Source organism: Python bivittatus, unplaced genomic scaffold (genome assembly GCF_059951505.1).
Source record: "Python bivittatus isolate LINGU-HERP-01145 unplaced genomic scaffold, Pbiv_v1 ctg000570_np1212, whole genome shotgun sequence".
Taxonomy (NCBI): domain Eukaryota; kingdom Metazoa; phylum Chordata; class Lepidosauria; order Squamata; family Pythonidae; genus Python; species Python bivittatus.
Window position 1 is genome coordinate 20,910,199 of NW_028277097.1, and position 72,089 is coordinate 20,982,287.

The 72,089-nt window shown below is 40.5% G+C and overlaps 1 long non-coding RNA gene across 1 annotated transcript; it reads left to right on the top strand.

Annotated features, from left to right (window-relative positions):
* Nucleotides 1-30,869: 30,869 nt before the first annotated feature.
* Nucleotides 30,870-37,870, top strand: LOC148214338 (uncharacterized). Its single transcript, XR_015798256.1, has 4 exons — nt 30,870-31,013; nt 32,152-32,392; nt 33,573-33,724; nt 35,812-37,870. It is a non-coding gene; the product is annotated as an uncharacterized LOC148214338 (long non-coding RNA).
* The last annotated feature ends 34,219 nt before the right edge of the window (nt 37,871-72,089 follow it).

Below are 72,089 nucleotides of genomic sequence, written 5' to 3' on the forward strand. Positions count from 1 at the left end.
TTAAAGTAGTATTTATTAAATTATTTTCATATCATAAATATTTGCGGGTCGACGAACAACCTGAAACTTCATGAAGGGGTCAATGAGCTGAAGAATCTGGGCACCTCTGGCATGGACACGTCTCAGGCAAATAGGAGTCTAGCCTTTGCTAGTTCAGTTGTTCAAAATTAGTGGTTTGTCCACTTCTGGGTCAAGGCCCAATTCTTCATCCTTGCTTGCAAAATCCTCTATGGTTTTGTTGTCTTGATTCTCTCCCTTTGGAGAAGGGCTAGAATCTAAAAAGGAGAATGAAAGTGTGGTGATATACCCAGGCTTGGCATCCCAGAGTAATCCTTGGCATCTTCACTTTTAAAGAAGTGTTGGCAACACATTCCTCTTTATTTCAAGATTCTTTTTCAGAAAGGGGAAAGGGTGGAGGGGTGAGATAACGAAACCCAACTGCCCATTTTGGCAGAAGCACCACAGGAGGAAGATCATAGTGGAGAAATCGAACTTCCTGAGCACTATGGGCAAAAGGGGTCTTGGTGTGTGTGGAAACCATATGCATAATTTAAATAATTTAATAAATAAGAACAAAGACAATCTCTCAGTTTCAGTTTTCTGCAAATCAGGGGAGTGCTGAAAATAATTTTCATTGGAAACCTGAGCCATGATAAACCCATAGGGAGTTAAAAGTTTCCATGATATGCCTTAGTGACAGGGTTAACACATCGTGCTATGACTTGTCTTGTAAAGCAGTGATTAATGGAACTAGACCCAATGAGTTGGACTCTGCCAATGTGGGAAGCCATAAAACCTGGTTTCCAAGCCACAATGCCAAGGTTTCTGTCAGGCCCAGCCCAAAAACAAAAGGGAAACAGTCCAACAAAGTCCAGTTCTTTTATTGCTTACACCATATAGACCAAATCTTGCTAGACTAAATTTGTACTATGCTAAACTAATAGATATATCCTGTGAGATTCTAGGGAGTGGCTATCTTATGTTTCTTCTTCCTATCCTCCTGCTCTGGACTGTGTTGTCTCTTGATTGACCCTCCTTCCTGGGAACCTAGAGGTCTACTGCATTCCATCACACTACTTCCCCCTTCATAGATACATTCCATCACAGTTTTGGAAACCAACCTAAATGCTCTGGGTTACTCCAATCAGTGAACCAACCCAGCCCATATCAAGTAGTTTTAAAATAGTTTAAATATTTTTTTAAAAAAAGTTCCATCCTTTTTAAAAATCTTTATCCTGATATTTATTTATTTATTTAATTGATTTATATCGCTGCCCATTTCGCAAAATGCTACGCGAGGTATGTCTTTTACAAGTTTTATTTCTTTGATTATTAGATGTAACTATTAGCAAACTGTTTCTCAGATTTAACTGTCATTTCCATCTGAATGAGGCCAAGCAGTATGTAATTACAGCAACAGTGCACTGTGTCTCAGTGCAAACTATTAATAAAAACAACACATTCAATGTAGCAAGTTTTTCATAGAAAGCAGTATCGATATCAATAAATTTTCCAAGGCTTTCCAAAGCAGTAAGTGCTTCGTAAGCCTTTGGAAGGCCATAAGACTGCAGGAGGCCTGTCAGCCTTGTGAGGTAGTCCAGACAAGAAGAACAACCAGAAGCATTAGCTCTATTTTATTGTAAGGTTACATCAACAGAATTTTGCAAGTCTGAAAGTACATTCCTCCCCTGCCACTTTTACAGTCCGAGAAACGGTCCTTCTGAGATGTTTGCCATACCCCCATTTCCTGCTGTGGGCTCAGCTGCCACTTATCTGACCATTGCTCTGGCTGTGCATCTTTGCCCTGTCTCCCAGGGTCATCCCCATAGACCAGTGTTGTCCAAACTTGGCCAAACCATGCTGGCTGGGGAATTCTGGGAGTTGAAGTCCACTCATCTTAAAGTGGCCAAGTTTGGACAACACTGCCATAGACCATTCTAAGGCCCTTGCTTCACGGAGAATGTTCAATGGTGTCCAATGGAGGGAGGGGTCAAAAAAGGCAAGATGGCAGTGTGATCCAAGTCCCGTCCCTTTCTATATACATTAATGTTGCACACATTACAAAGGGGTAGGGTTTGGATTACACTGCCATGACCACCATCTTGCCTGCTTTGACACACCCAACCTCTGTAGGTGTCACTGACCAGGCTGCTCCAAAGGAGGGGGGTCTCCCGAAGAGAATGTGGCTCTTCGGGAGCCTACACTGCCACTCTCCTTGCAATATAAAAACATAAAATTGCAGCAGGACTGCACCAAATGATCGTCCTGAACACAACAGAGCGGAAAGGAATCACCCAGCTCTGACTGGAAGACTTCCTTGTTTTATCTGATGCGGTGCCATTCAGAGGAGAGAAAGGCTTCCTGCTAAACATGGTGGCTCTTCCATTTTCTTCTGCTCTTAATCTGATCATTGATTAAAGCTCTTCATCGCCATCTGCCAACATGCCATGTCTTTTCCTTTTGTGTTCCGGGGAAAAGACAGAAAATAAAACAGCAAGGAGAGAGCTAGAATTATCTCATTTAAGAGAGCAGACGCATTTAGAATATGGCTTACAGTTGGGGTAACTTCCTACCTACCCCATCCAAAAAGAATCGCACGGAATCGGAAACGAAGTTCTGAAATTAGTAAGCCGCGCAGAAGTATGTGCCATTTTGGAGAAGTATGGAATGATGATTACGTTGTGTTACCTAAAATGCAGTCATTCAAGTGAAGTTGATTTGGCTGTAATATTGGGACAAACAAAAATAAATGTCTTTCTTCTTGTTTGATTTCTTTAGAAAACAAATGCATAATTAGCATTGAAAGAGTTGGTGGAGTTTTGATTCCCCCCCCCCATGAAAAATGTCTCCATTTCAAACTCTTTTTTTTTTTTTTTTCCCTGATGACAAGCCAGATCAGGTGGCTTGGCAAGTGATTGAAAAGAGCTTTCTCTGAAAGCTGTGACCTATCAGACATCATAATGCCAGCTAAATTGGCTTACTGATCTAAACAGAGGCATCCCCAGGATCTGATAGTTTTGTCAAAATATTGCATCGTTGCATTCCAAGTTCTACCCTTTTCGTCCATGCAACATCGCAAGGCGTGTACAAAAGAGGTATAGCTTCTGTCATGATGGTGGATTTCATTATTACTCTGTTCCTTGATGTCATCACTAGCTAGAGCATGAATTCCCAATATGGTTTTGCAAGCTTCAAAAGAGGACTTGGTTATGATCGTGCTCATCAGAGTGAAACTTCCCTTCCAAATTGCTTTGGGAAGTACCTTCTCCTCCCTCCTAAAAAAATGGTGGCACTGAACCTGCTGGGGAAGGGGGAATGCATAACATTTTAATGGGGCAAATCAGGTCATGGGTGTACCTCAATGAGAGTTGTGTTATATCAAAGAGGTCTTGAAGTGAGATCTAGGACTTCACATGAATCTAGCTCCAAGCTTTGGACCAGTGAGCATATCTGGAACTTTGTGAACAGGTTATGGATTTTGGACACTCACAGGAGGGCTGCCCTGTTGAATAAAACTAGTCCCAGAGTAGCCACTTCATTGAAGGTACGCTGCTAAGGTTCTTCTCCACCACTTCAGTGACCTTCTGTCTCTTTCCTGAGCAGGTAGGCACATTTTCAGACAAAGCACAGACACATTCAACTGTTTCTGTTCCTGAAGAATGTCTTCAGGGATATGGGTGGAGCCCAGAAGCATTCTTGGAAATCAGATACATCAATTAAAATGTACTTAAAAAAAAAAAAACTCAGCTGGTGTATAAAATCTGGGATACACTGAATGAGGTGGCATCTTGGATGGCCAGTTTGGAAGCCAGTTTTGCTTGCTGCAAAACCCAGGATTTGCAGCTCCAGTGCTTTTGAAGGATAATAGACTTAGGGTAGGCTGGGCTAAAGTAGCATGATCCAAGGATATTTTATCAAGCCAGCTAGAGATAAGAAATATATCAAGGCTGTGACTCCTTATCAAGGTGCTTATCAAGAAAGCATATTGCACCTTTCCTCTTTCTTTTTTTTGTAAGCAGTATGCAACCTGTGGTTCCAGTCCAAACCTGTGACATAACATGTCTACCTTCTCCCAAGATTCCAGTTAAATAAAAAATAATAATAAAAAAATAAAATAAAACCAAAACCAAAACCAAAACCAAAAATCAAACTTTGCTTGGGTGACTGGTAGATCCCACATTGATATACTAGGATGGACAGGTGGGTTGGCATGCTGGATGCAACATGAAGGAGAAGTGAGTGTCAGAACCATTGTCTCCTATTTTGAAGTGTCAGCAATGTTCTCTTAATGTCTACTTTCCAATGAACGTTGGGGTAAAACCATTCCTGCAAAAAGCTAGAGGAACATTGAACATTGATAATGAAATGATGATAGTGATGATGATGATGATGATGCAATCAGTTACTCAGTATTTGCTATGGAGGTGTTTCAGTGATTGTCCCTTAATCTTGGAATGTTGTTGGGTTGCAGAGGCCTTAACCAGTTTTCGTGTCCTTCAGATGTGGAGAAAGGAGTCTCTATGATCGTGTACACCCAGTCTAGAAATTATTCCTCCAGTGCCTTTAAAAGACAAAAGATAGTTATGACATTCTGTAAAGCACTGTACAACATCACTATGCTCTCTCTCTCTCTGCTATTCGGGGGGGGGGGGGGGGGAAGACAGCCTCAGAGCTACACAGCAGATGCCTCCATATTCTTCTTCAATGCCCACTTTCATAAGCTTTCAGAGAATCAAAGAACTGGAAATAGCCACTGAGGTAATCAAATCCACCCCTCCCATTAATTTCTTCTTCTTTTGACATTTTTATTATTTTTCTAGTAAAGTCTTCTCAATATTTTAAAGTCAGCTAAGGATAAGACCAAAGTAAAGTCTCTTTCAAGACAAGCTTGACTCCATACCTCCTTTATGGACATATCATGGAGTTTTCATGGCAGCAATATGAAAATGGCTTGCCATTTCCTTCTTCTAGAACATGTGTGTGTGTGTGTTGACTTCCCAATCTAGCCTACAGTTCTGGTATTATTCCCTAGTGGTCTCTCATTCTAGTGCTAACTAGGACCAGCTCTGTTTAGCCTCTGAGACTAGAAAAAGTCATCCAGGTGGTGCCACCTGCCTTCACCTCTCTTCTCTGGGGACGAACTACTTAGTGCACGAAACCAGTTAAACACTGACGTTGCAGCTCCAATCCCATGTAAATCTAAATCTTTTCCTGCTAAATGAGCAACCCTTTGAAGTTCAGCTAGCCAGCCAGCAAAAATGAGAGTGAGAAAGTGATTATAATGCATGTGTGCATTTAAATTATACAAGAGAAATATACCAAGGGGAGGGTGTAAATGAGGAAGCTGTCCAGAGAGACTAGAGAATTGATTACATGCCTAACAAGTGGAATATTTATAGGGCATTATTCATAGTAATAACCTCACTTTCCATTGTGGACCTTCCATGGGGGAAGGCAGAAGGAATCTATTTATTGCCAACCACTTACCTTTGTAGGAAAAGGACAGGAAGACATTCAACATTTCTAAAGGAATGTCCTATTCATCCATGATTCCCTGCTTATGAAAGATAGTGACTACCCTGCAAATGTAAACTAGAGATGGAGAAATCTCACTGTTAGTTTTTTTTCAGGGTGTTCTGTTGGAGATTAGGAGAACGCATGTGTCTGTTATAGGTAGGCAGGTGACATACACATATTTCATTTAATTCCTTAATTTGACCACTCAAGATGGTGAACAGTAAATAAAATATGCAGATGAAGTAGCCTGATCCTACCAGCAGTTGGCAACCATCAATGCTATTTGTTGTATTGATACAAAACAATGTTGTATTTTTGCCAAAACCTTGTGCATAGATTTTTCAGCCAAGCCCTAGGTTATCAACCAGCACTCCTGGACTCTCTTGGAGACTTGCAGAGTTGTTACAGGAAAGCCCTCTGAAATAGTTAGGCCCTCTGCCATTTAGGGTTTTAAAGATTAATATTAGCATTTTCAGTTATCCCTGATGAATAGTTGGCAACCAAAATAAATTTTTCAGTGCAGACATGATATCACCCCTCTCCTACATACTGTTGGCATCACTTACAGGTGTAAGGTGGTTCCATGTGGAATACATTGTAAAAGACAAAACTGGTTCTAAGATACAAATAATATTTGCCAAATCTGATGAGCTCTTTGGTCCATCAACCAAAATTCTGGAAATGTGTTCCTCACCACCCCTGTCATCCATGAATCCAATGACAGCTGAGGACTGAAGAGCATGGCTATATTGTAGACTTGCTCTTTCAGGAAGAGGATAACCCCTTCCAAAACAAGTTGAACCTCAATACCAAATCCCTAATATCTTGCAGTGCTGTGCAGTGGTCTAAATGTTGAGGGGAATAGGTGATTTGGACCATGCAGAGGTGCTCACACAGCATCTGTATGCTGCACCTTTGTTTCCTTGGATTGCACACCTGCAGTGCGATCCCAGAAAAAGTGCCCTTGGGTTTAAGGAGATTGGCCACAGGTGTGTCATGTGTCCCTATGATGCCCCCCTTTGAGTACAGGTAGCAACACTGCCCTAATACTTTGAACTAAATGAGGATGCAAATGGCCTTTCAAAATTCTCTACCCAGTTGTGGGTAGAAAAGTGGGAGGACAATTCATCTGAATTTCTCCAGGTGACTGAGAAATTCTCTATCAAGGATAGGGTTCCCTCTTAATGGTGACAGTAACACCACCAGTGAAAAAGTTATCCTGAGATCTTTCTCAGGGATTTATGGAAGATCATTGAACAGAGGATTGCACAATCCAAGATAGGCCATTCACTGTCTTCTGGGACCTTATATTTAAATAAATATTTGTAACGGACAGATGGAACTACCTTGAGGGACAGGAGGAAGAGCCACAACCAAGACAATAGTCTGATAAAAGAAATCTGAGTCCGGAGTAGAAGGCTGAGAAAGCATGTCAGGCAAGACCCTCCCCAGTTCTCATGAAGGTAAAGGGAGGGAGAGGGGAAGTGCATTCAGATTTGCAGGATTCTCTTGTTTTATTAAAACATAATAAAAGCAGTATTAGCATGCATGACTTTGGTTCCCTAGTCTGGTCTACCTTGAAGGGCTGGCAACATTATGCTACAAAAGGAGACAAACCACATAGTTTAACACAACAACATGCCATTTGGGACCAGTTGAACACACTCCACAAAGCAGGCAGGAGTCAAGGCCTGAATAAAAATCCCACTTTAATTTATGATTTTCATTTACATTGAACTAAAATGGAATTTAATGAATGAAAAGCCATTAACTGAATTGCTCCACACAGATTTAGTTGCTCTTCCTTCCCAATTCCCCACATTAAAAAGTCAAAGGACAAAAGTCCTTTGGTTGGAATTTTTCAAAGCGTTGGGGGACAATCCCAAGAGCCTGCTTTAATGTGGGACATGAACCCATCCAGTAGAAGGCCTCTTGGTGTGAAGGCCACTCTGAACTGAGATGAATGAAAGTTGCCATTTAGGAACTACTAAGGGCACTGATTTGGAAAAAGAGTAGAACGTACCACCTTGCTAATTGAATCAGAATGTCTTCTAATCTCTGCTGGTCCTAATTTGATACGAAAGTTGCTAATACGATACGACTGCAACATTGTATTAGGGAACAATATGTCCTGATATGATATGAATGCTAATATAATAACAAAGGAATGGTGCTAATGTGTTAACAGAATAAGATATTGCTAATGAGATATGAAAGACTACACAGTGGGAAAATATATTAATATCTCTTCCCTGAACTTTCCCAGTGCAACATTAACCTCCCTCGCAAGAGACATTGCCATATGGCCTTTTGATCCCATTTTCACAGTTTAGGCTTTATTTATCTCTAGGTTCCACCAACACATAATATGCTCTGGGCAACAGAACATGTTGCCTAAGGAATGAAAGGGGCAAGTTAACAGGTTAAGGAAGATTGGGAATGGCTAAATGATGGGTTACGTGTAATTATGCATTAAGGGGTGATACAAGGTGAAATTTCGCAATCTGGTAGATTGTCCCAGATCTAGAGAAATGACATGCAGCAATGCATCAGTCCAAACAGGTTGGAAAGCTTCAACTTTGGGCAGATTGGGACCTTTAAAGCTCTACATGGCATGGGGCTAGACACCCTGTTGGCTTCTCCCTGTTCTACCAGATCTGGCTCCCCTTGTTTAAGCAGTATCAACTCTCTGCCATGGCGCTCCTGCTCTATGGAACAACCTCTCCCTAGAGATACAGATGGCCTTGACTCTGTTGGCCTTTAGGAATTCTGCAAAGACCTGGCTCTTCCCCCAGGCATTGGGGCCAGGGTGTTGGTTACTGGAGCTCTGGCATGGGTCTATGTGATAGGGGGAACTGAGATCTTCACAGAGGCCTCAGCTGTTGTCATTATTGTCATTTTTCTAATGAATTGGTTATGTTTTTATTTGTTTTTTCACAAGTTGATTGTTTTATTATAAAATGCAAATAATACATTATAGAATACAGATAACAGCTGAGTACGGTAGTATTAGAATAGAAACTAAACATGTTTTTATTTGTTCATCATCCAGTGTTTCACTGGATAAATGGGTGGCCGCATAAATTAGGGAGAGAGAGAGAGAGAGAGAGAGAGAGAGATTCAATAAGGGCACAGTAACAAGAACAGACTGACCATTGTTGAAACCTAGAAACTAGAAAGTCTCTTCTTATATTCTCCTGCTTTCCATACTACTCATTCTAGACTGAGTTCCTTGGTAGAGGACAAAGTGTTACTTGATTTGGTTCTGAATTTTGGAATCTCCCGTTCCCAGTATTATGTCAGAATGCTGAAGCAGCATCAAGGCAGTCAGGGCTGCTTCTTTTAGTGAAATGCTTGACTATATCCCTAACCTCATCTAAGTCAGCAATTTAATTTATAGATCCACTTTTGCCTCTTTGTATATGGAACAATACATCCTGAAGAAGAACACTTGACTATCATTCTCTAGCGTTTCAGGTAGCGTCTTTCCTAATCCTCTGGTGGAGATGGGCAGGATATAAATTTAATAAATAAACTATTTGGTATAGAAATAGTGACATCTAATTGGATAATTGCTCCTTCTCCTTCTCCTTCTCCTTCTCCTTCTCCTTCTCCTTCTCCTTCTCCTTCTCCTTCTCCTTCTCCTTCTCCTTCTCCTTCTCCTTCTCCTTCTCCTTCTCCTTCTCCTTCTCCTTCTCCTTCTCCTTTGTCTTCAAAGCAGAACAAATTGTAAGCCCACATATTCATTAGATGAAATACTCTTCTTCCTCCTCTATATAGAAGCCCTCAACAGATAACCACACCCAGTTGACCTTACCTGATCTCAGAAGCTATGGACAGTATGGTTAGTAATTACACAGAAGTCCACCTAGCACTTGGATTAATTAAAAAGTAATAGGGAAAAAAATCTGGAAGAAGACAATGAATAGCCACTTCCATAACTCTGCTAAGAAAATTTCCTGGATGCGGACATCCACACTTGGGTGCAATATACGAGAGAATATACTGTAGGTATAGGTAGAATGAGGTACCATTTCATTTGTACATATAGATGTCAGGAAAAGAACTAATTTCAAGCTGGGTTAGACAGAGAAATGCTCTTGCATTTTCTTTCAACTAGTCTTTATTCAATGTAATGGACAAGAATTGTCTTAACAAATTACTTCAGGAAAAGAGAATGTGGGTGAAATTCTCCTGGGTAGAGTGTGATGTTCTTGTCCTTGTTTAATTATGAGGTCTCAGAGTGATGGAGGTGAATGTGCTGTCTTTCATTATAAAGTCATTTCTCCAGAGATCCACAACTTTCTTCTAGTAAATCCCAAAAGAAGATATCAGGAAAGAACTGTTCTCACTGGGTTTTTAAAACTGTTTTTTTTTTAAAGCAATGCTATTGTCACTGCTAAGAAGGAATCCTATCAAACAGAAATTTCTCCTGTTCTTCTTCAAGCCCTCCAACCTGGAATCTCATATTTTGCAAGGATAATTCCTAATTTACCTGGAGGGACATTCAGGCAAGGTGACTTTAACTGCAGAGGTTAGTATTATGCAGGAGTGCATAACTTGGAACTCCAGGGCTGCATGTTCATTCAGGACACCTGAATTTTCCAAAAGTTCTCACCAAATGGTAACTTCTATTATTTGATTGCATTAACTACACTTAAGTCATTGCACTTTAATTTTCTTTAAGATAAAGCAAACTTAGAGTTGTACTGGATCCACTCCTTTGTCATGGCTTCGCCTACTTTTTGGAGTGTAGTGCTTAGCAAGCCAGTCAAATGCAAAGTGAAACCCTGAGGCCCCCTTCCCCAAAGTTTGCACCCCTGTTTTCTACCTCTATGAGCTAGAGCTAATTGAATTTTTCAGGGTCTTTTAATTCCCCAGAATGCATGGGTTAAGAAATTGCTGTAAATGGCCATGCAAATATGATAACAGTCTTAGGAAGTTTGCTGTAACTCCCTATTGTGTGTAAGAGCTAAAAGATGAACAGTAAATATGCAGTCTCGGTATGTGGAAGTTAAAACTCAGTGAGAGATAAAAATACATAAATATATGAACCTTCTGCTGTCATCATTTCTTTATATTTGCTAATTTAGAAGTGCTAACTAAAACCACAAGCTGAGGGGGAAAATGCTGAGAAGTCATGTTTTCTCTGAATCTGAAGAAAAGCTGCTAGAGATGGAAAGAAACTACTATATATTCCTTATTTTTCCAAACCAAAGGTAGGGGAAGAAAAAGTGTTTGTCTCTCCCACCCCCCATAATGCAGTTTTATTTGTTTGCTTGCTTGAGGCCTAAAATATGCATGACTTACCAAACTAAATGCCAGTCAATAGCTGCACACCATAGTCTAAGATAAATATTTCTTCTATCAAATCTTCCATTTTTATTATTATAAAATAATGCTATAAAAGAAAGGGGGGGGGGACTATGTCCTAGTTGGCATTCAGAGATCTGAAAGAACATAATATGTGCTGTTATGATATCATGGGAGTGCCTTACGGTGCTATTGCATCTTTAAATCCCCCATTCCATAGACCTAAAACCCCAAAGGAAAGGAAAGGAAAGGAAAGGAAAGGAAAGGAAAGGAAAGGAAAGGAAAGGAAAGGAAAGGAAAGGAAAGGAAAGGAAAGGAAAGGAAAGGAAAGGAAAGGAAAGGAAAGGAAAGGAAAGGAAAGGAAAGGAAAGGAAAGGAAAGGAAAGAGGGGTGGGGTGGGGTGGGGTGAAAATTTGGCCCATATCTTAAACAAAAACAGCCAGAACTTTTCATGGTCCAAGAATACTTAGCCACTGATCTTAAAGTTGTCATTGTTGAAAAAAGGGAATTAAAGGGGATTGTTGAATCTCAGTACATCTGTTTGTCAATCTGTTTATCTGCCTATCCATCATCCATCATCTCTCTCTCTCTCTCTCTGTGCATCTAATCTATCATCTGAAACCTGAGATCTGGAAAGGCCATAACTACAATATGACAACTGTTTTTAATTCTACTAGATCGTAGACAACACAGAGTTTTCACTGTTGCATCCAAAGAACTCCAACACTGTTTCCTTATCAGTCCAAGCCACACAAAATCACTCATTTTTCTTAGCCCAGCTGATGAATGCAAATCACCAAAAGTGTTTATGGCAATGGGAATGGTTTTCCTTTGGGAAAGAAAAACACCTCCTTTATTTTATCATTATCTTTCAAACTGCCTCCTTCTCTAGCTGTGAGGAACTTGCTTCAAAGCTGGTTGTTATTTGAAAACTGCTTGTCATATCAGAATTACTCAAGATAAAAGTACTGATGGTCTATAAATATGTATGGAAAGAGAGAAGCTGTTTGTTTGCACAATGGTGTGGTAATAAAACCGATCTGTAAGCTAGTTGCAGTAGTGATCTCTCATAACCACCTACTGTTTAGTCATTTTGTAATAATGTGATGGATGGAAACGTATCAGAGCTGAAATGCCAAATAGATCTGCTCAAATTACATCAGTTGGTAGCAAAATAAGACTGGGTGTACCTATAGAATGAAATAACCATGTTCACATTCCACCAACTGATGTCCTTGTTTTCATACACTGCACTGAACTCCAATTACCATTACAAGCAAAAAGTGTTAAGGAGAACAGATATAGTCCCTTCACCCCCAGATGACTGGTTCATGCAGAGTATGGCTACAATTCTGCATTGCGGGAGCTCAGATGGGAAAGCAGGAGATAAATGTTGTGGGAAACCTTGCCTCTGAAACTCTGTTTATCCTAATTTTGGAATAGTTTCCTCACAATTGGGTGGTTGTTTGCATGGGATTGAGACATTCAAATTCCATGGATGGCATTTTGGGGAAATGGTCCAACTTCTTCAAAAAGGGATCAGTAAAAAGGTTTGCTCACCTTGGTTCTCCAACTCTTTCTCCCTTAGAAATGGGAAAGGGAACTAATTTTTTTTTTTTTTAAACATGCATTTGGTTAAAATTCAGATATCAGCTAAACTGATATCTGAAAAGTGAGAATTGGAAGTCTTTTTGAAATGAGTGACTAATGTAACATTAGTCAATACACTGCTTTTTTGCTATTGAAGGAAAAAAAAAGTTTCAGATTAAGTTAAAAGCCCAAACTGTATTTTAGGCCTCCCTACAAGACTTTGCAGGAAGAAAGGGATTCTGAAATCACGTCCATATAAAAGTACTTTTATCAGGCACAGAAGTCTTTTTATACAGAAGAATCCCTCTCTTCCCCCTCTTCCAAGAATTAGTGGTACAAATACACATGGCCACCGTGCACTTCTTCACTGGAAGAATTTTGAATAATCTCTTTAGCCAAACAGACCCTCAAATAAATTTTCATACAATCAGGAAGAAGAAGAAGAAGAAGAAGAAGAAGAAGAAGAAGAAGAAGAAGAAGAAGAAGAAGAAGAAGAAGAAGAAGAAGAAGAAGAAGAAGAAGAAGAAGAAGAAGAAGAAGAAGAAGAAGAAGAAGAAGAAGAAGAAGAAGAAGAAGAGGGTTCTAAATGGCCCATTTGGATTTTGAGATGTCCAATTCAGTGATTCATACTGACTTTCCAATTTGATTTAGAAAGTCAATTTGACTCAGAGATTTGGTTCAGTTGCCTTTGAATCAAATTTATGGACCAGATATCCACAAAGCCTTAGATATTGCTCATGGGACAGACTCAGTCCAGGTAAGGAAATAAATGAATACATAAAGGCCAACTCCAATTTCATCAAAACATTTTTTGCAGTTGGTTCAGGGACCCGATTGCTCCAATGTGAAGTTTGTCATGGTGGGTCCATCTTTGGCAAGATTCCTGTGAATTTCTACAGGTTTTGAACGCATCTGGAAGTTTTTGTTTTTGTTTTCCTCCTTCTCTTTAGACCAGTATTTCTCAAACTTCGCAACCCTAAGATGTGTGGACTTCAACACCCAGAATTCCCCAGCCAGGATGTTATTGCTGTTAGCTCACACACAGCTCTTCACCACCACCAAAGCAAAACAGCAGGAGTAGTACTGAAGTGTATTGCCTAAAAACAACCCACCTGCAGTTATTCCAGTGGAAGTAAATAATTTTCACAGAGAACACCTATCTCCAAATAGGCTTTGTCAATATCTCAGCTCTTCTAGAGTGCCTCCTCCTTTGTTCCCTTTGAGAATTCCCAAAAGATGTTACTCAAAGTTAAACTCAATTCAGTTATGCTGATGGACAATAAATCCTGCAGGTGAGAATGGAAGATGCTCTTTCCCCAAATTCCTGTCGCAGGAACGCCAGAGAAATTTCGATGACTAGTGCTCCCCGCGAGAGTGACAAATTACTATTTGGAGTTCAAGGAATAAAAAACAAACTGAAGCACCATTTCTCTCTGGCACACAAGCAGAGCTAAAATGTAATTAGTGAATTCAAAAAAGTGAAGCAATACTCCGGCACCACCACAAGTATTCAATCAGAAAGTGCTGATGGAACATATATAAGCATCGTCAAAGCCTTTATTTAAATAGGGGTTACAGTCCTAATAAAACACAAAGGGAAAGGGGCAGAGGGCTCTGAGACAGGTAATGAAAGAAAAAATTAAACTCATCCAATTACATCTGGGGAAAAATCCATTACCTATAGCAGCGAAAGGATAGCCCCGGGAAAATTCAGATGCAAAGCTAATAATGAAGGCACAGTGTCCTTTCAACAGATTCTAAATGAGGTCTAATTTTCTTACATCCACCATTCCCAAACTATATAAATTTCAACTAAGCAGAAAAAAAGTGACATGCTAGCACAATTGTTATTCCAAACAGGCACGGCTGCTTGTTCACCTTAATTAGACCTAATCCCAAAACGAGGGCAGCCTTTCCTTCTTTCTTGCAATGAGATCACTGGATTTGCCTCAACTTTTCTTTTCTAATAGATTTCGCCCTAACCTTTTGGCTATTGTCATTTTTTTTTTCCTTTTTTGACATTCTAATGGAAATTGAAGAGCCAGAGTTCACCCAGCCCAACCGCTGGTCGAGTTTCCCTAAAATGTCAAAGAATTAACGGAAGGTGATGCAAGGAACGAAGTGGAACCAGCAACTTGCAGAGCGAAGGAAGTTGGCTGAAAAGGGAGAACTCAGCAGCTTAGGGTTCGTGAGTTGGCCAGCATGGCTGTTGCAGCTGAAATTACAAAAATCTAATTCATATATGTAACTATGCCTATCTGTTACCTGGTTACTCTGTCCTTGATGGCTATTGTATGATCTTGTCAGGTAAACAAGGATACCATCCTGGGCATGTCTGGTGGAGGCATCAAATATCACTTATGCCATGGCATCATCACACAAATAATATAAAAGATGTAAATTGCAATCAGTTATGAAATGGATGTCTTTAGTGAGATGACATCATGACATGTGTGATGTCATTGTGTCTTGTAATAGATGCCTACAGCACAGCGGAAAGCCATAGTCCAGATTATTTGGAGCAGGCATCAAACGTTAGGAAAAACAGCAATTATGTTTTCCTAATGAGGAAGGTGAGAGTGGTTTTAAGATTGGAAGAAGAAACATCAGTAACCTGGCTATGATGATAACCCTACTCTGATAAAAGAAAGCACAAAGGATCTATAAGCTCTAATAATAAAAGTCAATGGACACGGTGAAAAATGGGACTGAATTAAATATAAAAAATACCAAATCAATGAAAATAGGTACAACAACCAGCCTTAGAACTGACAGTGAAGATACTGAAGTGGTGGAGAGTTTCTGCTTTTTAGGATCAACCATCAACAGTAAAGAACAAGCAGTCAAGAAATATGCCACAGACTAACATTTGGTAAAGCAGCCATGAAGGCCTTGGAAAAGATATTCAGATGCTGTGGTGTGTCTTTACCTATAAAGATCAGAATCATGCGAGCCATGGTCTTCCCTGTGATGCTCTATGGAAGCAAAAGTTGGACTTGAAGAAGCTGGATAGAAAGAGTATTGACACTTGTGAACTTTGGTGATGGAGAAGGCTCCTGAGAAGGGGGGAAAAAAAAGGATCATTGAACAAATCAACCCACAGTTCTCACTCAAAGCACAAATGACCAGACTCAAATGATCATACTTCCTCAGTCCCACAAGATTACAATGTTTAATTAAGGAGACCTGGAGCACACCAACTCTGTGTAACATCCTGGGTGGTAAATAATGATTAAAGACAAGTGGTCCCGCAGATATGCAGACCCTATTTATGACCAGCACTGTGAATTGTACCTGGAAGCTAACTGGCAACGCAGCTTACATAACAATAATGATACATGGGCATAATGGGAAATGCTTGTAACTGGTTGCGCTGCAGCAGTTTGGACCAGCTGTAGTTTCCAGATGGTCTTCAAGTCAGTCCCATGTAGAGTTTCTTGCAATAGTCCAGTCATGAGGTGACCAGGATGTAACTGTCTGAAGGGCCTCCAGGTGGAGGAAACAGCATAACCTGTCCACAAGATGAACCCGTGCAAAAGCCCTCCTGGTCACAGCTGCCACCTGCTCATCAAACAGGCGGTATGAGTCCAGAAGAACCCACAGGTTGTACACTAGTCTTGAATGAGGAAGTGCAACCACACCCAAGATCAATGGTGAAAATATCCCTCACCTGGGGGCCCCAAACAATTCTTGACTTGTAATGGAAGGATGAGAAGATAGAAGGTGTAGCAATACTTCTTAGTGTATTAATATAAGGCTGGTAGAAACTACAGGTAGTCCTTGCTTAATGACCATTTGTTTAATGACTGTTTGAAGTTATGAAAAAAGAAGTTACTGAAAAAAGTGACTTGTGACCGGTCCTCACACTTATAACCATCGCAGCATCCCTGCAGTCCCATGATTGTGATTTGGGTGCTTGGCAACTGTCATGCATTTATGACCGCCACAGCATCCCGTGGTTGTGTGATTGCCATTTGCAACCTCCTAAACTGGCTTCTGACAAGCAAAGTCAATGGGGAAGCCAGCAGGAGGTTGCCAGTTGTGGTCACGTGATGTCTTGCTTAATGACTGCAACTGGGACTGCTGGAACTGCCATTGCTAAGTGGGGCAATCATGTGATGTTTCGTTTAATAACCACTTCAATTAGTGGTGAAGTTGCTGGTTCCAGTTAGGGTCGTTAAGCGAAGACTACCTATATACCAGAATTAGCTGAAAGGAGGGGCAGTTGCAGGGTACATGTACAAAATTGCAAGATGGTGTGTGTTGTATTGCAAGTGAAGCCCCACCCCTTTTGTTCTTGCATACAAAAGGGGTGTGGCTTAGATCAGAATGCTGTACATATCACCTTGCAAAGTTGATCATACCCCTCCCACCATGGACATTCCTGGCTGAGATCCAAACGAAGCAACAGAAATGTTGACGTTGAAAATTTCTTTTTCCTCTCTTAGTAAAATTTAACAAATGACCCTCCTATTCTCTACATTACTTTTGATCCCTGTAGCCTAGAACTGTCTACCTGACTGGGAGCCCTCCCTCCCCCAAAGTGTTTTTGGCAGACAGCTTCTCAAAGTGGCTGAGAATCTACTTATTTGACTTAAGATACTCAATATATCCTTCATAATTCTCCTTGTGTCCCATCTGTTTAACAGTGGCAGATTGCTTAATACCGATAAGATAGCTCACTGTTCTTTATAGCACAATAAGATACTTTCTTTCCATGGAAGAACTGGAATATTAAGACAATATAGATTGATAAATGGACAGATAGTTGAATAGGGAGATGAGCAGACAGATTAAAAATATACAGACTCTCCATTAATTATTAGAGATGCATCTGGAATGCAGATCATTTTGTAGCAATCCAATAGATTATTATCGTTATCATTTTTATTATTTAAGAGAATGATGATTCACCAGCGAAAACAACACAAGACTGCACAATGAATTCATTATAATATTGTGGTACTGTGCATTTCTCTTTGGGGCCTCTAAACTTCATGTGTTACCATTGCTAATAATTAACCTTGCTCAATAATTTACACTTTGAAGCATTAATGATGCAGATGCAAAGAAAGGGAGGAAAAGAAGAAACATATTGATGCAACTAATTAAATAAGAGTAAAATTGTATAAAGTTTCATTATAACTGTAATTGATTTGTCAATGGAGTAATATAGCAAGATGCATTACTATGTTGACAAATTAAGTTCAAATTATGTCAGCCCAGTTCCTATTTTTATAGCAGTTCCTTCCAGATAATTTCTCATTTTTTATATATAAAAAGTAGGGGGAAAAAAGATTAAACTTTTCTTCTTGATTTCTCATAAGTATACAGATGACAAATTAGTGTGTTACAGCCCTTCACTGCTTCTGTTTGAGTCTAATGTTTAATTGAAGGGGAATAATTTACAGTATTTAATTGGCTTTCACCAAAGTTAATTTGATACTGGAGATAAATGGAATTCCAAAGGAAATGTCTACCCATTGGTAGAGCTTTACTTAGATAAGCAGGTAATTAAACCTACCTTCAGCCCAGAACTTTAATATTTCACATATAGAAGGTAATTTTTTGCTGCAGGAAATGTTAGCCTACCGAGAATAGGGGTGCATGTATCTATTTATTGGAAAATGCTTTCCCCCTTTTTTTCCCTAATGTAATCATTATTTTTTCATCCCATCTCTACCAAGATCCTCAAGAGAACTTATGATGCAAGTTGCCAACAGTTATCCCTGCTTTGATGATCCTGTGATTAGATCACTGTGATGTGACCTACCCATGAAGAAGGACCCAAGGCTTCAGTTAGCACCAAATGAGGCAGCTAGGCTCATGATCATTTCAGACTGATTTTGAGAGATCTGTAGTGGTTTCCCATTGCTTTGCAGGATCAATGCATTGTAGTAGGAGAGGAGTACCATATTAGCCTATGGTAGCCAAAAATCAGAGGTCAGTAGGATCTTTTCAGACTAACCGATTGTATTAAAAGACATAAGCCTATATCTTTCAATAAATAAAATGTGTTAGTCTGAAAAGGTGCTAATAGTCTCCCTCTGATTTCAGGATCAGTTCAAGAGACTCATTTTAATCTCCTAAATCCTAAATGGATTAGTGGTTTTCAAAGGACCATCTGTCTTGTTTTAAATCTGCCCATGAGTTAAAATCTGCACAAGGGACTCTTTTGAGGAGAACTCCTACCTCTTTAGACCCAGGAAAACATTTCTTCTCTTCTCTTCTCTTCTCTTCTCTTCTCTTCTCTTCTCTTCTCTTCTCTTCTCTTCTCTTCTCTTCTCTTCTCTTCTCTTCTCTTCTCTTCTCTTCTCTTCTCCTTTGTTCCTATACTACTCTCAAACAGTAAAATTTATTCCATTGGGTGCTTGGTTTGGGTGACTTCCTACAATCATGAAGAGTGTTGGCCAAATAATTGGCAGCTATGAATATCTCTGTCCATGTTTATGTCTAGATCTCTGTCACTCTCTCTCTCTGTCTAGATATGGCCGTGTCTACTTAGTAGGTCTCTACCGATATTCCAGACTTTATTCAATGGCAATTTGATCAAATCTCCAAATCAAATTGGAAACTGGATTTGCTTACTTTTGTGCATGTGCAGAAATATTATTTCACTTGATTCAAAACACAGAACTGAATCCACCTGCAGTGATGACTTGGGTCAGTTGTTTTCAGTTGAAATGTCCTAACATTTCAGTTCAAAGCACTGCTTTAAATCATAATCATAGTCAGACTGGATCTGAACCAATTTGCACTATTCTTTTAGGGAGAGCGTGGGAGGGAGAAAGATTTATTTTCAAGGCAACACTGCTCGAATTTGATTTAAAGCTGGTTGCGCAAAATGAAGTTGTCTCTGTATACAGCTAGTGTCTAACACCTAAAGAAGGCTTGCACAGCTGTATTTGAGAATCCTTCATTATTTTATGGCTTCCAGTTACCTCCAGAAGGTGTTGCACTATTCACAAGCAACTCAATTACATTTGCCAGTTTCCTTCATATGGTATCCTGGCTCATTGTTACAATGATGAATGTAATATTATTATAGCTACAGTATGCTTGCCTCATAGTGCCAAAGAACTGGGAGAAAGATGCAACATATTCTACTGTTTTGGGAATATGATAACAGTCCTGAGAAAAACCAAGAAATGTGAAGAAGTGATCCACTGTGTGGCCTGATGTCCATCAACACATTCAATTCAAATTATGATGAGCGTTCAACTTATGTTAATATTTGCAAACACTCATCAAAGGCAAATATTCAAAGCCTTTGGTGACTAAAACTAACTTTTTGTTAACAAGCATATTGGCATTCTCCCAATTTGTTCATTCCCACCTACGTACCTACAGCTGTATTTGTGTCTTTAATTAAAATTATAAAGTGTACCTTCCACTTGCCAGATACCTGGGGCAATGCAAAATAAAAATATAATGAATATATGACTTAAATCCAAGAAGGCACAAGAAACATAGAAGCGAAAAATAGAAAGGGAAGGGAAGGGGAAGGGGAAGGGGAAGGGGAAGGGAAGGGAAGGGAAGGGAAGGGAAGGGAAGGGAAGGGAAGGGAAGGGAAGGGAAGGGAAGGGAAGGGAAGGGAAGGGAAAGACAGTAATATGTGTGAGAGACAATAGCCCTACAGCAACAGAACAAGAAAAAGTTATGGAACATTAAATATCTAATCAAACAGAAAGAAAGAACTAAACTCCCTTTCCTCAGAAAAGAGCTTACCTATCATAGAGCTGATACTGATACTGAAAACCTCTGACTCGGCTTACCAGTTGAGTTCTCTGCGAATTGTAAATGTTAACAAGGCCTCTGAGAGTTATGAACAGCATCAGCTGATCTTGACTTAAGTTGGAAGAAGGTACAGTAAATACTGGTCAGATCTTGCTGATGAGCCAAGAAAAGAGAAGACCCATTTTGGGAGAACCTAAAATTGTTCCCAAAAAATCTTCATTTGATGCTAGCTTGCTGATCAATCACCTGATTGCTTTTATTTTAGTGAATTAGTTTTAACTTTGTCATGTGAATTCTAGACTTTCACAGTGTTGTTATTCTGATCTTAAGGATGCAAACAAACCTAAACAGGGCAAAGAAGGGTAACAATGATCAGGGTACTAGAACTGAGGACTATGAAGAGTGCTGGAAGGAGCTGGAAATGATGACCCTTGAGAAAATTAAGGGTGATATAATTGTACTCTTCAAATGCCTGAAAAGCTGTCATTTTTAAGAAGGTCAAGACCTACAGTATTTTCATCCATCCCAGAATACAGGGTTTGGGACAATGGATTGAAACTGCAGGAAGGCCAATTAGTATTAAACGTTAGAAACAACTTCCCAATAGTAAGAGAGTTCAACAATGGAACCAATTACTCAGTGAGATGGAGGCTCCCCTTCCCTGGAGGTCTTCAAACAAAGATTGTCAGGAGTGCTTTAATCAGGATTAGGCTTCTCTGATCTCTATAATTTCATGATTTTGTCCAAACTAAGGGATACAACTGTGATGGAGGACTTGGATGAGGAGGTTCAAGGTCATGGGGAGAAGCCTCTTCTCAGCCCACAGCCTGAGCGTGTGAAAGCAAAGAGGATGAGACTGGCACCCCCTAAGGAATTCGTAGTGTTTAGTTGCAGACTTTGGGAGTTAGAGTTAGTCTGGCAAGATTCTGTCTAGCAGGTGTAAGCTAATAAAGGACAGAGCAATTCCAGAACTGTCTCGTGGAGTTTCTTGGGCTGAACCTGACAACGACACTGGCTATCAGGGCAAAGCTAAAATTGGTGGTTACATTTCTGATATGAAGATGTAAAGTCACAGACAAAGGAACAGCAAGACACTATGGCTCCATCTACCCATCCCTGGATTCCTTTATTAATCCAATATTCTTTGACTTCTCTCTGTGTTTTTGTAATTCTCTTATCTTTCATAAATGAACAGCACTCTTTTGGAGACTAAATCAGATACCATTTGGTTGGCAAAAGGCAGTGGCAGAACTGAAAGTAGAACTCTTTCTACTTGGATCTATAATTTGTTATCAGATTTGTAACAAACCTTCCAAATGTTCTCAGTATGACATCTGCTTGTAGGCATCCAAATACTGAATGATACTCTAGGATTGCATTTTTTTCCCTGCCAAGCAGGTTCCATTTGGAATCCAAACTGGGGAGGTGCAATGTATCTCAAGAAGGTTGCCATGGTGTTCTTGGGTTGAATAATATTTCACTCATGACAGTTCTGGATGTTCAGATACTTTTCGTTGCCACACGAAGCTGAGTCCACGTTTCTGCTGAAGCATCCGTTCACCCTGCATATGGCACCAAAAACATGGGTGACTTCCACCAAAACCAAGTGAATCAAGGCAAGAACTGCAAGGAAAAAACAAGAGAGAGGGATGGAAAATGAGAACTTGTTTATCAGATTGAGGATGAACCATCTGTTGTTGATGATTAGATCTTCAGCTTCCAATTTTCATTTGAACGTTATTGCTCTTTTCTAGCTGGGTGCTGAAACGTCATTTTCCATTGCACTTAAGAGCTTAAATTAATAAGAAAAAGATAGAGGGAAAGCATGGATGAGAACAACTTGAATTGCAAAATGGTTGAAAGGGAAAATTAGGTTCCCAACAAACCTAAAAACAAATACCTTTTTATACTCTGAGGACAACTACGATTGCGTCCCTGCAAAAACATTTGCTTGTGAGTTTGTTTGTTTGTTTGTTTATTTATTTATTTATTTATTTATTAAATTTGTCACCACCCATCTCGTGAAACGACTCTGGGTGGTTTACAGCAAGACAAAAATTCATTAAAATGCAACATAAAAACAGTCCGAAAAATAAATAGGTTCCAAGAAGATGGAGAGTTGGTGAGTAATTCCAGGGAGCATCATCAGGGGGCTAACCAGCCCCAGGGATGGGTACAGCCCATATCACCCCATGCACACTGTCAAAGCCAGGTCTTTAAACCTGCATGGCCTCATTCAATACAAGAGCAGCCTTACTTTCTATCTCTTTTTCTAAGTTTCAAGATCCCACATTTGAAAGTCAAGTGACTGCTGATTTATAGCCAGCTTGGGCTACACAGTATGGCTTTGCAAAGCTCTGAATGGGTACTTTGATTCAATGATACTTCCAGAAGCCTCCCTCCCCTTCAAAGCTGTTTCAGAAGGCATCATGACCCCATCACCTCTTATACATGGAATAGTCCCTGGTTGTTTATGGTAAATCTTTATACCATTTAAAAGATATAACCACAACTCAAGGAAGTCAAAAAGCCAACCTTCCCAATGACCAACACCCAGAGAAACAGGAAACAGGACCAGACAAACAATCAGGAAGAAACAATGCCCCAATCAAAGATCTATCAAGGAAGAAACCCAACCCAATCAAGGCTGGCAGGCCAGGCTTCTACATATAAAGTACCAGCAGACTTCACTCTTCCATGCACTGATGATACTACCTAGCTGGGGAATGACCTTTATTGGCATTTTGAGGAATTCATAAACATCTCTGGACATTGGTAGCAATGAAATTGAAGACAATTGTACTTAGTCCAGTTTATTGGTGACTATTAAAATGTTGGTAATTTCTTTCATCCATGTCTCTGGATCCTGGTATCTGGCAAAATGCTTTCGTGAGTTGCAGATTTCCATCTGCTTGATCAGTGTGGGGGAAAAAAAGTTAGACAATCATTGTTTGCTCTGATAAGACAGAGCAATTCTTATAATCTTACATGAGCAAAGTATCTCTAGGAATTTCAAGAGCAGGCACAAAAATAAATAAATAAATAAGTAAATAAATAAATAAGTAAATAAATAAATAACCAACCAACCAACCAACCAACCAACCAACCAACCAACCAACCATTCAATCAACCAACCAGTGGATTTTCTGCATCTCTGCATTATTGAGCAATGTTTAAAGAGGGCACTGTCAAGATCCTCTAAAGTCTGCATTTGTAAGAGAGAATCCCTGTTGGACATCAATGTTTACAAGGGCTAAAACTTTATCTCCCCTTCTCAGTGCATGAGACATACAGAGGTGGTCTGAATGTCAACTTGGGGGCATAGGATTTGCTGATAGAATAGGAACCAAGTTTGGAATCATTTAGTTATTCCAAGTTTATGCCACCATCTGTGTCCAAGACAACTTTAAAAAAAGGTGTACAACAGCATATGGAACCCAGTCAGAGAAACTTCAAACAGATGCATTTGCATAAGTAAGTTCGGCTAATATTGATCTTGCTTAGCGTACTGTGGTTAGAGTCCACCGTATTTGACAACTATTGTTCAATCCCATTCTTCCTTTTGGTGGGAAGGTTGCTGAAAGGATGTTGGGAGTTCAGCTAGAAAATGCCCTAGAGGACCCATTTCAGTCAGGATTTAGGCCTGAGATGGACACAGCTTTAGTTCTGCTGGTGGATGACCTCAACAGGCCAATGGATTCTTTCTGGTATTCTCTGGCCTCTCAGTGGCACTCCATATATTCTGTGAACTGCCAGATGGGTGCCCTTGGCTGTAAAGTTCAATTGCCCCTGCAGGTTTCCTTCAACTGCAGGCTCTGCATTATGAGATAGACTTGAAAGGATCAGTGAAACAAGGTGTTCTTTGATCGTAACGAAAAGGAGGGCAAATCAAAAATGCCTATTTCAGCTCACCTTCAGGTGCAATGCAATCCCAATAACACTATTTGGGAGGTTGCCGTAATCTGCCAGTAACAATCCTACACTGTGTATGACTGACTCAGTCTAGATTTCTAAATGAGAAACAGCGTTCTAGTAGAATTTCCCCAAATCTCCTGTACAAAAGAGTCTCAGAGACCCTCTGCATGCGGATGTGAGCTGTGTGTGTGTGGGGGGGTGTTCATCCTCAATTAAATTATCCCCCCCAACCCAATTGATCACCTGATTAATAAATTACCTGCTAAATAATGAACGGGAGTGTGGAGGAATACATGATGCCAGGAATAAAAGGAGCTTCAGTTCGTCCTCAAACACTCTGCCAATGAGACCTCATTGTGTTTTCTTTACAGGCTCATGGGAAAATGCCCTGGGAATGAATGAATAAATAAATAAATAAATAAATAAATAAATAAACAAACAAACAAACAAACAAACGGGAAAGCATGTTCCACCGATATTTTATCATTCCTAGAAGCTAGTGTGAAATGGTCATTATGCTGAAAAATGAATAAAACTCTTTTTTCTTCCAAATTAAATTTTAATGTTGCAGAACTTTACATGATCCTGAGAACATAAATAAATATGAGGCGACAACTAAATATTTTCCCCAGCTAATTATGCCATTAATACAGAACATGATATAAAGTGCATGAGAAATAATGTTGCTAAAGACTCAAATGAGGGAGGAATGGGTAGGGGGGTGGTGGGTTTTTTGGATTTTGTTGCCCCCTCACAATATTTTAAAACTCTGATGTTAGATTCAAGTTTTTCTTACTAAAATAGTGAAGTCCATGACCCACAGAAAGAGGATAGTAAACCTGTATATCTAAAGAAAGCAAATGCTTTACCTTTTCAGGCATAACAAAGAACCTGGAGATAAGGTTGGGACAGGGAATTAATTTTTCTTTTGATCAGAAATGGATCCAAATTGCTTTTTATTATTGGGGGGGGGCCTTGGGGGGGATTGCTATTCTGGTAGTCCTCACTTACCAATCACTTGTTCAGTGACTGTTCAGAGTTAAGATGGCACTTATGACCGGTCCTCGTAATTCCGGCCATTGCAGCGTCCCTGCAGTCACATGATTGCGATCTGGGCATTTGGTGACTGGCTCGCCATTATGACATTGCAGCATCCTGCAGTCACAGGATCGCCATTTGAGACCTTTATCACTGGCTTCTGACAAGCTAAGTCAATGGAGAAGCTGGCAGGAGGTCATAAATGGAGACCATGTGACGTCGCGCTTAACAATGTCACGGGATTTGCTTAATCATGGCAACTGGAAATGCTGTCGCTAAGCAGCATGGCCACATGACATTACATTTTGTGACCACATCACTTAGCGATGGAAAGTCCAGTACCAATTACTGTCATTAACCGAGGACTACCTGTAGCATTTTTCAAACACAATGCCTAAACATAGTGATAGGGGAAGCTTGCAACCAAGAAGCTATTTAAGTTCAAGACATGAAATTCTGCTTTGTCCCATCTCTCTTTCACCTTTGCTCCTTGGGTATGGTTTTCTCCAAATGATGTTCCTGCAAGGAGATTTGGATCAATAAAAGGAGGGACAGTTTTGTATAATGCACAGGTGGTAGAAGCTGCTACCATCATATATGGATATAGTTTTAAAAAGAGGCTTCAAAGCATGGTGTCATTTTAAAAATGTTGGACTAGGACTGGGGAGATGCAAATTCAAGTCCATCTTCCTCCACAGAAGCTCACTGGAGGTTAATGTCTTAGCTCCACTGTGAGGGAATGAAGCTCAGGTTGCTGTATGTCTTTGGGAAAAGCAGCTGCAGCCAGGCAGAAACGCTTCCCACCCCTCTTCCCCAAGGCTCAGCTCATGCTTTTTCTCAAAGGGCCATAAAAGTGTCCAGCCCCAGAAGAGGAGATGGGCCATTCGTTCATTCATTCATTCATTCATTCATTCATTCATTCATTCATTCATTCATTCATTCATTCATTCATTCTCCCACTCACTGTTTACTGACAAGCATCCAGGCCGGTGTTCCAGCTGTCTGTCTAATTGAGCCACAGCCTGGCATTTTCAGGAACACGCCAACATCCATAGGCAGCCTCACCCTACCCAGGCCCTTAGCCTACAAAAGTGTGGGTCTGTAGGAGAAAAGGAGGAGATGACAAGGAAGCAGGAAGCAACGTCTGGGAACGTGCAACTATTTCAGGCAGGCAAGAGGGCTATCAGTCAACTGCCAGGACCACAAGCTATGGCAAACAGCCCATTGGGGTGTGATTCCTGCCTTTCTTGCCTTGGGAGCTCAGCTGGAGGGCTCAAGAGCAACACACTTAAGAGCAGAGCTTGGAGCTTGACCTGGCGCTCGGCAGCAACCAGAAGAAGAGAAACCACACTGAGGCAGCCCTTCATCCCAACTAGTTCAAGAACTTATGGAGGGAGGCAAAGGTTTTATGCCACTTTACAAACTTTAAGACTTTATTTGTTATAAGAGCTAACCATCAAAGACTGATTTATGTTGCTACATCAACCTGCAAAGCCTAGGAGGGTGGAGTTAACCCAGGGCAGCAGGAAAGGTGTATGCTACAATAAAGTATTTTGTACAGTTATCTTCTATGCTGAGGTGTGTCCAATCCTTGGAAAACAAAGAATCCTCACACCCACCTCCCTCACCAATTACTGTGGTGGGAAAAATGGAGGAAGGAATTTTCCTGGAGCAAAGTTCAGATGTAAATTTAACAATTAAATGTAACAATTAAATAAAGGAAACTGGGCAGATCCATAGAGGATCAAGCCCTCAATTAACACTAGACCTGACAACTGTTTGACATTTCTGTAATGGTGAAGCTGGAGTGGATCCAAATGAGAGGTACCAAGTTCAGAAGAGATCCTGAAGGAATGTTTAAAGGAGCTGGACTTCTTTAACTTGCAAAGAGAACTCTTAGAAGAGATATGTAGCAGTCTACATATTTCTAAAAGGCCGTTACATGTAAGAGAGGGTGGACTGAAAATGAGAACAGAAATGAAAGCAAAGGTGTTTCAGGCTACATATTAGAAAGAGATAACACCCCTAGAATTGGGGTGGGAGACCCTCACACTGGGTTTGGATGGCCAACAACCAGTAGACACCTACATCAAACAAGAATTAGATGATCACTAAGCTGGATTTCAGTTCATACGTTCAAGGACCCTATGTTTCTATTATTAGCTGCTTTGTAGTGGCAGTGAGAGCCAGTTTGGTCTAGTGGTGAAGGCACCAGGCTAAAAAATGGGAGATGGTGAGTTCTAGTCCCACCTTAGCCTCAAAGCCAGCTGGGTGACCTTGGGCCAGTCCCTCTCTCTCATCCCTATGAACAAGGCATTGGCAAACCACTTCCAAAATCTTACCAAGAAAACTGCAGGGACTTGTCCAGGCAGTTGCCAGGAGTCAACACTGACTTAAAGGCACCCCCCCCCTCCCCCACCCAAAAAAAAGTAGTGGCAGTGGAAGAAGCATTTACCCTCCTGGGAATGCCACATGCTTTCTATGCCACATGCTTCTGGACTACATCTGTTAAGTCACCATGTGGCATAGAAAGCTTAACTAAAAGGACCTAGGGCCGGATCCAGACTCAGAACATATTGTTCTATTACAATGTGTTATGAGACAGAGAGACTAACTACCATCCAAGAACATGGCATTGTAGCCTGTGCAGTAAAATGCTCCTTGGAAGGCTAGCAAAGTTTGCCTCCAAACCTCATGCCCATCAGCTTCAAGAAAAGCAGTTAAGTTGTCAGTTCTCCAAATTACCATTTTGCATGTTCTTCTGTCTCCAAGACCCACTTTCCCCCAAACGCCTCCAGCTTGACTTTCGGTAAACATCGCAGAACAGATCTGGAGCTTTATTTTTTTCTTCCCAGCAGCCCTTCTTGCGGTTTGCTAGCAAACTGAAAGGGACCCCCTGCTAACCTGCTGACAGTGAGTGACTTGTCCAATATGCAAACATGTCCTTTGTTTTTATTGTTTGATGGTTCTTCCTGTCTGTCAATGACTCATCCCCTTAGCAGTGCATCTGCCTGGTGTTGTTTGAAAACCAGAGAGGTAGATCTAGGATTACAGAATATCAGCATACTTCAGGAAGGTGGGAGAAAAGATTTTTGTTATATCCGGGCCCGGGAGGAACAAAACAGAGCAAATAAAAACGAGATCCTTTCTGTAAATGTCAAGGTCTGAAATTCACCTGAAGACCAAAAGGAGAAGGTCAGAGGGAACAAAGGTGGAATGGATTGAGAAGCTGAAAGGTCCTCTGTTGATGGCTTCCCCACCAACAGATCTACACAACTGGCCTTCCAAATTGCACAAAATATGTTGATATCAGAAGCAGATAATCCCCATAGTAACTCCCAAGTGGCACAGAAGCCCGAACGACAGCCTCAGGCATCCTGAATCCCTTCAATGGTGCCACAAATGTGTTGTTTATGCCAGATTACTTCATTGTGCTAAAAATAAGGTGCCATGACAGCCAGCTACAGTAAGACTTGTCAGATTCTTGGCACAGGGCATCTTATTTTTTATGCCCAAACGGGCAATAAAAATGGGACTATCCCTCTCTGTTAAAGCTGCAACACAAATACCTTGCTAGTCTCCATTTCTCTCATGAAAGTGAAAAGAAAAAACAGTGTTTTTGATATGGAGATGGGAGAACCTAACAGCTTCTTCAGGAGCAGAAATAAGAAGAAATAAACCAGCTCTTAGTTATTCAATCAAATATTTTTCCCCTAAAAAAGGTATATATTTGCTTTGTAAAAAAAAAAAAAAAAAACCTAGATGAGAAAAAAAAATCAAAGAATCATGGAAATTCCATTTTTTGGGCATTGATTCCAACTCTCTACACTGTGCAGAAATCCAAATTATAGCATCCATGGAAGATGACAGTCCTGTCTCTGCTTCAGTAAAGGACAGCCTATCAGCTTCTAAGATACGATCAGGAAATTGTTTCCTAATGTGCAATCAGAATTTGCTTTCCTGTAACTTAGGTCTATTATTCTGTGACTTGTACTCTGGAATGATGGAGAACAGGTATTGACCTTCTCCTGCATGATACTCTTTCAGGTATTCAAAGAAGAATATTATATCACCTTTCAGTCTTAACATTCTTACTTCTTTCAGTCTCTCTCCATGGAAGTTAACTCCTGATCCTCCTAATGGCAATTCTCTGAACCCATGCCAGTTTCTCAGAATCCTTCTTGAAGTATATTGCACATCGCCCAGAGTCACTTGGTGTGAGATGGGCATCCATATAAATTTGATTGATTGATTGATTGATTGATTGATTGATTGATAAATAAATAAATAAATAAATAAATAAATAAATAAATAAATAAATTGATGATCAAGAGAAGAACTGGAACCTGAGGTGCAATCTACTGGATGCAGAAGAATGGAGCTATTCCATTCCATAATTGGGAAACTATGTTTCTATAGTTGCAGTCTAAAAGTCCAATCGCCTTTTCTGCAGCCATATCACCTTGCTGACTAATAGTTAGCTTTTTTATCAATTACACTTCCAAGAGCCTCTCCTGACATGCTATTGTCCAACAAATATCCCCCAAATTATACAACATTGAACTGTTGTAGCCTGCATGAAGAACTCTGAATGGAGCTCTATTGAAATACTTCCTGGTCATTTCTCTAACTTACAATTTTCTCCTTATAGTTCTTTTTGGTTCCCCAATTTCTCTCCCCACCCTGGATTGTGAAAACATATATCTCTAGGAAAGTAGAAAAGTAAAAATAAAGTTTCCTTAAAGTTGAATTTGAGCTCTGGTGGCTTCATGACATATCCTTATACTTCCCTTAGCAACAATATGGAGGTGGTCTAACATTATTTTCTGGGATGTTAGTGCAGCCGATAGTCCTGAGATTGGTTCTTGGCCTCCCTTCAAAGTATAAACCAGCCTCAATAAAAGGTCAGAAAGATTGCTGGAGATCTAAACCGGTGTTTCTCAACCTTGGCTGCTTTAAGATGTCTAGATTTCAACTCCCAGAAATCTGGGAATTGAAGTCCAGACATCTTAAAGCGGCCAAAGTTGAGAAACACTGCTCTAAGCAGATGAGATGTTGCACTTAACAATATCACCCACAAATCTCTTAATCCCACCCATCTTCAGATCTTCAAAATGTTCCTTTGTACCATGTGGATCCAGAAATGGGAGAATGCTGTGGCTAAAAATCCAGCCAGCCCTTCCCTTTGCCATGGGTCTCAGCAACTAATAAAACCAAGGTTTATCCTGGTTAATGATATTTTCATGAAAATATCCTTCTACTCCACTTCAGGTAGTTGCTTTTCCCTGGGAGTTGGTCCTGCAGAAACACCTACAAGTATCATTGAAGTTACTGGTGAACAAATCCTATAAGTACTATGTACCTCTCAATTCTGTTACAACTCTGGGACTGGTTCCATAGTTTTCATGACATTTCAAAGAAAACAGCAAGGAATGAGATAAGAGCCCGTTATTTCTCAGGGGGTTTCATAGCTCTCTGCCTAGAGATGGAATGCTGCACTCCTGGATGAATGTCTTTCTCTTATATTTATTGAAACATGATGAAAAGGGGAGGGGGGAGAGTGGTCTTGAGTTAACCTTGGTGCATATTTCTACCAGAGAGTGATAACTAGTGAGTTAAGTCCTTAAAATGTTAATTGTTGCACAAAAAGGTAGCGCTGTCTAAGTGAGTGACCGCTTAATGAATCACTCCCCCTCCCGAAAAGGTCAGCGAAGCACGTCCCGAGTGCGTCATGTTATTTCAAGTTCCCCAGCAAATGACCGCATTAATATTAACTGACAGATTGCAGACCTTTATGTTTATGTTGAGTGCATTTCCAGCAAGTGCACAATTGGGAAGTGTTAGGAAAAGTTTCTGCCAGCACATCAAGCCATGCCATTTGCAGGCCATTACGTGTCTGACATGTGAGTATCTAATAATAATGACTCTCATTTCTTTTCTCATGCTCTCTTCTTTTTCTTTGCTCCCCCTTCCTTCCTTCCTTCCTTCCTTCCTTCCTTCCTTCCTTCCTTCCTTCCTTCCTTCCTTCCTTCCTTCCCTTTTCCCCCTCACTTCCTCCCTCCCTCTCCCCTCTTCCTTCCTTCCTCCATCCCTCCCTCTCCTCCCTTCCTCCCTCCCTTCCTTACCTCCCACCCACCCATCCTCCCTCTCTCTCTCCCCCTCTCTGTAAAAGTGGCTGGCTAATGAATGAAGCAACTGTGATCTTTCCCCTTGGACATCCTTGGCGTGAAACCAGCTTGCAGTCTTGCCTCAGCTTCACTGAGCCAAGAGGAGCTTGGCAACTTTAGAACCTAAGTGGGTCTCTGCAAAGCCAGACGTCTTTCCAACCGAGAAAGGTCACCGCCGAGAGATGAAGCTGTTACTAATGGCAGCTTGCTGAAAATGAAATAGAAAGTAAATGAGGGGTTTAAAAGATCAAAAGGGGAGCAGGTGGGAATGAACTCCAAAGAAACCAAGAGGTAGGGACATACAGCACCCATGTGCTGGACCTATCATGGTTTTGGCAAGCAGAGCAGAATGAAAGAAGTCCCACCTCTGCTGCGTCCTAGCTAGTGACATCACATTAAGTCTCTTTGGTCATCTTCCTCATGTGCAAGCTTTAAATGTAGAAATGGAGACTGTGCTCACTCCAAACTCTTCCTCACTGTTTGCATAGCCCTCTACAGATTTAAGATGACTACCTGTCTGGTTTGGAGAATTAGCCCCTGTTTGATTTTGAAATCCCTCAAAGCCAGGTCCAGACACACATCTTTATTTATACTCCAATATCAAACCCAAGCACAAGTTAATAAAACATGATTAAGCTCTAGCAGGAACCTCTCCAATCCAAGGCATCATGGTTGAATAATCTGTTGTGTTTCCTCAGCAACTACACAGAAGTTGGCTAGCCCAAATATTATGTAATGTTTCTCATCCAGAAGGAGCAGAGTGGAAGACCCAGTCTCCCTGGGTATTCGAGTAGTACAGAGTTAATATGATTTGCATGCAAATCCTTACAAAGGAAGGATTCTAATATGTCATTTATTCTTTTAATTTCCACAGATTCACATGGGTTTTGGAATACATACCTCTTAGAAATGCATAACTGGCTCTGAAGACACTCTTCACAGCTTTTGAATGATATCACTTTCCATACATAAAGGAAACATATAATACCAAGACAGGGATTGGCTGATTTCTTAGTGGACAAAAATCACAGTACAAAATAACTTCAATAGGCTTCAACTCAGAGCCAAATCCAACAGAGTGATGTTTAACAGGGACAAGTATAAGGAAGGAAAAGGTAAAATACATAAAGGAAATCAGGCTTGGCCACAGTGCATGCTAGCAGGATCTAGGAGTGCTAATGGATCACCAGCAGAAGATCAGCAAGTGTGATGGGGCAGCTCTGTGATTTTGGGGTTCATGAACAGTATCACGGCACTCAGATCAAAGGAGATAATAGGTCTATTGTGGTCTGCACTGGTTGCAAGGCATTTGGAGTATTTTGTCCATTTCTGGAGACTGTCATGGAGAAGGTAGAACAGATTCAGAAGAAAACGACCAGTTAATAATGGGTCTGGAAATTAAGTATGTGGAACAGTTAAAGGAGTAGACCAGTTTGGTATAGAAAAGAAAAGAAAGGATCTGCCCTTTAAAAATCAAAAAGGATGTTATGTACAAGAGGGGCAGAACAGTTGAAACCAAGAATATGATAAGGACCAGTGAGTAGAAGTTAAAAGAAAAGAGATTCAGGCTGAAGATGGGGAGATTTTTAAAGGGTTAGATCCATTAAACAATAGAATGGAATAGTCTGTCTAGAGCACTGATGGATTCCCTATTGCTCATGGTTTTCAAATAAGGGATTGATGGCTACTTGTTAATGATGGTTTAGTGGATTTCTGAATTGAGCAAGGAGCCTTCTAAAGTCACTTCCAACTCATACAATCTATTATTCTATCATTTCAAACAGTGAGAGGGACAAAGTTCATGCTCTTTCCCCTTTCCAGGCTTATTTATGAAGACCATCATTGAAGATGGTCTTTGATTTTGTTTTTCTTAGTTCTCAGGAACCACCCATTGCATCCTAGTACAAAAGGCTTCCAACTTGCCTTAAAAGACATCAGGGAAATTCTTTTGGCTAATAGAACCAAATAATGTTTGAAGTCCATTCCTGTAAAAATCCAGCCCGAATTATCCAAGCTGTTTTTTTCAGCAGTACGATTTGGGGTGAGAAGAATCTGTTGCCATTAGCAGAGTTATCAGGACCTTAATGTCTCACTATCCTCTCTCCTTAAGTATGTATCCCATTCCAATTCAATTCATATTGGAAGGAAAGAAACATGCCTACAGAAAGGCTTTCCTCTCCATGTCTCTAAATGACTAAGAATATGCTGCTACAAAGCTTGACTGAAAGTAATTTTGAACATTGACAGATTTATAAAAATCACTCCAAGCTTTATCTGAAAATCACTTTTCCTTAGCAAGGAAGCAAAGAGGAGTATGAATGAATAAGCCAAGGAAAAAAGGAACAATCCATGCTCATGTGATCGTGATCATCAAAGATAGAAATGCCTTCAAATTCCTTCCCATCTCTGATCTTCAGAGCAAGATTCAACCATGGGGGTTGATACAGGTACAAAAAGGGTGGGCTTGGATTGCAATGTGTCACCTGTCTTCTTGCAAATGTTCACAAACACACACCCAGAGACATACACAGCATGAATGCCTTTCAGTTCAACCCTTTGCTTTTAAGATACTAAGGCTAAACCTTTTATCACCTTTTATCCTTTCAGCTCCCAAGTATCCTAACTTCGGTTTGGGCAAACCAGGATCCTAGCTTTTTTTTTTTTTGATGAACAAGTACAAAACAGACAATTTTGGGAAGAAGAATCACAACAATACAACCACAACTGGCTGAATGAAAACCATCTAAATCAACTTAATTACATGCATTCAGCAAGAACACAGATTTTTTGGCAATGACCATTTAAGATATGACAACAATGAACCGAAGTATATTTTGTTATATATTCTGAGAGGGCTTGAAAAGAAAAAAAAAATGTCATTAAGAGGTGACTAGATTAATTCCAAAACACTTTTGAAGTTTAGCTTTTATATTATGTAACACCTACACATGGACCAAACGGGGTATCATTTTTCTTTTTTTCTTTTTCAAAAAAAAAAAAATCAGATTATCTCTAAGTATTCCTCACAAAACTTTGGTGGAAAACTATTCCCATATCACATGACCTACAGAATAGGTATTCTCTACTCATGATCTATACTGTAGTGAACAATCTATGGGATCAGGACCACATGAATTCACCCTTACACGTTTAGCATGTTGTCACTAAATCTCAACTAGAATGCCCTGCCTTAGTTAGCCATTGGAGAGTTGCATTAAACAACATGAAAGTATTTTCCTACAAACTTTACTTTACTCCCTTGACTTTTAACAAGATTGATCCTTAATCCCCTCAAATAATGTCCTAGAAATTTATTTCTTCTTCTTTTTTCTTTGTTCCTTCTCACAGAATTCTTCAAAACTTATAACAAGTCTCTTTTGTAAATCCAAAATAAGAAAGTTATCCAGGTCACTCTTTTGGTTGGTAAGACATCAACCAGTTTCATTTGTATAACCAGTGTAGCATCTCCTTCCACATCACTCCTATAGCCTGTCATTTTTAAATCCACTTTCAAATCGGTCTCATCTCAGTCCTGTCCAGTAAAAGTTACTCCTTTTCCATAGCATCTTTTACACACAGTTTATCTATAATGGCAGACATTTTTAAAATTAACTTCTGGGTCCATTGTTCACAAATATCCTTCTGTACATCCAATGTTAAAGTATTTTGCTCTATTCTGTATTAGTAAGTCAAATATAACTGTTCTCCTCCTTTAATTGTAATCTTAAATTCCTTCTGGTTCCCTCTAGTAGCCAATCTTCAAAATCCCATCTCATCATATGTAAGTATTCAGAAACAACAGCATTTTCCCACAGGAAGGATTCTTATAACTAGTTTCAAAATCTTATTTCAAATCCATCAGACCCTAAGTCCATTTGTAACTTTCCAAAATCAAAGTTCTAATCACCCTTTTGCTGTTTATTCAAAAAAAAAAATTTTTTTTTAAAAAATCCTTAAACTTGTATAAAATTTCTTTCACTAAGGATTGAAGGAAACTCACCCAGTGTAGTAAAACTTGCTGTTCTGAAGGTTCTTAATATCTGAAAAGCAGTTAATAAGCAATTTCCAAAAGTGATTAAGAAAGGAAGTATGCGAACCCAGTGTTCTTTGGAAAGGCACCAACCATGGTTTGGGCAAAGATGGCTATTCCTTCATCTCCCAGAGCTCTAACCTGCCGGAGACCACTGTCCTGTGGTCTCCTCACAAGGAGCAACTTTCTGGAGCACTTGGGGGTGATCCCAAGTCCTCTCCTTGTCCGGAGAGGAATCGCGAGGAGTCAGTCCAATCACCAGCTCTTCATTCCGCCACGGTCGTCAGCTCTGCTCTTAGCAGAGCCATTTTCAGTTTGCTATTTCTTCCCCAGAAGTCTTGCTACGATGATTATTAAGTTGCACGTAATATGACTTCATTAATTCTACCATACGCATGTATAGTTTTATTTTGCAAATTACTTTAGCACATTTTTTTTAAAAAAAGAGGACCTGCAAAATCCATTGCTATACTTATTTATTGTTTGTTTGTTTGTTTATTACAGTTGCATCCTGTTGGAAGCCACGATGACTGTTGCCAGTTTTCAAGATATAGAGAACATAATAAAACAAGAAATAATAAATCCAAATAAAATCTGAAAGCCATTAAAAAAAAAAAAGTAGACCAGGTGAATAAACTGAGGTTAAAGACATATTTTACTAGTGTGATAAAGCCCTGGAACTATAAGATAAATACAGGCCAATGATTTTTAATTTATGTCATATCATTCAGCTTTTCCTGAAATGGGTTATCCCTGGAATGCCACTGTTTTGTTCCAGCCCTAAAAAACCAGTTTCTTCTAATGTTCTGCCTTTCTCTCTCTCTCTCTCTCTCTCTCTCTCTCTCTCTCTCTCTCTCACAGACACACACACACACACACAAACACACACGCAGACAGACCCCAGTTGCCTGAAGATGGAAGATTTGTGACCACAATCACTTATTTATGTTAAAGGTGGTTGTTAAGTGTTCATTATTGCTCTCTGCACAATTGTGGGATGAAAAATCAATATAGAGAAAAGAAGGAGGTAAAGAAATTGTATTTAATGATTGCAAAAATGAAGGAAGAAGATGAGAAACTCCTTTTTATATCCTAAATCAAATAATCCCAAGGACTGGTACACATCCATCCATATATACATACATACACCTCCAACAAAAACCTTGCATTTTTTTTGTGGAGTTGGCTCAGGCTTTAATCTGCCTGGAGCCCATTTAAAAAAAAATGAAAATTTGTTATAAGAAGTAAACATTTAGGAGAAGTAGATGGACCAGAATTTGACTTTAGAGAAGAATATGTCTATATATAGGGGCATGCAAGCTGAACAAATCAGGAACAGCAGGCTTTAGCTGAACCCTGGCAACCCTGGCTGTGGATTGGAAGCCCCTCTGTATCCGAGGATTTGCCATTCTTGGTTTTGGATGGGGTGGCCCTGCCCCAAACAGACCCGGTGTGTAACCTGGGGGTCCTCCTGGGCTCGCGACTACTGCCTGAGGAGCAGGTGGCAGTCGTGGCCAGAAGGGCCTTTGCCCACCTTCATGTGGTGCACCAGTTGTGCCCTTTCCTAGACCAGGAGGCTTTCCAGTCACTCACTCACGCCCTGGTCATCTCTTGGCTAGACTATTGCAATGCGCTTTACATGGGGCTACCTTTGAAGTTTATCTGGAAGCTACAGCTGATTCAAAATGTGGCCATGCAGACAGTCTTGGGTGCCCCAAGAACAACACAGATAACAACTTTGCTGCGCAAGCTGCATTGGGTGCCAGTCTGCTTCTGGGTCCAATTCAAAGTGTTGGTTATTACCATTAAAGCCCTACATGGCATGGGTCCAGGTTGCCTGAGGGACCGTCTCATCCCCATTACATCAACCCGTCCCACCTGGACAGGCAGAGGGGGCATGTTGCGGACCCCATCAGCAAGCGAATGTCAGCTGGTGGGTCCCAGGAGGAGAACCTTCTCTGCCATTGCCCCCACCCTTTGGAATAGTCTCCCCCCAGAGATGTGGCAGGCGCCTACTCTCCCGGCTTTCCAGAAAGGATTAAAGACCTGGCTCTGCCAGCTTGCATGGGGTGACAACAATCTTACCCATCCTGGGGGTGTCTGGCACCTTGATGATGTTCCCTGAGTGACTGCCAATTTTAACATCTATCCTTGGATCTATTTATTCTCTATTTATTTAAGATTATTGTATATTGTAATTTTAATTGATTTTACTGTTTCGTAAATTGCCCAGAGTCGTTTCAATGAGATGAGCAGTGACAAATTTGATATATAAATAAATGAATAATAAATAAAGTCAACTCTGAAACAGTGACTTGAGTTAAGAAACTTAACAGCCATGCGGCAAGTCATGTCTGACCTGGCGACCAAAAAGGCTAAGGAAAGGACAGCTGAAGAGACATGTGATGGAATGTCACTGGCAAAGGATAGGGGGGAAAAAAAACTGGACAGGGAACTGATTGGAAGACCCCCTATTTTTGCATGGTATAGACCACTCCTATCTTCCACAATCCCTGTGCATCACTTAGGCAAGGATCAATGAAGCAAACGAGTATGCCTGTGTGTGTCACCATGACTGTATAACACATAGGCAACTGCAATTAATAAAGCCTTTGTAGGTTAACAGGGACTCTCTGTATTCTATACATTACACTGAACATTTTATTCCTGCAGAAGATCCTGAAGTTCAAATCTGTAACAAAGTGCATCTGTTCCTTCATACAATGTGTAATACACATGTGAAATGGATTGCCAACTACCAGTCCTGAATTGCAATCCACCAATGAATGCTTGTTATATTTCATTTCTCTTGTGCCATCCAATTGGCTGAAGCACACGGGGAAACTCATGATGGTACCAAGAGTTGTGATGATCATAGATGTGTAGGGTAGAGTGGCAGTTTCAATGCTGTGCTTACTTTTCCAAAAAATTCCATCCTTTGCCCCCAAGCTAGAGGTAATTGCATCAATACGTAGTTGTGTCTATGAACTTAGGAGACTCTCTTCTTGGTAGACCATTGATACTTCCAAATGATCCCATGACATTGCTATCTTCATGAATGAAGACATTGGTGTAAATTAACAATTTTAATGTTGCTCAGCCATCTATATACTATTTGATCTTGCAACATCTCCCTATTGTTCCCAAAAGGCAGGTCAAATGAACTAAGGAGAGATTGATTTGGCCAAGTCATCCAAGTCCAGTGCATTCCTTGTGGAGATCAATCTGTTATATCTTTGCCCATCATATCACAGAGAGACTTTATTTGTCTGCCTCCGTCTCTTTCTTTTGTGGTTTTAAAGTTGACAGTCTTTGCTTTTGAATGTTCCCCATCCTTAGAGAAAAACTGTCAGAGGGGAGAAATATTTCTGCTTAGTAAACCCAGAATTTGCAAAGAAGATTCAGGAATTGCTTTTCATTTTACTACGAAGCTTCCCTTGAATCTCATTGAGTGCTTAAATCATCTCAGCTACGCTGATCCCTTTGGCAGTAAAATAAAAACCATATTAAGCATTAAATTTTACACATAACGGGTATTTCTCATTGACAGAGAGTTTATGGAAGTTGTCAACGCCCGAGTTCAACTTATATGAAGGCAATCATAAGCTGAGGCCATACGAATTGATCTAGTCAGAAATGATGTCTGGAAAATTAACAAATTTATCATTTTGGTTTTAGTTGAAACTCTGGTTGCCATTTCCCTCATTGTTGTTGCAGGCTGAATACAAAGAAGAGCATTTTACAAGAGTCGAGGCAGTGTTTCATTGAAAGTTCCAGTTTTATAGGTTCAGTATAAAAGCTAGCAGGGTCTGGGGTTGGGGGGAAATTAGCAGGTTTATGAATATGCCAATTAGTAAGATATGTTTAGTACTTTAAAAAAAGAAATATACCAGTCTCTCTTTCTGGTATCTTCAAATACTCTCCTTTCAACTCCTTTCAGCTCCTTTCAGATCCAAGGGGTTTTGAAAGTAGGCTTGGGGGTAGGATAAGGGAGGTATGTCCAGGGGATGGTTTAGACATCTGGGATATCTTCTTGTAAAATTATCATGCCCCTACCATGGCCAGCTCTCAAGTCGCACTGACCTGGGCAAGATCAAGGGAGCAAGAATTATACAAATTCCAGTAAGGTATCTTCAGTGCTAGTCTGGGGGTAAATATAACATCTTTCAAACTCTAAGATGAATTTCCAATTTTTGCTTATAGTGAGTTCATTATGGTAGAATCTCTTTAAATTATTTGAATGGTTTCTTCCCAGGTTTCTTGAGACCTGGGTTGAGCTCCCATTTGCAAAATAAGCTCCCAACAGAGTTGCCTACAATCTCATGATTGTTCCTGTCTCCTTTCCCTTCTATTCCTTTCCCATCTTCCCTCTCATAGTAAGCTTCTCTTCTGTGCCTCAAACCCAGGACTTAGAAACCATGGCACTAGCCAGGTCTATCCAGAAGAGGGAAGGACCTCCTTCAGCTTCTGGAAAGCCCCCATCTGGTTCCATTGCTGATGATGCTCTCCCACAAGCCATGCATGGAACTTGGTCAACGCTTCCCAGAAACGTGATGCAAAATGAGTAAAAGTAAACCTATGTTATACCTCAAGAATGGTAGCCCTATCAAACATCTGGCAATCTCTGACATTAAGACTGATTTATATATTTATTGGTTTCAGATCCAACACATCCTCTTCCCTTAATTCCTTCTCTGTAAAACTGGCCTTTCTTTTCCCACATCACTTGCAAGTGACAGTTGGATGTTTACATTCTCTGCATTGCTACCTTAGGAATCTTTAGCTACTAAGAAAACTTTGGCAGATTAGGGTGGCTCTTTGATCCTTATCACATTAATAGTGCCCATCTCATAGTAAGTGTATCATATAAGACTCACTTTGAAGCAGTTGAAAAACATTTTAAATGTGTTTCAGGCAGCAGCAAGCCAAATGCTTTTGTAAAGCTAAGAAACCACAGAGAGAGGTAATAGAAACTAAGTGATTATGTGTATGGTTGTGTGAATGGAAAAGTCACCCTCTCTCAGATACATTCATACCATTTTCCCCCATTTATTTAGAGGAATCTATAAATTTAGGGAAAAATAGCAACTGCCCTAATGCAGAATTGATTGATTGATGGATTTGGTTGATAAGCTCCCGGCCGACATATTGCAACTCTGAAGAGCTAACATGCTATGCTTGATTAGTGTTAACATAGTTAATTTCTGTTTGTGTTCATGTTTAGGTGTGTGTGTTAGCGTGCTGACCAAACCCATCCCGATTGCTTAGTTTATTTTAAATGTGCTATGCACAGCTGGAAAAACTTCTAAGTGGGTTCTGAACTAGTCAATTCTTTTGTTTCCTTCTAGTATTGTGAACACGCTTGGCATTTTCTCACCAAAAATAGCTAAGCGTGCATATGCATATGTGTCATATTTCAGCCCCGAGTTAGACCGCTACCTGTATAACTGAGTGCCACAGCACTTATGTTTTTCTGAATTAGAATGCTGCTCATTCCATCTGAGTCTTCTCTTTTCACTTTTCTCTCATGCAAAACAATCTTCAGTGAAGGAGGAAGAAGGAAAGAAAGAAAGAAAGAAAGAAAGAAAGAAAGAAAGAAAGAAAGAAAGAAAGAAAGAAAGAAAGAAAGAAAGAGAGAGAGAGAGAGAGAGAGAGAGAGAGAGAGAGAGAGAGAGAGAAAGAAAGAAAGAAAGAAAGAAAGAAAGAAAGAAAGAAAGAAAGAAAGAAAGAAAGAAAGAAAGAAAGAAAGAAAGAGGTAACATTTCTGGATCCTGACAACCCAGCGTTTAAAAAAAGAACTGGACTTTCTTTAAATATAGTGTAATAAATCACATTCCATTCCCCTCTTGGGGTCAACTCCTACCCCTGGAGAAAGTGAGATAAAGTAAAAAAGCTGGAGATAAAAACAGTTATTGAAAACTGCTTTTCTCTCCTCAGCTCTCCGGGGAACGGTTGAGCTTGGAGCACTTTTCAAGGGATTGCTTTGTATGCATTTTAAAAGGGTCGTTCTTGCCACTGTTCCTTTTCTTTACCATAGTCTACCGATTCAGGCATCACATCATTCATTGTGGAGTCCTTGGGGTTCTCTGAGCTTGGTGATTTTCTTGCAGACGTTTCGTTACCTGGCTAGCCAGGTAACGAAACGTCTGCAAGAAAACCACCAAGCTCAGAGAACCCCAAGGACTCCACACTTCAACCCTGAGCTACCTATATTCTCTTCTATGGGTTCATCTTTCCTTACTTAGTTGTGTCTTCTGATCTACTTGAAAGAGCCTAACACTCAAATACTCTGGGGTCCATCTCTCCTGCAGCAGCCCTTTCAAGCCCCATTGCTCTCTGCATAGAATTCCAGGAATCTTTAGACAAAATTCAGGACTCTGATTCTCTACAGAAATCTTCCCAACAGTTATCCATTAAAGTTCCTTGTCCCCTTTCCTATGAGCGTGCCTTTCCATGTATTTCTTTTTTCTGGTTGACTTGGGCCATGCAGAGAAAGCCTGGATGGCAAAAAGGGACGCTGGCAGATCTGGAGGTCCTATTTTAGGAGCCTGAGGAGACCATCAGGAGTTTTGAAGACAGCCAGGAGTGTTCTTCATTGTTGATCAGTACAGATTTCTTAGGAAGTGAAGATATTTGCTTGTTTGTTTGTTTGTTTGTTTGTTTAATATCTATAGTTGCCCACCTCAACCAAGTGACTCTGGGCAGCGAACAATTCTAAAATAATAAAAGCAATTAAAAACAATATAAAAATAAATATATGTGACAGCTGAGAAAATTATCATAATAATTATCAGTATAGCCAGGAGAAGGGGCCCTTAACACATTCCGGGACCCAGGCCCAGGCACATATCCAGATCTTTTAAGCCTTACGAAAGGCCAACAGGGTTGAGGCCATCCTAATCTCTGAAGGGAGGATGTTCCAAAGGGCAGGGGCTACCGCAGAGAAGACACATCTCCTGGTCCCTGCCAGATGACATTATTTTCATTTATTGAAAACTGCTTTTGTCTCCTCAGCATTCTGAGGAGGAATCTGATGTTGGTTTGAAGGTTTCTTTCTCCTAAGGATGAAACATCTGAGGGCATTCTGAGGAAAGTCTGAAAAATATTGGCAGTGTTTGTACTTCTTAATTTGGAGAGCTCTCTAACCTTCCGGACTCTCTGGAGAAAGGAAGGAGCTGTTAAATCACAGTTCCCCTGACCTTCACTCTTAGAGCTGGAAGGAGAGGAATGCGCACCAATGTACTTCCAGCTATTCCAGATACATTGTAGAATTGAAAACTTCATTCTTAATTCTTTTCAGTTCCTTTGTCATACAACCACCATGTATGGCTTGTAGGTGGCATCCCAAGTGCATCTTCTGCCTCCACCAGGCAGTTTTCTCTGTGTGGTAGACCTCATAGATGCTAATCTATGGGTGTTGGGTGTTCCCTGAGCTATAAAAAGGAAAAAAGAAATTAGCTGGAGAGCATCTTGGCCCAGCCACCCTAATTAATCGGATCAGTTATGACCTAAAAGTATTCATTGCATGGAGTGAGAGCCATTATTGTTCTCATGGGGCTGGTGGAAGAAAGATTGGAAGAAGTGGCATTCTGTGTGAAATGCAAGTTACCAGGACCTCCTACTGGCCCTGTATGGGCAGCTATGTAGTAGCCTGCAGATGTCTCTGTAGTTTCTTTCTTTAGTTGTCCTTCCTAGTCCTTCTTGATAGATGTTCATTACCTTCTGAATCACAGGCAGCATACCTTAATTACCAGCTGCTCAGAAGCAAGATATTAAATGGACTATCAGCTGCACGTCCTTGCTCATGAGCTTCCTAAATGCATCTGGTTGGCCACACGTGATGCAGAATGCTGGATTAAATGGGCCATTGCCTTAATCCAACAGGGCTCCGGTTATGTACTTAAGCAATTATTTAGGGACATATCCAATGTGTTCTCTTTCTGGCTTCCCTTTTCTCTGTCAGTCTCGTAGAGAAGTCATGAAGGATTGGACAGTTAATGGCTATAGCTCTTGTCTATTTTATGAATCACAGGAAACACATTAGAGGTGTGCAAAGTCCTCTGCTGTTGAAATATCCCAACCTTGGAACTGTCTCAAAATAGGCTGTTCCATATATATCAGAGTTAGTGTCATTTCAAAACAGGGCCGAAGAAAGAATGTCTTCTTCCAAGGTCAGATCCTTACAAGTATATTTAGAATAATCCAGTCCAAGGTTGGAATGGGATGTACCATCATCAGAACGTTTTTGACCATGCAGACCTCTGCAGCTTGACTTAATTTCCAGCTGCCGGGGCTTAATGGTAGAAGAGTTCTCTCTACTGATGTTTTTAGGTTCTTGAATACATCTGGTGTTCTACAGAATGCTGGACTAAATGGCCTTTTCCCAGACACATCAGGACTTTTCTAACATTCTTATTTACCTGGGTCATGAAGTACTTCTAGTACGTGAGCTGTCTGCACCAACCAAGCTAGATTGGATGGAATATAAGGAACTCCTCCTGTAGCAACTGACCTTTCAGCAAACACCATGGTTGTCTGGAGCTTTCTTGTATCTCTTTCTCCTTTCTAGTTATTCTCTACTCCGGTTTACTTTTCAGCCCTGCCTGCTGGTTTATCTTCTGATTCTGACTGATTTTCCGGTCCTCCTTTCTTAACTGAGTTCACTTGGGGAGACTCCAAAAGTCTCCCTGGTTGTGGCTTCTACTCCTGGTTCTCACTTGACTCCAGTTACATATGGCTGAAACCTGACCACGTATAAAGAGATAGAAGTTGTTCTGAATTAGAATTATGGCTACCCAAGAGGTACGGCCAACTCCCTTACTTTGGGTGTTTGGGTATAGTTTCAGTTTACCTCCTCAAGTATTGTCTGGCTTTCTGATTGTTGATCTTTGTTGCTGCAAAATTCCTGTCTGGTTTTGTTCCTGCTGAATTGCTTTCACTGGTCTATTATTTATTGTTTTAATGTGAATTATTGTTTATAGAAATGTTTGTCAACTGTTCTGAGGGTCCTTTTGTAGGCCACCACGGGATATATAAATTAACTTACAAACAAAATAAATGACTACAATTCTCTACATTCAGAGGAGAGCTGTCTGTGACTTAAGACATTGTAGTTGATTAATCATCTGCTTTAAGCAATTAGTGGATTAATCCGTTTAATTTAAATACATTTGCATATTATTGACATTTCAGTTTGCAATAGTGTTTATATTTCTCTTCTACGATTGTACACATGCAGCAGAAACAAAATAGCATTGAAAGATAACAAGTAAACTCTTAGTTCACAGTCCCATTAAAATTTTATGCCAAAGGATACTACAAAACTGAAGTACACATGAATCAAGTCAAAGCATTTGCAAAACCACTGCACTCAAGAAAAATGCTAAAGGGAACATAATTATTGAAAATGATATAAATTGTGTAATAGATAATATCACATAGACCAATCTACATCTGAGTGCTAGAACTTTCATAATATCCTTTTAAAAAAAGGACTGGGTTGATCACTTCTCCCTGTTTGGATACACAATCACAGAACAAGATCGTTACCATAGACATGGACCTTGATTAAATAACAGGCGTGTTCAGAGGGAACCTACAAGTGTTAATGCCTGGACAGGCTACTAAAAGGAAAGGACACAATGAACCCATGTAAAGCTTTAAAGATGAACCTTAATGGGCTATGAGAATAACCTTCGGAGACAGGAGGAAGAGCAGCAGCCTAGACCATGGTCGGATAAGAGAGATCTCAGCCCACAGGAGGAATGGGAGTGGAGAAAGTGTCTTAGAAGGAACCCTCCCTAGTTCTCTAGAGAGTAAAGGCTAGGAAGGGGAGAAGCGCTTTCAGACTTGCAAGATTCTATTATGGTAACCTTGCAATAAAGGTAGTGTTAGTACTCACAGTTTTAGTTTCTTGCCTAGACTACCTCAAAGGGCTGACAAAACCCCAGTACCATCAATTTTGCTCAGAAAACAATGAGCAGCCAGGGTAATCTTCCAATACAAGCAATATATCATCCCTGTATCTTGCAACAATTAGCAATGTAATTGCTGTATTTTGTACCAATTGCAACTTGCCAGCATTATTCAAGGGATGTCCCACCTCAAGCATATTGCAGTAGTCAAGATGGAATATAACCAAGGGGTGTGCATAACAGTGCAAAAATCTGATCACCTCATGAACCATTGCAGCTGGTGCATGATTGTGCAAATGTGTTCCTTCCTACCATTGCCACCACCTGTGATTTTATAGGCTGGTGGGGATCTAGGTGAACTTCCACACTGCAAAACGGCTTTTCCAATCCCATCCATTCCTGGGTCCAGTTTCTTACTTGCTAACAGCCCCACTATTTTGTTTGGATTTCATTTCATCTTGTCCTCCATCATCCCTTCCAGTCTCAAAGGCAGGCAACCTTCTAGGGTCAGAGTGATTCCCTGAGAAAATAAATCCCCTACAAGCTTGTGGATATGCTCGGCCAGAAAACTCAGATTTTCTTGATGCAGAGTTTGATCTCCCTTACTTGCCCACTCCTGCAGCAATGAATGAAACAATAGCTTTCCTAGAGTTCAAAACAGAAAATAAAATTGAGACTAAAATGAATTAACAGTTGAAAGGCAGGGGAAAGAGAGGTGTCTCTCCGCTCTTATAAAGGCAGAGAGAATTAACCCAGGAAAAAGCAGTCACACTTTGAATGTCTCATGTCCAATACATGTACTTCAACAGTGATTTGAATTTTCCTGGCACTGACATCCATCTTATTTTGCTGTTACACTTAAGTTCATTGTCTTCATGGCAGGTGTTCTTTTCAGATCATTTTTCTCCTATTAATGTCTTTCTGTAGCTCACACTGCCTTTATAGGTTCCTATATTGCTTGGCCTAGAGAAATAAAAAAAAAATCAGATTTGGTTTAGGCGACATTTCTTTTTAGAGATGATATCTACAGTCATGAGAGATCTGGTTTGTGTTCTCGACTAGGGACACCAGGAATATATATATCCCCCCACCCCAGCTCCTTGTGCAAATCCTTTATTTTCTGCTGGGCGTAAATAGTTTCAATCCAGAATTGATAAGAGAAGTAGAGCAACGGGTTCCAGTGAGGGTAAACATGTTAGTCTCTTGCAGCAAAAACAGCAAAAGAGCACCAGCAGAGTGTCTTGTGGCAGCTTCAAAAGGGGACTGAAGAGTCTTTGTTGCTTTTGTGACAAAAGTAATGATGAAAGTAAAAAGGGGAGGAGGAAAACGAGGCAAAAAAACCCCCAAAATGACAGCTTGTCTTTCAGTCCTGCAAATGAGAAATGGAGTTCACTAGTCCAATACAAAATGCAGCAAATAATGGAATCTTAGAAATGGGGAACAACGTTCACTTCCTTTCTTCTTTAATTCTCTCTCTCTCTCTCCTCCCTCCCTCTCCTATCTTCCTTCCCCCCTCCCCCTCCTCCTTCCTCCCTCCCTCCTACCTTTCCATGCCACCAAATTGTTAAAGACTCCTCCTTCCTTCTTTCCTTCTTTCCTTCTTTCCTTCTTTCCTTCCTTCCTTCTTCCCTCCCCTCCCCTCCCCTCCTCCTCCTCCTCCCCCTCCTCCTCCTCCTCCTTTCTTCCTCCTTCCCTCCGTCCTCTCATTTTTCCTTCCCTCCCTCCCTCCCCTCCCTCCTACCTTTCCATGCCTTCTTTGGCTTTGGGATGCCACAGAAGTTCTGATACAGTTCTGAGCTCCAAAAACACATCAAAATGCATTTGAAATGTAACTTTTGAGATAAAATGAATTTGCAAATTCTTTTTTTTATTTTAAGGACTATATCTGAAATAGCCCTTCAATTATATTTCAAGTAGTATTTCAACCTGTGGGATTCATTACCAGAAGAGATGGCAATGGCTGCTGATTTGAGTCATTTTAAAATGGGATTGGATAAAATCATGGAGGACAATCTATCAAGGGCTGTTGGTCTTGAAGACACAAGATTATTGTGAGGACAGAAGCTGCCAAGGCCATAAATAAAGAGTACGAGACCAGACAGGACCATTATCAAAACATAGTGTAGATACCCTCCACCTCCAAGGCCAAGAAATGAGCTGTAAGTTGGTTATTACTATGGTGAAAGAAAGAGATATAAGAGTTAAACCCTAAGGTTGTTAAATATGGAAGCCTGGATAGCTAGCTGCTCTAGAGATTCTGCAGCAGCTCATCTCCTTCATTATTGGGACTGCTAGAAAAAACACATTTTCTATCCAAATCTTGTCCTTGACTCTTCTGCCATGAACCTCTAAGTGCTGGTTGACTTTCTGGACAGAGATTTATTATCGTACCCTTAGTGAAACTCTGACAGTTACCTCCAGGTTTTATATAACATTTCTCCAAATACCAGTTGCAGGAAAACAGTGGAGGAGTGTTATATGTCTCCATCTCCTGCTTGCAAGCATCTCAGAGGCATCTGGTTAGCTGCTGTGGGAAACAACGTGCTGAACTAAGATGAACTTTGCTGTGATCCAGCAGGGCTGCTCTAAGACCCACATTGTTTTTACATGCATGATTTCATGCACAGTAGAACAGAATGGTTGATTTAAAAAAAGATTTCTGGGGGGGAAAAGCATCATTTGTTTGCTATGTTATCTTCCGCCTTTCTTCCAGGAACTCAGAATTCATAGCTATCCCTCCTCCATGTTTTCCCTGACATAACTCTGTGAGGTAGATTGAGCCAAGAGAGACAGATTGGCCCAAAATCACCCAATGAGCTTCCATGGCTGAGGGTGAACTTGAACCTGGGTCTCCCTACTCCTAGTCCTACACCTTCATCACTATGTCATGCAGGCATTTTGAGAGAGAAATCATGAACAGTTGTCATGAATCAAAATAGAGTTATTCATCCATCCCTGGAAATACTGGGTAATATGATGCCTGAACTGGTTTTTTTGAACATGTCAACTATGCCATTGTTAAGAAAACAGAGAAAAACTTACTGAAAAAGTTGCTCACATCCTTACTTTCATTGAGAATCAAAGCATAAGCAGGTGGGACAAGAGATATGTCAAGGAACCAAACATAATCCTTAAACAGAATAGCCCTAATCCTTAAACAGAATAGCCAAAGTATTTGTGGCTTGGTCCTCTCAGAAGAAAAGAAGAAGTTGTAGGTGAAGGAAAGGAGGCTATGCTCTATTCTTTCAGCTGTTCCAAAGAAAATCTCCTATGTTGATAGGGAGACTGATGGGAGTAGCCTTGGGGGTAAAAAGAGAGGAGAACATGAATTCTTGTCACCCCAGAAGATACCAAGAGGTTTCCACACTGACTGGACTTCTTGATCTCAGAACCAGAGGAGTTGCAACACTACCCACCTGAAAGACATGCATTCTCCATGCACGATGTACCAAGGAGTGCTAACCAAACATTTCCAGTGACAATATCAGGATGTGGAGTTATGTATGGTCATTCTGGCCCATCATTCTTAAGTTGCTTTAATTTGCTAGATGCTTTGTTTTGAAAAGATTTTCAAATGTTCTTCTAAAGTTAGGAGGAGGAGGAGGAGGAGGAGGAGGAGGATGAAGAAGATGATAGGTAGATAGATTTATTATATATTAGCTCCAGTACTTTGCTGTGCTCTGGCCAAGATCATATTGTATGTATATAAATTACGGGATGGGCTGTTCTTGATTTATGCAGGGGCAAAAACATTTAGTTCCTAGAGATTCATAAATGTTTGCATTTTTCAGAACTTGGGAAGGACATCTACACTGAGATCTTTCTATAATTTCTTTGGCCTTATTGGCCTTATAAGTGGGAATTGGTGACAAGCTCTTGATCGAAATCCTTCAAAGTACCTTCCCCATCACCTCAATATACATTCCTCCTCTTAGTCTATAGGATCTTATAAGGTTAGTTTCGTGAGGAACAATAGACCAGGTTGCTTTAGGACAAAGAGGTTAAACCTGATGGCCTTTTTTTTTTCCCCTTTGCAATTCTGTGAGTCTACAGTGTGGAAGAGAAGGTCCTATGACCTTAGTGCCGACAGATGAGAGAAAAACACTGTGCAACAGCGAGGCAGACTTATCATGTTAACAGCCTCATCTTGTGGCATCATTACTATAATTAATGAATTACCATAGCAATTGGCAGCAACGATAAAGTTTGCAAAGCTACACAGACGTTCTTGTCTGATGGAGGAGTCGGCAGTATATATTTCATAGCAAAATGGTTAGCACGGGCCTGGGACATGCCCTTCAGTTGGACAAGACAAAAGAATGCAAAGCAAACACTCAAAATGGCATATGTTGCCCCTTTGCTGTCTTTCCTACATAAAAAGTATCACCCAGCAGGTTAATTGACTTACAAGTATGTCTCTTTACTAAGTGTCATAAAATATATCAGGCTGGTGAAACCTGCTTTCAGCGTTGGTTTGCTTGTTTATTTTTTTTTTTAAAGGAAATTGTTGTCAACCAGATGAAAGTTTAGTATGTGCGTGGAAATTTTCAAGTTATAATGGACGACACTCAACTAATTTCCCACGCATAGATCTGAAGCAGTTTCTGTGCGCCTTTCACCAGTCCTCAGAGTGAGTAATGAGAGTGAGAGGGAATCAGAATTATGGACCAACCCTATGATCATCTCATCCACGATTGTGCTTCCCACAATCACAAATCAGGTGTCTTCAGGAACCTCACAAAGAGAATTTTAAGCCTATAGACCTCTATCACCATTGTCCCCAACAACTGAAATCCCATAGCACGGTATGTTTGAGCATAGAATCTTCAAAAAGTCACCACAGATAAGTTCCACCAATAGACTTATCTTCTGAACCTAAGTAAATCCTACTATTATGAAAAAGGGATCATATCTCCTCCTAGAAAACTTTTTTTGCTTACAGCAATTGAAAACACACACGGAGACACACACTGCTTTGGCTTTCTTTTTCATATAGAACATATGCATCTGATAATGCTCTCCTCCTCCCCCTCCCCCTCCCCCTCCCCCTTCCCTCTCCCTCCCCCTCCCTCTCCCTCCTCCTCCTCCTCCTCCTCCTCCTCCTCCTCCTCCACCTCCTCCTCCTCCTCCTTCCTGTGCCACAACTTTCCTAAACATTGTACTTTTTACTTTATTTTATTTTGGCAAGATTTCTTATTTCTTTTTAAAGGAAGCCTTCTTGTCTTTTGTAAATCTCTACGCAGCTTGCTGATGAACTTGCAATCCTCTTGGATTTATTTGTTCTTTTTCTCCTCGGGCAAAACATCAAAGAAATGGTGTGGTAAGCCAAATAAGTCTGAATGCTGCCAGCGAAATTTCTCAGGTGGGTTCTCCACATCCCCAGGTTGTCCCTAGATTTTGCCTAAAGCAGATTCAAAGTGAATTTGGAGGCTGTTCCTCAGGCAAAATATCAGAGGAATTTCAGTGGAAGTCAAAGGAGTTATGAGCTGGCCAACTTCCTCACTGGAGTTTCATGCATCCTTCTCTGAATGACGTGTCCTATAGCATGAGGAGTTTTTTACAAGAGTTCTTTGCCCAGTAAACATTGAGAGAAATGGTCTCCTTGTAATTTGTTTTTCAAGAACTGTTGGGAGAAAAAAAGTGGCAAGAGTTCTACCCAACGGGATTGGGGATTTAATCTTCATCACTTTGGAATGAAGATACCACAGTAATTATGGGACTAAGGTACTATCCAGGGTGTTGTTTAGCCATTTGAATACTGGCTGACTTGTACTCAAATCAGATCCTTCTTAATAGTAAGAAAGAAGAGACACAGCGTGATACATCCTCTTCAAGAAATCTGTCTCTTATTCTCAAACTGGGTTTGTATCACTCAGCAGAAGAAAGGCTTCAGCACACAGTGAGAATAAAGATGCTTGCTTTCACATTAAATGAGAGTTAGTTGACATATTGGGGGTTGGGGCAGGCTGGAATGATCCCCGAGGACACATTGTCTAGCAGATTTGCAAAGAATTTGACTTTTCCTGCATGGATCATGGGACACAGCTAATGTACTGAGGTCACCTGAGGCTCTTCTAGTAAACAAGAATATTGTCTCTAGCATAGAGTATCCTGCTACATCTTTCCATTATTGGTGTGAGTCACTCTAATAAGGAGACTGTGGATATGGTACCCAAAGGAGTAGCCTTTTTTAGGACTTGCTTTTCTTCAGGAAAAATTGAATACCCTTGATATGATAGGAATCTAGGAGCCAGCTGAAAGCCCCACAGCAATTGGCAACCTGAACAAAGGGGACGAAGGTAGCCTCCTACCCCAGATAAAAAATCAGCTTGACTGGAAATCAATTTAATGGGATGAGACAAACATCCTCCATGGTATCAGAGACTGCAGATAGGCTTAGAAATGTAGCATCATCTTCGTGGCATGCATTATTACGTCCTCCAGCAGAGAAGAGTGATTCATGGACTCAGATAATACCTTATAACTTGCCTTTCAGTTTCTTCCAATGGAGAGTGTTATCTCATTCTATCTAAGATCTGCCTCCAGAAATGGGAGTTCATGTTAAGGTAGTGATGTGATCTGCCATCCGTCCAAATTCCCTTCCATATACAGGGGGTGGAACAAAAATGACGAAAGGTAAATAAAAATTGGCATGTTCAAGTTCTCAGGTGATTCTAAACAGAGGTGCACTGTAGAAGCTATAATAATGCCACATCCATGGTGTCATCATTGTGCAAATGACAACAACTCTGATTTGTGTCAGTTGGCCTCATGATGCAAAAGTATGTAATTCTCATCAGCGGTGTAGTAATAGTGTATGTATCATATCACTTGCCCACATATTCCCTCACTCCACAGCTTGGTCCTAACTCACCCTAAAATTTACCTTACACTGCTGTGAGACTTAATCAAGTAAACAATGTTCCTAATAACGGAATAAAAAGGACCTAAGCTTTTTCGTAAGTTATGGTTTAGAATCATAGAATCGTTCTAATGCAGAGGTTTTTCATATACTGTTTTTCAGTGGCCCCACATCTGCAGTGCAAAATGAGCATTGACCCCAGTGTTCATCAATAAACATGTCAATAATAGGCTTTTTTTTTTTAAAAAAAAGTAAGAACTTTTTAAAAGTTAGGAGAGGTTAACCTTATTTTTAACATTAAAAATATCCCAAATCTCATGAGATCTCATGTGCCAACCCAGAACGTTTGCCTATCTCATAAATGTGGGCCATTTATTTTAATTAATGCATTTGTTCATTTTCAGATTTCGATGGGTGTTGGTTTGTTTTGAATTAAATGCAAGAAACAATTTCAATCCACAGTATTCTATTTCTAGTCTTTGACAAGTAAACCCCCCTTGAGGCAGGCTTTCTTAAACATAAATTTCCCTGACATCAACATTTTTACTAAATGTAATTACCAGTGTTCACCTTCTTTTTAGAATTTTCTTTTTGCTTTCTTTTTTCTTTTTCTTTTTTTGCAGGAGGCATGTTTGATTGGGGAAAAACAAATACTTCAAAGACATTATTTAATGCTAGTATTCATGCTATTCACAAATCCAATGGGATTGAGATGCCTAATCTCACTCACCATGGAATCTGGAACCAAATGCTTGTAATGTCTATTGTGCAATGATCTCTTTCTCTTTCTCTTTCTCTTTCTCTTTCTCTTTCTCTTTCTCTTTCTCTTTCTCTTTCTCTTTCTCTTTCTCTTTCTCTTTCTCTTAATGTAATCTTACAATAAAGTAGAATTAGCTCATGTGGTCATGTTTCCTGTCTGGTCTACCTAGTAAGGCTGACATCAACCTTACGACTCTGAAAGTACTTCTCTCCCCCCATTCCCCTTACTGCCCAAGAAACTAGGGAGGGTCTTTTCTGAATGGGCTAAGCTGCCTTTTATCTGACCATTCTCTTGGCTGCATCTTGTTGCCCTGTCTCCCAAGGTCATTCCCACATACCATTACACTATCATCTCTACCTCTACCTCTACCTCCACCTCCACCTCTATCATCTCCATCTCCATCCCGATCCCTATCTCTATCCCTGTCTATCAATCTATCTCACAGCAGAATGTGATCATCTGCCAACATCTTCGAATGCTTACTATGGATCTGTGCCAATGCTGCATTCTTCTCTCAACACCAGTGTTCATTTTTCTATTTTTTCTTCTCCACATTACTCTGGAAAATTAAAACAACTGTCTCTTGGCAATCCTTGGAGGAATGTTGCTTCTTCAAAAGGGCCTCCTGGCAGAAATTGGGACACAGACCATGATGTCAAACAATCTCTTGATTTTGGTTTTAATCCTTAAGTGAACATGTTGAAAAAAATATGTCCTCGTAAGATGTTCAGAACTTATCAGGGCATTTCAAATATCTTACATCTAAGTGAAATTTGAAGCAATTTTCACCTTAATTCAGGGGGAATTCTTACAAGGAAGATTTTTGCTATGACTTCTAATGGTCAACTACTTCATAGACTGTTTGGAACATACAAGGTCTGGTTAAAAGCAGAACAAAACAAAACAATTATTTCAGAATAGTAAGTACTGTGTATTGATAATTTTGACTTATCAGTCAAGAAAATCCTTTTAAGGAAATGTTTTGGAAGTTTCAAAGGAAGCCAGAAGAAGATTAGATAGAGATAGATAGATAGATAGATAGATAGATAGATAGATAGATAGATAGATAGAATTTATTTCTTTATCTATTTGCTATGTTATATGCCAATCCAATCATTCTGGATTCTTTTGATGAGACTAATTTTCTGGGGGAATTTATAGATTACTCATTCTTAACCATAGTTTAAGAGTCAAGTTCCCATTTTTTAAAAAAATCAAAATATAAGTGGTTCAGAGTAATTCTAGCTGCAGAAGTGATTTCTACCATGATGTAGGAAGGGATATTTTGTTAAGTCAGGAATGGAGAGCTAAAGAGGAAGGACATTATCTTCCTCCTTCCTACAGATTAATAGACCTGCTAACCCTCTCTAAGATTGACCACACCATCTGGCACCTTTGCAATGGATATGGCTCTTTCACGTTCCCAGCACTCTCCTCTGAATTGTGAGTTTGTGTGGGCTTGTGTTTGAGTAAGATATGTGTGTATGTATGTGTGTGTGTGTATGTATATATATGTATGTATGTATGTAAGTGTGTGTATGTATGTGTGTATGTATGTATGTGTATGTATGTATGTGTGTATGTATGTGTATGTGTCTGTGTGTGTGTGTGTGTATGTATGTATGTATATATATATATATATATATATATATATATATCGGACACAATAAACAAAGCCAATTGGAAGCAGCATGAATAATTTAATTGCTCAGTGGGGATTGACCAGAGATGAGAAGAACTGCTTCAGCATCCCCCAAATTAATAAAAAGGCTTTTATGGAACCATAAAAACAGGCATAATTCAATCATTTTCAAAAGGGCACTGACGACAAAGCTTATTAAATGCTCAGTGCAGCTGAGATGCGCACTGGGACAGAACAGAAAGCACGCTCAGCATCTATGGAACAAAAACAGGCACTCCTCCTTTTGCTGACAGGCACACAGCCTGACCTGGGCATTTCATAAGCTATATTTACTGAATATATATATATATATATATATATATATATATATATTCCCTGACTTGGTCAGTCAGAAAATGGTGCTAATCAAGAAAATAATTATGAGTGACAATGTATCTCCCCTGCCCCCTTAGCTGGGGAAACAAACAGTCTTAACAAAGGAGAAAGTCATGTGTTTTTCCATCATGCACATAATGGGGAAGGCTGCAATGCAAGAGCTTGATTTGTGCAGGCTTTCTATTCCCCCCTCCAAAGGGAAGCAAAAGTCAAAACCCACCTGTTTGCTCCAGAATTCTGTGTCACACGAAAGGACAAAAATTGTGGAAGATTCACAGCAAGATCGGGGCCATCGTTTTGTGCCTTGCTGGTGAGCAGCGAAGACCAACATTTCATCAAATCTTGATTCTTTTTTCTGGCAGGGTCCAGCCAGTTTCACCACCCGTTAGAGTTGGGTGGTCCTGAGCAAGAGCAATTGATGCACTCTGGGCATGTGATTCTAGCAGATGATACATTATCCCCCACCCCTCCAAAAAAGAAAAAAATAAAAATCTGTTCTTGGCAAGGTTAAGAGAAGTGGAAGTAGGAAAGGAAAATAGAAAAGGTAGATGTGTCAGGCCCAGCCCAAGAACAACGGTGAAACAATACAGTAGAGTTCAATTCCTTTGTTTGCTTACACCTTATAGACAGAATCTTGCCAGACTAAATCTGTACTACAGCAACTAGTGGATCTACCCTGGGAGATTCTAGGGAGGGGCTGTCCTGAATCTCTTACTCCTCTCACGCTCCCCTTGCAGACTGGATTGTCTTTTGCCTCCTTTCCCCTGCTGGAATGTACCACCTCCTTCCTGATAGCCTTGATCTCCCACATCACTCTCCTCCTCATAGATACGTTCCATCACAGGAACTGGAAGTTCTACCATAGTTCTTTTAGTCTGTAAAGGCACATAACTGGGTGGAACTTGGGTTAGACCCTTGGTTAACACAGAAAGAAAGGAAGAAAGTGATTTTTATTAAATAACGTAACATGTTCACTTCCATAAAGTATCTCTGTTCCATTAGCTGCATTCAGATATATGTGCCATCAAATAAAAATATTAAATGCTAAACATCAGTGCTAACTTACCCTGGCCCTCAAAATATTTCTATCCTGGGAGTGGCTATCCTGAACCTCTTTCACTTCCCACGCTCCCCTTGCAGACTGTATTGTCTCTTGTCTCCTTTCCCCTCCTGGAATGCACCCCCTCTCTCCTGATAGCCTTGATCTCCCACATCACTCTCCTCCTCATAGATACGTTCCATCACAGATGGGTGGGATCAAAGAAATTACTGGAACAAAGTTAGGGGTTATGGCTAGAGGAAAATGAATATGTTGAAGATGTGGGCCTAGGACTTGGGGAAATAGGGATTGAGGACCATCCCTAGCCTTGAAAATTCACTAGATGACTTTGTGCTGGAAACTGTTTCCCAGTTCATCCTAGCTCTGAGGGTTTTTGTTATTGTGGGTATAAAATAAAGGTCATTCCCCATGCCTTTTGCTCCTGGAGGAAAAGCAGGATATCAGTCTAACAAAATGCAAAAGAAGCTGCTGAAGGAACCTCGGAAGACCTATGGACTATTACTGGAGAGAAGTTGGGATAGCGAGCAAGTGTCCATGAAGTCCTTAGGAGTCCAGTGGAACATAATGGAACCTAACCTATGGCTCTTCATTCTGTGGCTACATAGAACATACGTTTTGCTACGGCTGTCATTTCTTAATATTTTGTCTCTCTCTCCACTAAACTGCCAATCAACCAGTTCAGCATCAACCAACCAACCAACCAACCAACCAACCAACCAACTAACCAACCAACCACAGGATTGCATTTCTGTAGCCTAGAAGGCAGCTGTAGAAACAGAAATGTTCTCCACTGTCTTCATCCAGTTTCTTCTTGACCTGAGATGCCACCATGTCTGTTCTACTGAACAGAACCTTCCAAAATATTAAAAAACAAAACAAATTATTCCAAAAGCATTGTTTTGTGTGTAGAATGCTTCGCAAACATCTAAAACTATTATTGTTATAGCCTGTAATTGGGGGGGGGGGGGGACAGCCAGAACTGTGTAACTTGGCAATTGTGGGTCGCTGTGCCTTATTGGATTTCAGATGCATAACTCCACTAGAGATGGCTGGGGTCATATGCCACTCCAGTATGAAAAGAATAAGGGACAAATGGGTCCTATTTATATTGTATGAAGGATTCCAATTGAATATTAGGAGGGAAAAAATCCTAGCAATTACAGCAGTGGGACCACTGAACCAATGACCCAGAGTGGGGGTGGAGTCCCTTCATTGGATGTGTTCCAGAGAAGGCTGGCCAGCCACCTTCATGAGATGCTGGAATTTCAACATTTGCATCAAGCAGAGGGCTGGGCATGATGCCCTCAGTGGTCTCTTTCAATTCTGTGATTTCAAATCCCTGTGAGGATGTCACACAGAAGAAGGATGTCCTGTTTTCTATACTTCCAGTGTGTAGGAAATGGAAACATGGAGAACATATTCCTATTGAATAATGGGGGAGGAGGGGTGGACCTTTGAACAATATCAGCATTTGGACAGTAGAACCAATAAACTAGAGAGATTATGGATTCTACTTCATTGTATCTGTTCAAGCAGAGTTTGGACAGATGATTTAATATGGATTCCTGTATTGAGAAAGGCCTTCGGTTTAATGGCCAAAATGGCCTCTTTCAAATCAGTAACTGCACAATTCTGTCCTTTAATTATAGTACCATATCTAGGAAAACTCCCAGATATGGTTTGGATTTCTTTTCTTTTTCTTTTTTTTCATCAGGCCCCAAACTTGTTCTTTTTTCTAGAGCCAGTGAAGCAATTGATTTGAGGTAGGATCTTGTCTTGCAAAAATTGAGTTGATTTTCCTCAATGCCTGGAGTCAAAGCATTGAAAGGCACTGATCCAATCCAACCAGCCATCACACTGCTAGAAAAGGGGCTTTAGGTATGTGCAGCACCTTGAAGAACAAACCAACAAATAAACAACCATTTAGGGTATGGATAAAAGCAACATAGATCTTCTCCTCTAGGGCTTTGGAGGGAGAGATCATTTCAGTCCTAAGCGCCCTTCCAAAAGGCACTTCAGCTGAAGCTTTGTTGGAAAATCTTTACAGCTTTCCTGTATTCACCCAGCATGACAACTTGGTTACTTTTAACCTTGATTAGCTGTTTTGTGGCTTAGCAAGTTGTCCCTGTTCGGTTAGATTATGATTCAGTGAACTGTGCAATCCCAGGAAATGAGTTATTCAGTAAGCAAATTAAACATGTGTGAATTTAGCCCAAGGGGATCTAGTACCTCAGTAAGAACCCTTGACACACAACGATTATTGAATCAAATGCCACAGAAGACAACAGCAAGATGACTATGAGATCAGGTTGTGTAGCAAGAATGTTTATTAACCTCATGCTAACCCATGTTTACATTTGGGATGAAATTACTCTCAGGTTTTTGCGAAGGTTTAAAATGCCTTCCCTTCTTGCCCCTTTTTTTTTTCTTTTCTGCATAAATGATCACTCATTTGCTTCCATTTTCCATAACCTCCCATTATTTTTAATCAGATTGCTGTATAGCCAAGTCTCATTGGTTAAAGCCTCAATCTATTCTCTCTGATCTCTGATTAGTTTAGTTTGTTGTTGTTTAGTCGTTAAGTCGTGTCCGACTCTTCGTGACCCCATGAACCATATTGCGCCAGGCCTTCCTGTCCTTCACTGCCTCCCTGAGTTTGCTCAGTTTCATGCTCATTGCTTCAGTGATGCTATCTAACCATCTCATCCTCTGCCGTCCTCTTCTCCTTTTGCCTTCAATCTTTCCCAGCATCAGGGTCTTCTCCAAAGAGATCTCTCTTCGCATTAGGTGGCCAAAATATCTGAGCTTGAGCTTCATTATCGATCCTTCCAATGAGCAATCAGGGTTGATTTCCTTTAAGATTGACTGGTTTGACCTCCTAGCAGTCCAGGGAACTCTTAAGAGTCTTCTCCAGCACCACAGTTCAAAGGCATCAATTCTTCGGCGCTCGGCCTTTTTTATGGTCCAGCTCTCACAGCCATACATTACTACTGGAAAAACCATATCTTTGACTATGCGGATCTTTGTCGGCAAGGTGACGTCTCTGCTTTTTAATATGCTATCTAGGCTTGCCATAGCTTTCCTCCCAAGGAGCAAGCGTCTTTTAATTTCATGGCTGCAGTCTCCGTCTGCGGTGATCTTGGAGCCCAAATAAATGAAGTCTGTTACTGCTTCCATTTCTACCCCTTCTATCTGCCAGGAATTGATGGGTCCAGATGCCATGATCTTAGTTTTTTTAATGTTGAGTTTCAAGTCAGCTTTTGCACTCTCCTCTTTCACCCTCATCAAGAGGCTCTTTAGTTCTTCTTCACTTTCTGCCATTAGGGTGGTATCGTCTGCATATCTGAGGTTGTTGATGATTCTCCCTGCAATCTTAATTCCGGCTTGTGATTCTTCCAGCCTGGCATTTCTCATGATGTACTCTGCATATAGGTTAAATAAGCAGGGTGACAGTATACAGCCTTGTCGTACACCTTTCCCTATTTTGAACCAATCGGTTGTTCCATGACCGGTTCTAACTGTTGCTTCTTGGCCCGCATACAGATTTCTCAGGAGACAGGTAAGGTGGTCTGGTATTCCCATCTCTTTAAGAATTTGCCACAGTTTGTTGTGATCCACACAATCAAAGGCTTTTGCATAGTCAATGAAGCAGAAGTAGATATTTTTCTGGAACTCTCGTGCTTTCTCCATGATCCAGCGAATGTTGGCGATTTGATCTCTAGTTCCTCTGCCTCTTCGAAACCCAGCTTGTACATCCGGTAGTTCTCGGTTCATATATTGCTGAAGCCTAGCTTGTAGGATTTTGAGCATAACCTTGCTAGCATGTGAAATGAGTGCAATTGTGCGATAGTTTGAGCATTCTTTGGCGTTGCCCTTCTTTGGAATTGGAACGTAAACTGACCTTTTCCAATCTCGTGGCCACTGTTGCGTTTTCCAAACTTGCTGGCATATTGAGTGCAGCACTAACACCATCATCTTTTAGTATTTTAAATAACTCAGCTGGAGTACTGTCATCTCCACTAGCTTTGTTGTTAGCAATGCTTTGTTGTTAGCAATGCTTCCTAAGGCCCACTTGACTTCACTCTCTAGGATGTCTGGCTCAAGGTCAGTGATCACACCAGCGTGGACATCAGGGACATTAAGATCTTTCTTGTATAGTTCTTCTGTGTATTCTTGCCACCTCTTCTTAATCTCTTCTGCTTCTGTTAGGTCCCTGCCTTTTTAGTCCTTTATCATGCCCATCTTTGCACTAAACGTTCCTTTCATATCTCCAATTTTCTTGAAGAGATCTCTAGTCTTCCCCATTCTATTGTTTTCCTCAATTTCTTTGCATTGTTCATTTAAGAAGGCCTTCTTATCTCTCCTTGCTATTCTCTGGAAATCTGCATTCAGTTGCTTATATCTTTCCCTTTCACCCTTGCTTTTCGCATTCCTTCTTTCCACAGCTATTTGTAAAGCCTCATCAGACAGCCATTTTGCTTTCTTGCATTTCTTTTTCTTTGGGATGGTTTTAGTTGCTGCCTCCTGTACAATGTTACGGACCTCCGTCCATAGTTCTTCAGGCACTCTGTCTACCAAATCTAATCCTCTAAATCTATTCATCACCTTCACTGTGTACTCACAAGGAATATGATCTAAGTCATACCTGAGTGGTCTAGTGGTTTTCCCTACATTCTTCAATTTAAGCCTAAATTTTGCAGTAAGAAGCTCATGATCTGAGCCACAGTCAGCTCCTGGTCTTGTTTTTGCTGTCTGTATAGAGCTTCTCCATCTTTGGCTGCAAAGTATATAATCAATCTGGTTTCGGTATTGACCATCTGGTGATGTCCATGTGTAGAGTCGTCTCTTGTGTTGTTGGAAAAGAGTGTTTGCTATGACTAGCTTGTTCTCTTGACAGAACTCTATTAGCCTTTGCCCTGCTTCATTTTGTACTCCAAGGCCAAACTTGCCTGTTATTCCGATTACTCCTTGACTTCCTACTTTAGCATTCCAATCCCCTATGATGAAAAGGACATCTTTTTTGGTGCTAGTTCTAGAAGGTGTTGTAGGTCTTCATAGAAGCGGTCAACTTCAGCTTCTTCAGCATCAGTGGTTGGGGCATAGACTTGGATGACTGTGATATTGAATGGTTTGCCTTGGATACGCACTGAGATCATTCTGTCGTTTTTGAGGTTGTACCCCATTACTGCCTTTCCCACTCTCTTATTCACTATGAGTGCAACTCCATTTCTTCTAAGGGTTTCTTGCCCACAGTAGTAGATATAATGGTCACCCGAATTAAATTCACCCATTCCCGTCCATTTCAGTTCGCTGATTCCCAAGATGTCGACGTTCAATCTTGTCATCTCATGTTTGACCACATCCAGCTTGCCTTGGTTCATAGATCTTACATTCCAGGTACCTATACAATATTGTTCTTTACAGCATCGGACCTTCTTTTCGCTTCCAGATACATCCACAGCTGAACGTCCTTTCGGCTTTGGCCCAGCCGCTTCACTCTTTCTGGAGCTACTTGGAAATGCCCTCCGCTCTTCCCCAGTAGCATATTGGACACCTTCCGACCTGAGGGGCTCATCTTCCGGCATCATATCTTTTAGCCTTTTAACATTGTCCATGGGGTTTTCTTGGCAAGGATACTGGAGTGGGTTGCCATTTCCTTCTCCAGTGGACCACATTTTGTCAGAACTCTCTGTCATGACCTGTCCGTCTTGGGTGGCCCTGCACGGTATAGCTCATGGCTTCACTGAGTTACGCAAGCCCCTTCGCCACAACAAGGCAGTGATCCATGAAGGGGTAGTTTAGTTTACACAGAATCAATTACCTGTGTGATTAATCCAGAAGCCAGAGCACTTATGTGCTCCTAGTAGCTGTCATTGATTTAATCATATCATTAAATCTGAGTTCTTCGTCCTAAAATGATCTCTGATTGGCTGGGACTAATCCGGGGCGCAAAGATGTCAGGTTAAATGTATGACATTCTCCGATTGAGTAGAGGGAACCAAAGCATTCCGTTTAGTGGGTAGGATATCCCACTTGATACATGATCGCTGACTGGCTGGGGCTAATATCGGGGAGAGGCTTGGCTGTCTCCCCCATGTTTTTAATAGCTTCAACTAGCAGTTAGGAAAAGTCATCCATCAATTTTGGGTGAGTGCCATCACTACATTGAGGATACTCTATATACTGCTATCCCTTGGAATGCTGGGAATGTAGTAGAGGTCTTGACTCAGTCTTTGGAGGCTGAATTATTACTCAAGCAGAAGGTGGGAGTTCTGGCCAGGAGGCCCCTGAACCAGCTTTGGCTGGTCCACCAGTTGTGAGTCTTTGGGAATCAGGATGCCCTTGCAACAATGATTCCTGCCCTCATCACCTTGCCAGTAGATTGCTGCCATATATTTTATATGGGCTGACTTTGAAAATGACTTGGAAGCTGCAACTGGTTCAAAATTTGTTGTTGTTGTTGTTCAGTCGTTAAGTTGTGTCCGACTCTTCGTGACCCCATGAACCACATCGCGCCAGGCCTTCCTGTCCTTCACTGCCTCCCTGAGTTTGCTCAATTTCGTGCTCATTGCTTCAGTGATGCTATCTAACCATCTCATCCTCTGCCGTCCCCTTCTCCTTTGGCCTTCAATCTTGCCCAGCATCAGGGTCTTCTCCAAAGAGTCCTCTCTTCGCCTTAGGTGACCAAAGTATCTGAGCTTGAGCTTCATTATCGATCCTTCCAATGAGCAATCAGGGTTGATTTCCTTTAGGATTGACTGGTTTGACCTCCTAGCAGTCCAGGGGACTCTCAAGAGTCTTCTCCAGCACCACAGTTCAAAGGCATCAATTCTTCGGCGCTCAGCCTTTTTTATGGTCCAGCTCTCACAGCCATACATTACTACTGGAAAAACCATAGCTTTGACTATGCGGATCTTTGTCGGCAAGGTGACGTCTCTGCTTTTTAATATGCTATCTAGGCTTGCCATAGCTTTCCTCCCAAGGAGCAAGCGTCTTTTAATTTCATGGCTGCAGTCTCCGTCTGCGGTGATCTTGGAGCCCAAATAAATGAAGTCTGTTACTGCTTCCATTTCTACCCCTTCTATTTGCCAGGAATTGATGGGTCCAGATGCCATGATCTTAGTTTTTTTAATGTTGAGTTTCAAGCCAGCTTTCGCACTCTCCTCTTTCACCCTCATCAAGAGGCTCTTTAGTTCTTCTTCACTTTCTGCCATTAGGGTGGTATCGTCCGCATATCTGAGGTTGTTGATGATTCTCCCTGCAATCTTAATTCCGGCTTGTGATTCTTCCAGCCTGGCATTTCTCATGATGTACTCTGCATATAGGTTAAATAAGCAGGGTGACAGTATACAGCCTTGTCGTACTCCTTTCCCTATTTTGAACCAATCGGTTGTTCCATGACCGGTTCTAACTGTTGCTTCTTGGCCCGCATACAGATTTCTCAGGAGACAGGTAAGGTGGTCTGGTACTCCCATCTCTTTAAGAATTTGCCACAGTTTGTTGTGATCCACACAATCAAAGGCTTTTGCATAGTCAATGAAGCAGAAGTAGATATTTTTCTGGAACTCTCGTGCTTTCTCCATGATCCAGCGAATGTTGGCGATTTGATCTCTAGTTCCTCTGCCTCTTCGAAACCCAGCTTGTACATCCGGTAGTTCTCGGTTCATATATTGCTGAAGCCTAGCTTGTAGGATTTTGAGCATAACCTTGCTAGCATGTGAAATGAGTGCAATTGTGCGATAGTTTGAGCATTCTTTGGCGTTGCCCTTCTTTGGAATTGGAACGTAAACTGACCTTTTCCAATCCCGTGGCCACTGTTGCGTTTAGGTTTGCCATAGCTTTCCTCCCAAGGAGCAAGCGTCTCTTAATTTCATGGCTGCAGTCTCTTGGTTCAAAATGCAGCAACCTTATTCCTGACAGGCAGAGGAGGCAGATTCAGGAGTGTGACACTAAGCTAAGATCACCGCCTTGGTTAAAAATAAGGCTGCCAGACTGCAAAAGCCATTGGCTTTAACATTTAAAACCAATGTGGCTTAGCAGCCGTGTACTTGCAGGACCGTCTTTTCCAAACACATGCTATGAACGATACACTTTCTCTTCTTATTCATTTGCACTCTCAGACCAGAAAGCTACAGATGTTATTTTGTCTGGGCCTCATATTAGAAAGCCCCAGAACACCCCCCTCAAGGGTATGTGCGTCTCTCTGTGTGTGCATGTATGTATTACAGTGGCTCAATTCACAACCTGACCACTAGGAAGCACTTTACAACTGGTTTCCATCTGTTGGACCTTGTCAGGCATAGATAGACCCCATAAATTAAAGCTTACATACATTGTGCTTTCAACCCATTATTGGGATTTGAACTCATAGACCTCTCTCAACCGAAGTCAGCCAGCCCATGAAGTCATCCTGCTATGGGTCCCCACCCCACATAAGGTTAGTGGTGTGGAGGCCTGGAGGCATGCTTCTTGGTGGTGCACACTGCTGTATGGAACACATTGCCTCCTGCTTGTGTTTTGTAAAGTTGTAAAAACCACTTTATTCCAATGGGCCGTTGGGCTGGTGCAGACAGCAGACTTGAGTTGTCTTTGTAATTTTTATTCTATTTGGTTTGATTTCAACGTATAGCCCACCCAATTGTGAGATGTTAGGATGGTACAGAAATGTTGTGACACATACATGTATACATACATACATATTTTGCAGTGATGAAATGTCTCTGTCTTCAGGTTCAACATGTAATTATTCCACACCTGCTTTCCCTGTTTTTCTGATTTGTTCACTTCTTCTACCTAACTTACTTTTTGAACTTTTCGAATGTCTTCAGTTGCTCTTTATTATCTTTTGCTTAACCTTAGCATTGTCTTCCCTATTTATTTTAGCTGTTCCTTCTCTTTTTCTTAATGCAACACAGATTTTTAGTAGAATGAATGCCGCCTGCATTCATTTTGCCAATTAGAGGTAGACATTTTCTATTATTTTCCCCGCTCTTCTCTTTAATAGTAGATTTTCTGCACTGTTGTTATTATTTTACTTGTTACAAATTATTCCATGTATTAGGCTCCCCAAATCAATCTCTTTAAAAAAAAGTTGAATTAACTTTTGGAGATTCCATTTTCACATGTACCCTGAGGAATACCTGTATCTCATATCTGAATATATTATCATCAGAAGCACTTTGCTATTTCTGTAGTACATGTCATAACTTGGGGCTCATTTGTTGAAGACAGTACTGGAGACATAAATTGAATACCATAAGATAGCATAACGTACTTCCAATTTAAGAATTTCCAAACATACATGTAAAAATATAATACTGGAGCTAGAAGCCTCAGTTCAATGGCACAGCTACTGATAGCCTAGCTTTATTGTAGACATCAACTGATTATGTCCCTTCAAGTCTCTGTTGACTCTTAGCGACCACATAGATAGATTTTCTCAATGATTATCTATGCCTAGCCTTTTCCTTTAGATCTTCCGATGGTGTATGCATCACCGCTGCAACCGAGTCTATCCACCTTGCTTCTGGTCATCCTCTTCTCTTTCCTTCCATTTTTCCCAGCATCAGAGCCTTCTCTAGAGAATTAGGCCTCTGCATAATGTGTCCAAAGTAGGATAATTTGAGCCTGAACTATAGACATTAGAAAAGCCATTAATGAAAGAGTCCAGCGACTGCAGAATGTAAGATGTAAAGAATGTATGTATGTGTATGTATGTATGTATGTATGTATGTATGTATGTATGTATATTAGAATGAAAGTGCAAATCTTGGGCTCTTTCTTTGGTTTTTACAGAGTAAGAAGCTAAGAACTTCTTATTTTGACACCTGATTATGTCAAGAATGAGAGTAATACTGTTATTGTAATGGACCAATTTGGTCTCCAGCAATTTACTTCAAAGCTCACCCTCACAAATGTAATATGGCCAACTTGAGGGATGAATAAATCAAATTATTTTCAAACTGGGTCAGCTTCCCAACATTCATTCATAGTATCTAGTCCTCCTGTTTCTCTATGAGCCTGCACATACTTTATTTTTTATTTACACAGACCTTTGTATATATCTCTGCAAATCTTACAGTCCAATATGGATTTGGGGATGATATAGATATAGATAGAAGAAACCTGAATCCTGAAGTTTAGGGAAACTTGGTGAAGAGCAAACTTGGAAGATTAACTGTGTTCTTGCATTCTCAGTGTAGGAGGTGTGAATCAATCAGTTTTCTTCCAAAAAAAAAAGGGAGGGTGGAATAAAGTGCTAGGACATCCTTCAACATGTTGGAGGTTATTTAAAGGGCACCAAAAACTCCTTTTGTTAAGGCAATCAATTTATCAATCAATCAAATTCCACTATGACAAGCCTCAATTTTATATTGCTCAGAACAATGAAAGTTGTAACACTGGTAACTTGAAACTTGGCCCAGATTTATGTGTCAGGATCTATAACTTTGCCAAAATCAAAACTGATGTGATTTTTTAAAAAAATCCATAGCACAGATACACAAAGTACTGAACACTAAGATAATGATGTATCTAGTGTAAAAACTTATTTTTAACCACCAAATGAGTCTTTATTGGCAGTTCAGCCTTTCATTGCTATTTCACCAATGTTCAGAGGTGAGGTTGAACTCCACCCTCATAACAGGGCAACAAGAGGTCACAACATTGTGGTCTAAGCCTTAGTGATGGGTATAGCTAATCTTGGTGTGAACCCAAAGTCCAAAATATTATATTACTTGAGATGGAACATTTGTTTCCTCCCTGATTCAATGTTTTCCATGACATTCTGGCTCAAACATGTCATTTAGATGATTTTGGCATTTCACCACAATTTGAAATGGCTTGGTATATGTATGTGAAGGAGATGGCATCATAGATTTGTTGATTGACCACTCGGCCTTGAAATAGGAGTAGTCTTGTAATCAGATTACCACTGGTTGTTCTGGCTGTAGCGTCTTGGAAAGGATGCAGAGAAAAGTTGAGAAGTTTACTCATTTGCTGTCCTCACTGTTTTCCATCTCCCTTCCTTAGAAGTTGATGGAAGGTTTTATCTACCTGAATTGCTTCAGAACTATATTTTGTTTTATGGAAAAGATGAATGAGATAGACTTTTAATTCTCCCAATCTTCTATCAGCTTTACTCTGTTAACGAAGGGGCATTATTTTTCTTGCCAAAAAGAAGGAGGAGGAGGAGGAGGAGGAGGAGGAGGAGGAGGAGGAGGAGGAGGAGGAGGAGGACTTCAGCCTAGATTTTTTACCTTGACTGATTATCAAGCCTGGTTCCAGTGGTCTTCCTGTTTTATCAAAAGATAATGACATTCTTCTCAGCCTTTCATGCTGAAGTAATGGTTAGCATTGATGGACAGCTTTTAATAAGGCACTTTCATCCTCCTTTGAGATGTCTCCATTTCCAAAGGAAACTCAGCTAAAAAAAAAAAAGTGGATGGATTAAAATGAGCTTTAGACAAAGCTGAAGACCTCAACAAGGTTTTTAGCCATGGGCTTCAGTTTTATTACATCAGAAAGAGGAGCAATGGAGGGCAAAGGGTATTTAGGTTGAGGAAACTAGGCAAAACCCAAAGAGGAAAGTTAAAATTTGGGCATTAATACACTGAAAATAAAACACAAAAGAAAGATTTGAACTTCCAGAGATAATGTATTTTGGAACAGTCTCCTGCAACATCTTTAAGAGTGAAATACAGAAATGGGTTGAAATAATTTGCATGCATTCATAAAAAATGCATTCAGATTTTTTATTATGGTGATGCAGGGCCCATCCTTGTAGTACAAAACCAGCATGTTTGCCAGCTCTTGATAGCACCAAGCACTTGTGTGTAATAAACCAAAGGCATGCCTCATAGGGTTGTGCAGCTCTTTGGAGTTGGCCAAAAGATGCTTCGAGCATGTGGGGATCTGAATGTTGTGTCTATCTGCAATTCCTTAAAATAATTCTGCCTTTCCTGCTGCCATGTGAATCTGGGGAAAGATGTGTTTGGGCTAAGGAGTTGAAGACCTCATGTGCTCCAAAACACTTTGTTTCTTTGCTTAGAGCCCTAATGTCTATTATTTACAGAAGTACCATTTTTATTTTGACCAAAAACAAGTTTCAGTTGTCTCTCTCTATGAGTTTGGTTGAAGAGAAGAAGAAAAAGAAGAAAAAAGTCTACATAAATTCTTGTTATGTATTTCATGCACATTTCTCCAGAACAGATCTGCTTGTTCAAAGTAATCCATTTGAACAGGGTTTCTTCTTCTTCTTCTTCTTCTTCTTCTTCTTCTTCTTCTTCTTCTTCTTCTTCTTCTTCTTCTTCTTCTTCTTCTTCTTCTTCTTCTTCTTCTTCTTCTTCTTCTTCTCATCTCCCCCACATAGTTTTGAGAAGATGAATTTGACAGGTTGTCAGCCAATCCGGCCCATGCTTTCAACACATTTTCCTTCCTTCTTTGGGAAGCATCCAGACCCTAGAAAATATATCTATGAGACTTTTTAAAAAATATCAAAAGAAGAAAGGATGGGATCCTGAAGTTAAGCTGTGTGGCCAGCCCCCACCTTCCAATTATAGAGAAATGTCTCTTCTTCTCATATATGCAGGCTTTGTCATTTCACCTACCAGCAGAAATGGCATAAAACAGCTGGACCAAACATTTTCAGATGCTTTCACATTAAAATTGAAGTGGTGTGCTATTTTGCCAAGAGACTTCCCTAAACATAGTGCACATTGCATGAAATGAGCCTGTCTGCATGCGGTGGAGGCCAAAGAATTCTAATAATGTGGTTTGGGTTTCGCTGCGGTCTAAAAATATTCCACCATAATGGAGCTGTTTGAGGTGCTTCTCTCTCAGCTGTTAAAATCCGGGCCCCTGTGACTCTCCATCTGTCAATGAAACTTGCCACAGAACTTTCTCCATGCACCAGATTTAAACCCCCTCAAGCTATCCAAGCAACATAATGTTGCAATTAAGTAATGTCTGCATTGCTGTGTTCTGCTCCTGTGGACACAGCGGCTTTCTGCAGCACGGGGCTGCAGGTCTGTTGCCATCCAGATGTCAACGTCACGGACTTGTGTTCATCATGGGATGCAGCTGTATCATCTAGCTGGGAAGAATGCTCAGGAAATATTTGCAAAGAAATATTGGTCGAACCAAAGCCTGAGCTAAACAAAACAAAGCAAAAAAAATCACAGAAAAGAAGGAGGAAAGGAAAGGAAAGGAAAGGAAAGGAAAGGAAAGGAAAGGAAAGGAAAGGAAAGGAAAGGAAAGGAAAGGAAAGGAAAGGAAAGGAAAGGAAAGGAAAGGAAAGGAAAGGAAAGGAAAGGAAAGGAAAGGAAAGGAAAGGAAAGGAAAGGAAAGGAAAGGCAGCCAGAATCTTTGAATGGGGCAGAGGATAAATTTTGTAAACAAAGACATGGAAGTGTGTAGCTTGTTTTAGAAACAAGGAGAAGAAACAAAGCATAAAGTTCAGCTTTCTGTTCCAAGTACATCCAGATGAAAACATTTTAGGCAGCAAGGCTGCAAAAGAAATTTGCCTGGCATTTCAAGATGGTTTGCTAGTCAAAATCCAGTCAGAGTTGCATATAGCAGTATGAGAGTTTTAAAGCAGAAAAACAACAGATATCTCGTACAGAAAAGAAGATGGAAGAAAACTTTATGAACTGGAGGACACATTCTTCCACATTATTGATTCAAGGCATATTACTTCTTTCGGAAATTCTATTTAGCTCTCCTGTTGACTAACTTATGAACACAAGAGGGTGCCTGTTGGCATAACTCAAACTATTATTAATATTTGTAGAAATTGGCCCATGTTTACTAAAAAAATATGCAGATTTGAATCCCATCAGAATGCAAAGTATTGTTTGAACTAGCCCCAACTTTCTCCTCTCTTCAAGGAGAGACTGATTCAATAATCCTGTGTTGAGAACCTAAAGAATACATTTTGCAATTCTCTTATTTGGTGGCATGAGTCAGAAGTGCTAAATGTGCCCAAAGCAGTTTGTTTATGGGGAAAGAATTAGGGTTATCAGTGAAGGAATCAATAAAGGTAATTGTTTTCCTCAAACACAACCAGAACTTTGACTACTCCAGAATTATATAGGGGAAATCTGAGCATATTCTAGGATGTATCCAAACCAGGGAGTGCATGCTCTCCAGATACTTGATTGGCATAAACAGGTTCAAATTAAGGCAGTGAGGATGACCAAGGGACACCAAAACAAAATCCTATGAATAGAGATTGAAGGAATTAAGCATGCTTAGCCTTAGAATGAGAAGATGGAGGCGGGACATAGAAGTCCCCTTCAAATATCTGAGATGATGTTGTATAGAACCTGTCTTGTTACAAAGTACATGACAGAGAATAAAGTGGTCAGAAGGCAGATCACAGTTGAATAATAGTGTTTTGGGTTTTTGTCTTTGTTTTAAAGCTTACTAACAGTAACAATAATTTCAAAATGGACAGAAGTGAGAGGTGGTGAACTTCAATTTGTTGGATGTGTTCAAGGGGAGCCTAGACCCCTTGAAACTCTAGAATGCTAAAATTCAATGAATATATGTATGCCTAACACTGCATGTTCCTTAAATTCATTTTGGTAGGTCTTGGGAGTCCCTGGATCATGCCATCAAATTTCAGTGGGGAGGTCTGAAAATCAGTGGGCAACCATTGAGGACTGTAGTGTAAGTCTTAAATAGACATCTTTGCTTTTTGTTAAAAAGAACACCCCCAAAATTAAAAACAAAAATACCATAAAACTAGAAAACCCCAGTCCTCACATGTGCAATTCTCCTTCACCAACTATGTATCAGTGTCACACCGACTGCAGTTTGAAACAGCATTATAGCCTTAAATATGCCAAGCAGAAACTTCAAGAATGGTTGATTTAGCTTTATAATTTTATTTTGCTCACACAAGCACTTTGTTTCCGTCCATACTATAAAGACAGAGAAATTCCTGACCTGAACAAGAAGATCACTTGTTGATCTTCTTCAATAAAAATGTTTTGGATTGAGGAAAATTGGGAAAACATCAGCCAATCATCATCTCTGCCTTCACCACCATTATTCTCTCCCGCAATATCTGGGGTTGCATGAGAGATGAGAAGATAGCAAAATATTTCCTGATTGAACACTTGAAACTTTAAAACAGGAGCTCCCTATAGTATCTTATTAAAGATTGAATCTCTCCCATAGGCTTTAAAATAGGCAAATAAACCTTGGAAATATGGGCTTGCAAACTAACCACAATCAGGTCTGGTCAGAATTTGGATGGAAGATTGTTAAGGAACTCAAGGGCCAGATGTTAGACTAAGAAACTGAAAAACACTCAGGAAGAAGCCAAATACCAAACTAAATCTGTACTAGTACATGAAAACTGCATGGACATGTCCATAAGTCACCAGGAGTTCAGCTTGGTTAAAAGTTTCTCTCTCTCCATCCATCCATCCATCCATCCATCCATCCATCCATCCATCCATCCATCCTCTATTCTCAGAGACAGGACAGTAATTCAATCAGTTTGTACTTTATTGCTGATTTCCCTAACTGGAGAAAACAAGTTATAGGCACACATTCCCCTTCATGGATCACTGCCTTGTCGTGGCGAAGGGGCTTGCGTAACTCAGTGAAGCCATGAGCTATGCCGTGCAGGGCCACCCAAGACGGACAGGTCATGACAGAGAGTTCTGACAAAATGTGGTCCACTGGAGAAGGAAATGGCAACCCACTCCAGTACCCTTGCCAAGAAAACCCCATGGACAATGTCAAAAGGCTAAAAGATATGACGCCGGAAGATGAGCCCCTCAGGTCGGAAGGTGTCCAATATGCTACTGGGGAAGAGCGGAGGGCATTTCCAAGTAGCTCCAGAAAGAGTGAAGCGGCTGGGCCAAAGCCGAAAGGATGTTCAGCTGTGGATGTATCTGGAAGCGAAAAGAAGGTCCGATGCTGCAAAGAACAATATTGTATAGGTACCCGGAATGTAAGATCTATGAACCAAGGCAAGCTGGATGTGGTCAAACATGAGATGACAAGATTGAACGTCGACATCTTGGGAATCAGCAAACTGAAATGGACGGGAATGGGTGAATTTAATTCGGGTGACCATTATATCTACTACTGTGGGCAAGAAACCCTTAGAAGAAAGGGAGTTGCACTCATAGTCAATAAGAGAGTGGGAAAGG